The 63,364-nt window shown below is 34.6% G+C and overlaps 2 protein-coding genes and 6 non-coding genes across 8 annotated transcripts; all 8 read left to right on the forward strand.

The window, feature by feature from the left end:
* The first annotated feature begins 17,425 nt into the window (after positions 1 to 17,425).
* On the forward strand, positions 17,426 to 17,526 carry LOC145044723 (small nucleolar RNA Z157/R69/R10). Its single transcript, XR_013681667.1, has one exon. It is a non-coding gene; the product is annotated as a small nucleolar RNA Z157/R69/R10 (small nucleolar RNA).
* A 97-nt stretch (positions 17,527 to 17,623) lies between these two features.
* On the forward strand, positions 17,624 to 17,719 carry LOC145044727 (small nucleolar RNA R11/Z151). Its single transcript, XR_013681671.1, has one exon. It is a non-coding gene; the product is annotated as a small nucleolar RNA R11/Z151 (small nucleolar RNA).
* A 145-nt stretch (positions 17,720 to 17,864) lies between these two features.
* LOC145044733 (small nucleolar RNA snoR80) lies at positions 17,865 to 17,988 on the forward strand. Its single transcript, XR_013681676.1, has one exon. It is a non-coding gene; the product is annotated as a small nucleolar RNA snoR80 (small nucleolar RNA).
* A 166-nt stretch (positions 17,989 to 18,154) lies between these two features.
* LOC145044722 (small nucleolar RNA Z157/R69/R10) lies at positions 18,155 to 18,255 on the forward strand. The gene has a single exon (XR_013681666.1). It is a non-coding gene; the product is annotated as a small nucleolar RNA Z157/R69/R10 (small nucleolar RNA).
* Positions 18,256 to 18,349: 94 nt separating this feature from the next.
* Positions 18,350 to 18,443, forward strand: LOC145044728 (small nucleolar RNA R11/Z151). The gene has a single exon (XR_013681672.1). It is a non-coding gene; the product is annotated as a small nucleolar RNA R11/Z151 (small nucleolar RNA).
* Positions 18,444 to 18,489: 46 nt separating this feature from the next.
* On the forward strand, positions 18,490 to 18,603 carry LOC145044729 (small nucleolar RNA Z152/R70/R12). The gene has a single exon (XR_013681673.1). It is a non-coding gene; the product is annotated as a small nucleolar RNA Z152/R70/R12 (small nucleolar RNA).
* Positions 18,604 to 32,115: 13,512 nt separating this feature from the next.
* On the forward strand, positions 32,116 to 33,909 carry LOC145038669 (cytochrome P450 736A117-like). Its single transcript, XM_078986951.1, has 2 exons — positions 32,116 to 33,081; positions 33,191 to 33,909. Exons 1-2 carry the CDS (start codon positions 32,152 to 32,154, stop codon positions 33,800 to 33,802), a joined length of 1,542 nt encoding a protein of 513 aa, XP_078843077.1. The 5' UTR covers positions 32,116 to 32,151; the 3' UTR covers positions 33,803 to 33,909.
* Positions 33,910 to 51,171: 17,262 nt separating this feature from the next.
* On the forward strand, positions 51,172 to 51,818 carry LOC145039859 (putative WRKY transcription factor 2). Its single transcript, XM_078987865.1, has 2 exons — positions 51,172 to 51,591; positions 51,660 to 51,818. Exons 1-2 carry the CDS (start codon positions 51,172 to 51,174, stop codon positions 51,816 to 51,818), a joined length of 579 nt encoding a protein of 192 aa, XP_078843991.1.
* The last annotated feature ends 11,546 nt before the right edge of the window (positions 51,819 to 63,364 follow it).

Genomic DNA, 63,364 nt, shown 5'->3' on the forward strand with positions numbered 1-63,364 from the left:
TACAAGTTCTCTCTCTAGTCTAACAGTCCAAATGATTCCTTACATAATGGGAGTCACTCACTTCCTATTTATAGAAAAAGACTCAACCCATTTACACATACAAAGAGGAAAGCCTAAAACATTACATCCAAGCATGACTTTGCACCCTAACATTCTCCCCCTCAAAGTTAGGATTGGATGTCCGGCTTTAATCTCCAACGAGCTAGTGCGATCAAGACCAAACTCCCCCTCGAAGTAACACCGGTCTTCAAATCTGCAAATGAATATTCAACAAACCCGAGAAGCTTCGAATACCCATCATTCTCCCCCTTTTTATAATCAAAAAATGATTATAAAACCCACTAAGGATGAGAAGCGCCCGAGGAATAGTCTTCACAATACTCCCCCTTGATGTGTACCAAAAATGAATCACCAAAAATCTTGCACAGAAAAACAATCACGAAAAAGCCACAAAAATTTTCAATTTATGAAAAATTTTGACTTTTTGGGTGAAAGTTGCAAGATTTTTCAAAATTCGGGTAGAAATTGTCACTTTCTGAAACTTGCAGGGACCCGTTGCTTCCAAAACAGCCAAATATGCAAAACTCTCCCCCTTTTTCAAATATGGGTAGAAAGCATCAATTTGCACAAACTGCAGAGACCAGAAATGCACAATCTTCAATTTTCAGCAAAAATAGTCCTTTTTCGAATTTGGGTTAAAACTGCCAAAAATTCGAAGTTTCAGGTACCATCTTCGAAATTCTGCTCTTTTGCTCCAAAACGTACGAAACATGCCCATTCTTTCGAAGACTTGTGTTATTTTCGAAGTGACAACAATTCGAAGGTTCAGGGGCTATTTTTGAAACTTTGTATGTTGCTCCATTCTTTCGAAGCACGAAGACTTAAACATACGAAGAGTTTTTTTTTTTTTTTTTTTTTTTTTTTTTTTTTTTTTTTTTTTTTTTTTTTTTTTAAGGAACCCTTCGAAAATTAGAGACTCTTCGTTTTTCCCAATTCATTTATACCCTTCGAAAATTCAGCTATATACCCTTCGAAAATTCTTTCATATCATTCTTCGTTTTTCATCACTCAACTATCAAAATCAAAGCATCGTTTTCCAACTGTTCGATCAAAACACAGGACCATTCGTACATTATCCAGTTCTTATAGTTCTTCCCCAAATCGATTTCAAAATTACGATTATTGATTCCAACATCAAATCCCAACCAAGTCGATCAACATATCAACATCGATATCGATATATTTAGTACACAAACCATCGACTTTAATCAAATCAACGAAATCAAAAGCATCATACTACTAACTTCATATCTTCAACGTTGATTCACCCAAGCATCAATATTAACCAATCGACTCGAAACTCTTTCCGGTTCGTGATACATGAACTCCAAAATCCAACAGATCCCTAACTAACGAATCATAGACTCAAACTTTCGTTATTCATTCCAAAACAAGGTTTCGTTAATCAAGTTCCAAATCACCGATATTTGCTTTTTCATTCACGAACTCAAAATCACAGGAAATCAAACATTCGTTCTTTAACCCCAAAATCAATTTTTCATATATAAACACTTTCGCCTCCCACCTGTTCATCATCAATCTTCGACATTAACCAAATCTTCATTCGCATCAACTACCATTCCAGCAACAACATTCGTTTTGATAAGACCAGAAAAAACGAAATACTTATTTCAATTGAGAAACTTGTCACTGTGCACCAAGAACATCTATTTTGGCTTTTACCTTTTGACTCAAAAACATCAAAATCGAATCATCTAAGCATTCGATTTCCATCAATCGAACTTTCCAATCACTAGCAAATCAAAACAGATTCGATATCAAGCCTTCGTTCTACAAGTCTTAGCTATCAAATAACAAAAATCCAATCATGTTTCATTGTACATGTCATCCATTCCAAGTTCCAATTTCTTCTTCCCTCAATTTTCGATTTGAAACAACCTTTCAACTCATGAACAGATTAGGAACATCGATTTCAATCAGTCCTCTTCTCAAATCGATAGGAAAAAAAAAAACCGAACACAAAACAAAAAACCCTAAAGAAAACCCTAAAATTTTATACAAATGCATAAAAAAATACTTAGAGATCACAAATCTTTTTTTTTTAACTTTATATTCTTTAAAACTGCACATTTTTATATAAATACATTGAATTTTTTTTTTTGAAAAAATACAAAAAATAAATAAATAAATAAATAAAATATAAAATATAAAATTAATTTTTTATTTTTTTTAGCGAATTTATAAAAAAATCTGCTATTTTTAAGAATATAAAGTAAAAAAAAAGATTTTGTGATCTCTAAGTATTTATTATGCATTTTTATGATTTTTATAATTTTTTGTTTTCCATATAACCCTTCCCTTTATATATATATATATATATATATATATATATATATATATATATATATATATATATATATATATATATATGTGGGGGGGGGGGGGGGGGGGGGGGAAGCCGAGAAGGACCAGAGATGTTTATACTACAAAAATATTGAGATTACGAGAACAATTCTACATCACATAACTTTTGACACTTAAATATATCGAATATATCAAAGTTTATCAAATTTTCTTCGCAACATATAATATTTTATTTCGATAAAGAATTTAAAAAAAATAAATATATAAACATCTCTCGTCCTTCTCGGCTTCCCCTTATATTTATATTTATTTTTTTTAAATTCTTTATCGAAATAAAATATTATATGTTGCGAAGAAAATTTGATAAACTTTGATATATTCGATATATTTAAGTGTCAAAAGTTATGTGATGTAGAATTGTTCTCGTAATCTCAATATTTTTGTAGTATAAACATCTCTGGTCCTTCTCGGCTTCCCCCCCCCCCCCACATATATATATATATATATATATATATATATATATATATATATATATATATATATATATATATGCGAGGGTTCAATTGAGAAAAAAAAAGATTGAGAATGAGGAAATCAATCTCAGCCACTCGTTTATTTTTTGTCGCAAAAGCCTCCGTTATACCAGAGAAAATGGGAAATGAATAGACATGTGTTTTCCGATAAAAACATATTTCTTAAACTATACTAATCATTACCTTAATATATACAAAAACATAGTTTTTTTCGTTTTTTTTTTTTTTTTTTAATTTTTAGAAGCTATTTTTATCAAAAAATGATTTTAAATATATCAAAATTCATGGTTTTTTATTCTTTACAAATAGACATCCATATTGATATATTTTTAAGATAAAATAAAAAAATTTATTTTTTTTTATATTTTCAGCTATCATTATTCATAAATGAATAAAAATGCATCAAGTTTTATTACAGTACATTCGTTATTCACTTATGAATAAAAAGTATGATTTTTTTTTTTACAATTTAAGTATCATTCATATATGAATATAGCATATAATAAACATATTATATTCATATTTTAATATTGGACGATGCATTAATTTGTGAATATTAACATAGTATATTCACTTGTGAATATTAAATGGTATATTCACTTATGAGTATTAAATTATATTTCATATTTGAATATTACATAGTATTACATGGTATATCACATGTGAATATTACGTAGTATATTCACTTGTGAATATTAGATGATATATTCAGTTATGAATATTACACAGTATATTCACATATGAATATTACAAGGTATATTCACTTGTGAATATATTCACTTATGAATATTTGAAGGTATTTTGACAAATATATATAATTTTTATATGTTATTCACATATGAATAACATACAAACTTGCATATTTGTTTTGTGTTTTTAATAATCATATACTGATTCAGGTAAGAAAACATATTTATATGTGAATATAACGTAGTAATTTAGTTTATGCATTTCATCAAACAGTTGGAGTGCATACAAGTTAACTATTTTAAAAATATTAAAAACATCAAGTTATCAATTCCAAATCATCATATACTTCCGACTTCGACTTCAAATGCGACATCCTATGTCTGATCGATTTCACATTTTGATTTTGATTTCCGAAAATCCGATTGAGAACCTGTGAGTACCGATTCTGAGTCCTTCAATGTCGACTGTGACTGCGCGTCCAGAACTCTGATTCAAATATCATGAACAGTGAAGAAATTCTAATTCCAACTGATTTCGTTTGCGAATCTGGGAAATTCCAGTTCCAAATCCGTTATGAACTTTAACAAACGCTTGCAAGCTACGAACATTTGGAGTATTCAACAAAGAAATCGATGAAATTGATGAATTTGGGTTGCGAATCTATCTTGAACAGCGAACCTCCGAGCTACGAATATCGATGATTGATTAACACTGGATGATATTGATGATGGTTTAGTTGAAGAAATCTGGATGTTTATTGAAGGTTGGAGGAAAATTTTTGATGATGAACGAACTATTATCGAATTCTCTATAGTTACGTATTTGAGATTGAAGGTTATTAATATATTTACAAGTTTGCGACTGTATCTTTTTATGCTTAGATTAAATGAATAGTTGAGAATGATTCCCTATTCTCAACCTTTTTTATTTTTCTCAATTGAACCCACCTATATATATATAAGCTTTATATAAGAGTCAAATAAGGGTAGCAAGCCACCTTTAAAATAATCGACGCCATTACTTTCATAGTTTTTCACATATTATATATATATATATATATATATATATATATATATATATATATATATATATATATATATATATATATATATATATATATAAAAGGTTGCAAAACTCGTTATTCGCTAGTGGTTCGGCCGAATGAGGAATATTGATTCATCGGTCTAGGCGGTGAGTACTTGGATACGAATGTGTGTTTGTATGTGTGTGTGTATATATATATATATATATATATATATATATATATATGTGTGTGTGTGTGTGTGTGTGTGTGTGTGTTAATATGTTTCTTACATTTATTGTGTGTTAGAATTCACCAATAAGAATTAAGTAAAATTAAATAAAGATAGATATTAAATGATTTCCATAATTGTATGTATATTAAATAATATCTATAATTATAATTATTATTTTATGGAAACTAATTAGATTCGTCATTAATGTCAACAATAACATTATTTCAGAATGAATTGTCATATAGGTTTTATGTATGAAATCGTGTTTTGTTTCAAGACACACTCACTTAAATTAAATTAAAGTTGCATAGAATATGAAGAACGATAGCGTATTTTACTAGAATACTCTCATTCTGGTAGAATACAATCTCATTTTTCAAGATACGAATTCATTATGAAAAAATATTATTGTTCATATTAATGACATATGTTATTAGTTTCCATAAAATACGAATTATAATTATGGATATTATTTTATATACATATAATTATGGAAATAGTTTAATATATATCTTTATTTGATTAAATAATAATTTCATTTTTACTAAATTCTTATTGGAATGTACTTGACCTAGTTGGAGCGTGGTCCTTTTGGGTTGCCTTCATTTAATCAACTTGACTGGATGAATAATAGAGAAAGAGGTTATTATGGTTTATTAATATATTTATTTAGTTAACATTGGTCAAAGATTAATTAAGAATTAAATTTGTGGTCAAAAGAGGTTAATTGAATTAAAGGTACTAGATTATAATGATGTAATAGGTGCAAGGTTGGGTAAAGAAACCCTAAAGGATAGGGTGGACGAATTCTAAGGATAAGGCCTTAGGAATTCATCCAAATGAAGGGTTCTAGAATTATATTATTGGCTGCTTGGTGGCTAAGTAACCAAAAAAGGATAATGACTGAAACCCTAATTCACACACCTATAAAAAGACCCATTGGGCATGAGAATTCGGCTACCCCTAACCCTAGAAGTCTTGGAGCCAAATTTTTCCCTCTCCCCTCTATCTCTTGCTTCATCCAATTGCTTTTGGTGTTTGTGATTCGTTAGAGGCACAACATTTGGGGTGCTAAGGTTCTCAAAGCTTCAAGATCTACAATCAACAATCAAGGTATTCATCTAACTTGTTTATTTGATATTCAATTAGTTTTTGTTGTATGCTAGATTGGGGTTTTGCAAGTCTTGGACAATATGCATGTACAATTAAAAAACTAGATCCAAGCATTAGGGTTTGCATGAACACCATATGAATGTTGTTATGCCCATATCCCATCAAAACTGTAGTCTGAAACTAATACTATCTAAACGGGTCGGCCTTGGTGCCTTAGACCCGTTCCTACAGGAGAAAACTCACCTCGCAAAGTTGTCTGCAAAATCTTGCAGTGAGGAACATCTGGTAGCTGCTCCAATGACTCCTCGGCTATCAATATCACAATAATACTCTGTCAAGATCTGATAATCCTTCTTAAGGTAAAAAGACCATTTTACCCTTGGTCAAAGTCAAAGTCAAGGTCAACTCCCAATCAACCCTACTCGTCGAGTTCCATGCTATCCTGTCTCGTGTTAAACTGAGTCAGCTCGTCGAGTCCCTTCATAAACTCGTCGAGTTCTATCTTGTACATAATTGGGATAAAACGAGTCAACTCGTCGAGTCCCTTTACAGAGTCTCCGAGTTCTTCAGTTCCCTAGTATTAATCATGTCCATTTAGCTGAGTCGCTTCCCAAACTCAGCGGTTTCACTCAAAATCAGAGAAGGTTGGGGAACCATGACTCAACTCGCTGAGTCGCATGAAGAAATCGCTGAGTCCCCCATTTAACAAATCCATATAACCAACTCTAATCAATTCCAACACTTCCAACTTACAAACCTGGACTCCTTAGGCTAGCATTACACGTAAAGTTGCTAACATTATGTGCATGCATGGTGTTATGAAGCTAAAACACCAATACCAATTGAAAATGGAGGTCTACGTCATGGAATAGGGTCATAGCTGAATAAAGGTGGAAACTTTGAGCTTCTAGAGCTCAAGAATGCCCAAATATGAAGTCCTTACATCACCAAGAGTTTAACTCTCGGAAATGACCTTGGAAATAGTCAAAAAGTGACAACATGCAAGCCTAGAAGAAGATACAAGTGAAAAGAAGCCAATGAATAAGCTTTATACCTCCAAAGGGTCTGAAATGCAACACAAGTTCCGGATTTAAAGCCTCTTCTTGAATTACCAAGGGTTTCCTTCCTTCTTCTAGCTTCAAATCACATAAATGGCAAGGAAAAGCTCAAGAACACTCAAGGGTTGATTAGGGGTTCGAGAGTAGGGTGTTAAGGTGATGGAGGTTGAGGTGGAGGCCAAATATGATGCTTAAACAGAGTGAAAACCCTAAATATTAAGGTTTCCTCTTGGTGGCCCTACTCGTTGAGTAGTTCACTTAAACCCCGCATCCAAACTGACATCTACTCGACGAATTAGGGCTACCAACTCGTCGAGTAGCTCTTACAAAATGAATTCTTAAATGAACCAAAGGTGTACCAAGAATGGGACGTTACACCCAACCTCTCTCATATTCTTCTAACTTGGTTTTGGTGTTTATGACTTATTAGAGGTATCACATTTAAGGTACTAATCTCTTGAAGGCCAAGGATTACAAGCTAAAACAAAGAGGTATTCTTCTAACTTGTTTTATGTTGTAGAACTCAAAAATTATATGCTAGTAAGGGTTTATGCTTTGGATAATTTAATATTCCATGTATAACTTGAGAAAACCTAGATCCAAAGCATTAGGGTTGCATGTGCACCATAGGATTGTTATAGTGCTCAAAACCCATCAAAGGCAACCGTAGATAATGTACCGATCGTATAGGAGTACCTGGACGTGTTCCCAGAGGATTTGCATGGGGTACCTACGGAGAGGCAGGTAGATTTTATGATTGACCTAGTTCCTGGTGCGACTCTGATAACCAAGGCACCATATCGGTTGGCTCCTCCCGAGATGTAGGAGTTATCTACATAGTTGCAGGATCTGTTAGACAAGGGATTTATCATGTCGAGTAGTTCGCCATGGAGAGCCCTGATTCTGTTTGTGAAGAAGAAGGATGGGTCACATCAGATGTGTACAGATTACCGGGAGTTAAATAAGGTAAGAGAAAAGATCCATTATCCCTTTCTGAGGATTGATGATTTGTTTGACAAGCTTCAGGGAGCATCTTGGTTCTCCAAGATTGATCTGCGATTGGGTTATCACTAGATGCGAGTCAGGGATGATGATGTGCAGAAGACAACCTTTCAGACTCGCGATGGTCATTATGAGTTCGTGGTGGTGCCATTTGGGCTCACCAATGCTCATGTCGCATTCATGGATATCATGAACCGTGTGTGCAGACCGATACCGGACTGGCCTGTGATAGTCTTCATCGATGATATATTGGTTTAATCTAAGACTCAGGAGCAGCACAAGGAGCACATGAGGGAGGTGCTGGAGACATTAAGGAGGGGGAGACTTTTCACAATGTTCTCCAAGTGCGAGTTTTGGTTGCGAGAGGTGCAGTTTGTGGGGCACCTTGTCAAACAGAAGGGTATTCTTGTCGAATCGACCAAGGTAGAGGTTGTGATGTAGTGGGAGGTTTCGAGGTCTCCATCTAAGATTCGGAGTTTTCTTGGTCTGGTGGGTTATTATCAGAGATACATCCAGGATTTTTCCAAGATTGATGTTCCATTAACCCGAATGACCAATAAGTCGGTGACATTCTGTTGGTGGTCTGAGTAGCAGGCAGCTTTCGAGACTCTTAGACGGTGATATTACAAGGCACCAATTATGATCTTGTCGGAGGGTGTCGATGATTTCATGGTTTATTGTGACTCTTCGATCATGGGTATGGGTGTAATGCTAATGCAGCGGGGTTGCGTGATAGCGTATGCTTCGAGGCAGTTGAAGCCTCATGAGGAAAATTACCTGACACACGATTTGGAGCTGGGGGCTATGGTTTCGCCCTCAAGATTTGGGGACACTACCTATATGGGGTTATTTGTACCATTTACACAAACCACAAGAGCTTGAGGTACTTGATGGATCAGATGAATCTGAACATGAGGCAGCGTCGTTGATTAGATGTAGTGAATGATTATCACTGTGAGATCCTTTATCATCCGGGGAAGGCCAATGTGGTGGCCGATGCTCTTAGCCGTAAGGCGGTCATGGATACAATTCAGGACATATACCTGAGGATGACAGTGATTACTCCGTTGTTGGAATGGATTCGGGAGACGCAAGTCGAGGGTATAAAGGAAAAGTGTTGGAAGTGTGAGCGGATCATATGTTAGGTAGCTCCATTCGATTATGACAGTCGTGGGTTGTTGACCCTGCATCAGTGGGTCTGGGTTCTTTACTGGGGTGGTGTACGCCAGGTTCTGATGGAGGAGGCTCACAAGTCGAGATTATCCATCTATCCATGGGCGATGAAGATGTATCAGAATCTTCTCCCTGATTATTGGTGGCCCTGCATGAAGCGGGACATAACTTAGTATGTGGAGCGGTGCTTGACTTGTAGGAAGCCAAGGTTGAACACCAACGACTTTACAGAAAGATACAACCATTGGATATTCCCGTGTGGAAATGGGAATACATCACTATGGATTTCATCACGAAGCTTCCTAGGACCGTACATGGGATCGATTTGATTTGGGTCATCATGGATCGGTTGACCAAGAGTGCTCATTTCATCCTGATCTAGGAGAGTATATTAGTTGAGAAGCTAGTCGATATTTATGTATGTGAGGTAGTGGCATGTCATGGAGTGTCGATGCCGGTTGTGTCAGATCGAGATGTTCGTTTCACTTCCAAATTTTAGAAGCGGTTTCATGACGAGATAGGTACTCGTCTTCACTTCAGTACAACTTTTAACCCTCAAATGGATGGGCAGAGTGAGAGGATGATTAAGACTCTAGAGGACATGTTGTGTGTGTGCGTATTATATTTTGGTGGGAGTTGGGATACGTATCTTTCGTTAGTGGAATTTTCATATAACAACAGTTATCACGCTAGCATAGACTGACCTCCCTTCGAGATGCTATACAGGAGGAAGTGTAGGACCCCAATCTTTTGGGGCGAGGTCGGTTAGAGAGTCATAAGGAGTACTGAGGTGGTACTCAAGACCACAGAGAAGATCCAACAGGTCCAGAACAGGCTCCAAACTACTCAGAGTCGGCAAAAAAGCTATGTAGACAAGAACACATTAGACCTATAGTTTTAGGTATGAGACATGATTCTCATGAAGGTGTCACCTTGGAAAGGTGTTGTGACATCTGCATTTCCACGGCCAGAAAAGACTGATTTTGTTTATGCTTTATAAAAATCCGAGTACCTCTTTTAATAAAAATGTTGCGGAATTTGTTCCCAGTAAAACATGATAAATACGTTATCAAAGCATTTCCGAAGAAAAGTATTTTTATTCATTTTAAAACATTTGGGATGTCATTGTCAATACATAAACATAAGCATAAACAGAACTTACATTCATTATCACTAGTGATTTATATCTCCTTAATCTTAGTGTAATGTGATTTTATATCAACACCTGTGATATAAATAAACTGAGTGGGTCAGGTTGGGAAAACTGGTGAGTACATAGGGTTTTCAACCCACGATAAATAAGTTTATTAACTTTATCAAACCAAACAAACCCGATTACCCGTTCTCGTTATCCTCACTTTACGTCCCTAAAACATTTAACACAAGGGACCTAGTCTAAGCGACTTTCATCGGTGTGACAACACATGCTTCGGGGGTTCCTCAACAATTCATGTCAAATAAGGCAACCATGTGGGGGATGGAGTACTGATGGTGAGCACATAGTTCAAATAAACACCTATAGGTTGCGAGCCTACTAGCGTTCTACTAGACTGTCTAGAATAGTCCGTGGTCATCATCTATACTCCGCTAGATGATTGGATCATCAATAACATCTATAACGAGGCCTCTCATTATTTTATTTTGTCACACAACAACTATTACATCTAACCATGTTTTACCCAACACATTTTGTAGATATAAAATACATATACAATTTAAATCTTTAAATGTGTATAAAAATATTTCACCCAGCATAGACAACAAGTATTCAGACAATATGCACACACAACACGTAATTTATATTAAATACTTCATATCTATGTGTAAAATGAAAGGGACCATGCCCTCACTTGGTAAGGTGGTGATTCCGAACTCAGACAACGCTTCGCTTCTTAAAAAAATATTTTCCTTTGACGAAATCTAATATTATTACCACTAGAGTTTAGTTTATTATTCGCCGAGACTAATTAATAGTCTAGCTATTATTACTATTATATAAGCGTTAAACAATACTTATATAACCCATAATAATAGCTCAAGTACTTATTATAAGTTCCTAATAACGTTACTATAATTAAATAAAAGCTATATTAAAAATAGCGTATGCGTAGCTCACTTACAACGAGTTTTATAGAAAACCGGGCTTTGCTTAGAGCAACGTTCCCGAGCCGAAAATCTCTTCTTCTCGGAGTCGTCGAGCACTACGGGGCTTCCGCCTCGTGCTAGGGAGGTTCCCTAGGCTTTTCGGGGGGGGGGGGGGGGGGTTCGGGGCTAGAGAGAGAGTAAAGAGAAGAAAGAATGGGAAATGTGTGAAGAAAATGAGGGTGAGAGAGGTTCTATTTATATGGTGAAAATGGTTGAACTTGGTGCCAAATGTCACCATCTAGTGGCAAGACTTGGGAGAAAGCAATGGTCAAGATTGTGCCAAATCACCCGTTTTCGCACAACACACTTCCGACTTCTAAAATCCATAAGTTTCACATAAGACCTCCGTTTTTGACATTCTTTATATTCACGCATAAGTAAAAATAAGATCTACAACTTTCATTTTGACTCCGTCGGCTAATTCTCGACCGATCTTAAATTTAACCGTACGAAGAGATTATACTGTTAAATGTCCACGTAAAATTCATAACTTCTACATACCGTTGAGTTCCTATTAATGAGATCTTCAACTTTCATTTAGTTTGCGTAGGCCAAAAACCGCTTGAACTAAAACTCGAGTTTCGGGTCATACACTGATATGCCAAATTAGGAAAATTCATAACTTCCTCATACGAAGTCAGATTTGGGTGTTCTTTTTATGGATGCTCTCAGTTTAACATAATCTATGACTTTTGTTTAGATTAATAAGGCTAAAAAGTCTTCCATCGTAAATTCACTATTTACATCTCCCGGTGTCGTGCCGGTTTTGCCGTAAAACTTCGACGGACCATAATTTCTTCGTTATAACTCGGATTTCAACGTTCTTTATATGTAGGAAATCCTTGAGACGTATTACACAACTTGGTTAAGATTATTTATTCTAAATAATCTTTTGTCAAAAATTTATTTTCGACCCTTATTATCTCTAAATTGACTAGTTTAGATCTACGGGCGTTACAAGTGTCATCTGGTTCAGGAAGCGGGGAAAGTTGGGCCCTAGGTACATCAATATGTTTAGTGTTTTAGCTCAGGTGGGCCAGTTGCATATTGATTGGATTTGCCAGCCGAGCTTAGCCAGATTAACAACACTTTTCATGTCTCCTAGCTGCGAAAGTATTTAGTGGATGACTCCGCAGTTGTGCCTTTAGAGGATATTTAGGTGGATGCAGCCTGAATTACATCGAGAGACCAGTAGCCATTCTCGATAGGAAGACAAAGAAGCTGAGGAATATAAGGGTGGAGGTGGTAAAGGTGCAGTAGTTGCACAACAAGGGGTCCGAGTGGACTTAGGAGCCCGAGGTGGAGATGAGGGAGCACTATCCGGAGTTGTTTAGGGCAGCGGACTTCGAGGATGAAGTTTGATTCAAGTAGGAGAGAATTGTAACATCTGTGACTTGAGGTAATGCTAATTATTTAATCTTGTAATTAATTGTTGGACTATGAGATTAATGTTGGATCATTGAGTTGTGCCTTTATTGTGTTGGGCTGACTGAAGCTGTACACTGGGCGTAAGCTTAGCGTATGCAGGGCGTAGTGAGGATATCGAATACATCGGGGGGGGGGGGGGATACGTGTATGATGAATCAAAACCTTAATTTTTAGGGTTTAGGCCACATATATACACACACACACACATCATTATGTAACACACCCCAACCTCCTTAACTCAGAAACCCTAGAAACATAACCTTTTTCATCTATGTGTGATCTTGATCTTGTGAAGTTCATTTTAGTAGCTTGGAACCTGGAATGAGAAATAAGAAGTTGGTGAAGAAGAACTTGTGTAGCATGAGCTTAAGGATTTGAGAAATCATTGTCATTTAGCACTCATTTGAGGTAAAAACCTCAAAACTTGCCTCATGAATGGATCTTTATGGTTCCAAATCTGTTTCTAGGCTTAGGGTTGCCACCCTTAGTGCTATTTGAGTCCCAAAGACAGAAAAGTTACCATCTTGAAGGTCTTAATGTGGCCATGCATGAGTATTAGTCATATCTATGGAAGTAGGTTGCCATATTTCGAGTTTGGGTCCATTTGGGGGTTTGCAAGCCACCAAGTAATCGACTTTGGGTTAAGACACTTTATTGGACTCATATTTGTGGTTGGAACTTAAGGTCTTAAGGGGTTAAGCCCTTTTTGGAGATTATGGCTTAATAGGGTAGTACGTTGGGCGTACAAGCGTGTACTTGGGCCTCGGTTTTGGCCATTCCATGGATTTTTCTATTTTGGGACATTGTGGACCATCAGAAATCAATTATTTTGGGCTAAGAATATGTTTGGGCTTAAGGGAAGGCCTATTTGAGGAGTTGGGCCCAATTTAGAAATTTGGGCCATTGGTGGGCCACTAGTGGGCTTGGAAAGGCTATCAAGAATTGAGCCTTTCATGTTATGGTTGTGGGCCTAGGTCATGAACCAGATTAGATCAAGGGTAAAATGGTTATTTTACCCTAAGAAGGAATATTTGGTTTTTGACTAAGTGTTATTTTGTACTGATAGCACGGGGAGTCGTTAGAGCAGCCGCTAGAGATTTTTATCGTGAGATTTTGCATTCAGATTTGTGAGGTGAGTTTTCCTCCTATATAAACGGGTCGAAGGAACCAATGTTGGCCTTTATATGTATGTTAGTATGTTCTGTACTAAGGTCCGATGTCGGGCAGTACCCGCTGTAGGTTTATATGTTTTCGGATTTCGATCCGATGCCGGGCAGTGGGGGATGTAGGTTTATATGTTTCCTGATTTCGATCCGATGTCGGGTGGTGCCCAATGAATGTTTGTATGCGTGATGTCTTCGTGATTCTTGCATGTGTCTATATTGTATGTTTCCAAATTATGATCCAATGTCGGGCAATGCCCGAGGAATGTTTGTATGCTTTCGGATTTCGATCCGATGCCGGTTGGGGCCTGAGGAATGTTTATATGTTTATGTTATGTGATAATTTATGTGTATTTGATGATATATATATATATATATATATATATATATATATATATATATATATATATATATACCGAGCTTTTCTCGATGCCAGGGGGCGGATGTCGGACATTGTCTGATACCGGGCGGGGGCCATAGTATGTTTATATGTGAGTATGTGTATGGTATGTGGTAATTGGGGGATAATCACTAAACTTCGTGATTACAGTTTTCAATTTTGGTTTCAGGTACTTCTGGTAGTAAAGGGAATAGCTCGAGCTGACTGCATTGCACACACCATAATGCTTTATCCTGGGATGTTTACTCTAATATATTTGACATATATTTTTGATTGTATACCGTTCATGATGTTTTGAGATACTTTGACTTATGTTTTGTTGAAATGATTTTGAAAACTATGGTTTTATTTAACAATTAAAAATGAAATTTTTGGTCATGATTTTGAGATGTTTCACTAGATGTCTTCATGACTTTTGCATGTGTTATGTGTTGGTATGCTTATCGGGCAAGGCCCGATGCCGGCCGGGACCCGACGGTTATTCTTTATGCTATTTTCTTGTTATGCTTATTTGATTTGTATGTGGGTAGGGTCCATTATACTCAATGCGTGGGACCCATTTAAAGTTACACAGGGCGTAACGAGGGTTTAATGAATTACACAGGGCATAATCAGGGTATACCAAAACCTTAAATCTTTGGTTTTGAGCCCTATTTAAGGGCTCTAACTTATGAGAAACCCTCTCATTATCAGCCTCCATCACATAAGATCATTCCTTGAGAAACCCTTGCTTCCTCTCACTTATTTTTAAGCATTGACATAATTTATGAGCTTATTTCTCCATTAGAAGGCTAAATCTTTAAGAAAAAGGTGGTGGAAAAATGTATAGAATAAGAGTTCAAGTATAGATCTAGCAAGATTATATCATTCTTGGACCATTGTGAGTAAAAAACTTATAACTTGCTCATTGGTTTCATAGATCTAGTCATTTGTCATATTTGCCACTTTTTGGTCATTTTAGTACATAAAGTTTAGATCTTGAAAATTTGTGACCTTGTTATGGATAAAGTTGGAAACTTTGTCCATCTAACCATCATATTGATTTAGATCTGAAGGTTGGAGACTTGGATTATATTATAAGATTATAGTTATTTTTGACTCTTGCATGTATATGTATGATATGTGGTATTTTGAAGAACTCACTAAACTTTATACTTATGGTTTACATTTAAAATGTTTCAGGTACTTATGGTTCCAAAAAAAATGGCCCAACTTGATTGCTATGCAATCTTTGGAGAATAATTTTGCACTTAATGTTTACGAATTACTCTGGTATTTTGAGAATACTTTAATTCTGATTGTCTTTGAGATAATGAATGAACGGTTTTGAATTATTTAAAAATGAAAATTTTACTCAACATTTTTGTGACATTGCATTTATCTCTTGCTACAGGGACAAACTTTAACAAATGAGCTAAAAGGATTACATCATAAGGTACAATACAAATAACCATTGTTTATTTCTTTAAATTATTCATGCAACATGTTCTGACTTCAAACTCATAATATGTAGTAATTTATGTGCACTCATGGATGCGGAGCCGGATACATTATTACCTTTAGTTTTAGATCTTAATTTAAAGGTTTTTTTTTTCACCGATTACTATATAACTAGTTTTGATGGTACTAGATAAAAATTTAAAAAAATTTACTTTTTTACGAGAGAGTTCGAGAGAGGGAAGATAAAAAAACAAAAAAGGTGTTTTCTTCATCAAATGATATTGGAATTTTATCTTTTGATTTAATTAAATATGGTATTCGATAAGAAAATTACTTCCTTTAGGATGGAAGAACTTAAAGCCGCACTATTAAGCCACACAAGAAAACTAGTAATTTTATTTTTCTTTTAAAGTCTCATAAATTAATGGTATTGATTTATTTTTCTTGAAATCTTGCATTTTTTAAAGTGGGTTCTAAAAGAAATATGCATAATATATTTTCATGCACCTCTTTTTTTGTTATGCATACTTACACCAGAAGAAAATTATTTTACCAAGATATTTGAAAAGCACATAACCGAATCAAACCAAGCAAGAAAATCAACTATTGACAATATTTTATAAAAGAAAATATGCAAGTTTTTCTTAAAATCTCGAAAAGCCACCAACATTGTTTTGGATACAAATGCTCCTACGACTGGTGTTTGTATTACCGAAAATTGGTCATAAAAAGCTCATCTTGAATTGAATGATTTTGACCTGAATTTAACTTGTTTATATTGTTTTGGTTTCGGCCTTATAGTTTTATTGTTTATGTTCTACCCCTAATTTGTTGCTTCCGATTTTAATTTTGTCACATGTCGTTTCATGCAAGTCGAAAACGAACCCAAGTTTGAGTTATTTTTATGAGCGCTACCTCACAATTCCCTGACCTAAGATTGTTGTAACTCGTTACAATTTGATTTAATTTTTTGAAATTAAAAGAAAAAAAAGTGGATGATCGAGATTATGATATAGAGTACCAGTGTATTACAAGGATACCATGCAAGAGAATGGTTGTATCTCAAATGGTTATGGACCGATCGTATAAAACTATAAATCTAACACAAACAGATTTCTGGGGTGTTTTGACTTATCTTTTGAGATGCTAAAAATCATTTTAAGAAAAAATAAAATGTAAAAAATGTTTGATAAATGTATTTTAAAAACTATTTTGAATTTTAGATATAAAAAAATGGATTTTTAAAAAAATCAGGAAAACTTGACTTTTTGTAAGTTTTCCAAAAATAACATTTAACTCTAAAAAAAGAAATACCAAACACCCCATAGAAAAACCCATTTCCCCAAACCGAACACTTTAATTTTTAATAAATTAAGTTAATTTAGCCGGTTTATTTTGCCCGCTCACATAAATAACCTAGCAACAATTGACGGACTTATAGCCCACATATCTTTTTGCAGAAAAGCCCAATAAAACCCTACGACATTCATCTCCCTTGTTCAACCCTATATATATTTCAAGTCTTCGCATATTCATTTCTACAAATACAATAGCTCTACGTTTGTCTATCTCTGCAGCTATATATCAGGTTTTATCTACTTTCACGAATTAATTATGAAAAGTTTCGAATTTGTCTGATTTTTGTGCGTTGATGAAGCACTTTGTGGACTAGAGTTTCTGATCATGGGCTCTTCTTCCCATTATGTTTGACGACAAACCCTTGGCTGTCTGAGTGCAAATCATTCGATTTTATTTAAATCTTCATCTTTTTACCACTGAATCCAGCTTATCGCAATTGTTTTTATCTAGATCTGGATTATTTTCTGAAAACGATTTGAGGGTTATGATGATATACTTTTAATATCTTAGCGGATTTCCGTGAGATTAAAATATATTTTGATCTATGATCTTATTGTTACACACACTGAATCCTCAACATTTGTCAACTCTGTTCTAAAATTTCGGAATTTCTGCTTTCAATATAAGCTCAACTCTCATTGAGCTTCATCTTTCACAGTACAACACTTTGTGCGTGAAGTTATTTGATTTTGATTCAATTTGATGATAAGCATCCATTTACCAATTCTGGGGGATAAAACAGTTCCTGTCGGTGTAATGGCTCGGATGCAAAATTGAAATTTGTGGCTATCCTGATAAATGTGTTGTTCAATGTCATTTCATCGTGAAACACCTCATACATAACGTGTTTGAAGTGCCTTTTTCAAAAAATTCGATCAAAAGGATCATCTGTTGAAGGACGATCTTCAGTAACACTAATTTTGTTTAGAAGCTGTTGTTTTTCACACAATCAGCTGCTGTTTTACAGGTTTATGTTCTAATTGTCTTAACTTATTTAGTTTTTAGTATGATATGTGCGATGATGAAGCAATTTGTGGACTAGAGTTTCTGATCGTGGGATCTTCTTCCCATTTAGTTTGACGACAAACCCTTGGCTGTCTGAGTACAAATCAGTGTATTTCTTTTTCTTTAACCTTAGTCAAAACCTTCGATTTCTATTATTGAATCGAATTGTGTTTTTGTAATTGTTTTTTATCTTGATTTGAGGCTTATGAGGATAAATTGATTATCTTAGCGGATTTCAGCGAGATTGAAGTAACTTTTGATCAATGATCTGATTGTTACACACACTGAGGCTTCTAATTTTCAATTTGTTTCATATTATTTCTTTATGAAGAACGTAGAATTGCAATGATGAGTCTAAGCATCTTTGTATGTTGTTAGGGCAGTGGACAAGGTTTGATTAATTCAGTCTTGCCGTGATCCCAAATTTAACGACTTCTCCTTCCGCTGAGCTAAATCTTGTTCTTCACACTTGTGTTTAATATTTCACTTAAAACTTTTTCATGATAAGTTCGAGTCATACATATTTTTTCATTTACTAAGTTTCAATTTAGTCGGGTTCGTGTCAATTGGGTTTTGGATTAATAGGGTCGGGTCAATTGGGTTAGTTCTTAGTTGAGTTGATAGTAAATACTAGTATCCTATTATGTAATCTAATTTTCCTATTTTCATAATCTATTAGAGATAAACAAACATTACGTTCTTTTTAACTAACCTGGTAGAATTTCTGATTTACAAAGGTTTACTTTTGAGTTTGTTTATCATTATGGCAGGAACATTTTGGGTCCATGAATAGTGGAGAGTCCATGCAAGTGATTTTAGGAAGAAACCAATTGCGCGTCTTATTTAATTGGGATAATATCATATATGCCCCTCTTAAATCTCAAAATATCATATTTATCTAACTTAATTTCTTAATATCATATTTATCCTTCATAACCCCTTCAAAATATCATATTTGCCCAAATCCTCTTTTATAATGTTTTTAATATTTTATAATCATTTTTTAAAACTTAAAATTACTATAATAATTAAAAAAAGTTAACAGTATTATCCTTACGTCTATGATAATGGAATGCGAACTTCTAAATTGTTGAATGTCGTTCTCTTGATAAACAAAAATATTCATCTTCAATCCTCTCTATGGAATTTATATTTTGATTGTTTAGTTTTTTTTGTTCTAGATGAAAGATATTTTAGATATTATCATTGATATTTGATGTTTAAAAAATGCATTTTGATATTTAAGAAGGACATATATGATATTTTGATGTTTAAAAAGGATATATATGATATTTTGAAATTTTATGAATAGTAAATATGATATTTATAAATTTTATGAAGGGTAAATATGATATTTAAAAATTAAATTGAGTAAATATGATATTTTAATGTTTAAGAAGAGCATATATAAAATTCTCCCTATTTAATTAAATATTTTCATGGTATCTTTCATATTCTTTTATGAATTGCAAATTATTAAACGAATTAAATATAGTATCAAAACATGATGCATCAGAAGTAAACATGGAAAAAGAATAGTCAACACTGAGAAACTTATAAGATTCATTAGATAGATCAAAAATCATTTAGTTAATAGGATCATATTTATTAATCATCATCAAGCATGGCATTTCAAGTATTTGATGAGATTAAAAGAATGATATACAACGCACCCAAAACCCGACCTTAATTATAGTTCAGGTTTATTGGGTTAACTTGAATAACCCAACTATGAAATTTTGACTCTATTAAATCTGGTGTGTTTAAGCTTATTCTAGTTTTGGGTTTGGTCGGGTTAGTTGGGTTTGGGTATATTCGACACCCCGACTCTTGCTGACGCTTGTGTAGCGAAATAGTAGGTATTGTGTATGTAACATTCAAACATGTTTATGCCAAACTGTTAAAATAGATCTATGTTAAACATTTAGGCTCTGTTTTTGTAACTTTTTATTTGTAAGTCCTGAATTTATAGAGTGTATTTATAAAATGTATTGAAGTTATAATGTTATCTGATAAAATATTGTTGATACAAATGTTTTTTACTTAGTGCATTGTTTGAATCAGAATAAACGATTATTTATCCTCTGTCTAAGAATTATAATTGATTGTTTTTTAATAATTGGTATATAATATAAATATAAAAATTAGCATTTATTTAAGAGAAATTAAATGTTTTATTATCATTCCGTTACATATGAACTAGTGATAAATATCCTAGTTTGATAAAATTATTTATATTTTAGAATCATTTCAAGATAAGTTGGTGATAAATATCATATTTTGATAAAATTATTTATATTTTAGAATCATTTCAAGATAAATTGGAAGAAAGGTATGATGATATTTAATTTCATTTTATTTAATAATCATAATAATTTAAAAACATACATAATCATGTTAAACAATTTTTTAAATTTAAACAATTTAAAAATAAGATTATGATTATATATATATATATATATATATATATATATATATATATATATATATATATATATATATATATATATATATATGAAAAATTATAAATTGTTTTTGGGTTTGCAAGATCAGGATCAAGATTTCACAAAATATAATATAATTTTAATTTATAATATTTAATCATGAAAAATATTTCAAACATTTAACTTTTCGTTCAAAAATTATAAAAACTTCAAAATATTAGTTATAAGTCACAATGAAAAATGATAAATGATAGATTGGTAAAGAGTAAAAGATATAAAGTGGTAAAAAAAATTCATCTTTTTGTACAAAAAAAAAGTAAAGGAAGGTAGGATCGGAGTGAATCTCGATCCTATGATTCTACCTACGATCTTACGATCATATCTGCGATCTTACCCCAAATCGGACATTGTCTGATACCGGGCGGGGGCCACGATATGTTTATATGTGAGTATGTGTATGGTATGTGGTAATTGGGGGATAATCACTAAACTTCGTGCTTGCAGTTTTCAATTTTGGTTTCAGGTACTTCCGGTAGCAAAGGGAAGAGCTCGAGTTGACTGCATTGCACACACCATAATGCTTTATCCTCCGGCTGTCGCACACCACTTGTCGTTGTCACTCCTATTTATGATTTTATGTTGAATATTTATACGGGTTGGGTTTGACCCATTGACCCTTGAACCCACGAACCCATATACTTATACGAGTTCTATGGGTTGGGTTGGGTTGATGTTTTCAACCCGTGACCCACCAACTCATATATTATATGTGTTGGGTTGGGTCAAAGTATTCTGACCCACCAACCTATCAATCCGTGATCAGCCAACTCGAATCCAACCCAATTGCCAGACCTAGGTAATAATATATCAAATTCAAATTTATCAACATTCATCTTTTCTTATCTATTTAAAATTTAAGGGAAAAAAAATATTCTGTCAAATCCAAATACATTAATTTCTCTTGAATAGGAAGAAGATGGATCAAGTGCATCAATTAAAAATTAAAAGCCAGTAGTAGTTAGTTTTCACTAACTAACGATGTAAGTTATAACTCTCTTACTAGTTTACGATTATATATATATATATATATATATATATATATATATATATATATATATATATATATATATATATATATATATATATATATATATATATATGGTATCAAGTTAAATACCTATAAGATATTAGATGAAGATAAAGTATGATTATATGAACTATAATCATATTGATGATTATGTATGCAAGTATATATGTTAATGGTATTATATTAAATACCTACATGTTATTAGATGGAGATTTATACTAAATACTTAACGAATTAAATACTGTGTTAATAGTAGAAGATTTCTTAATGAAATTATGTGACAGAACATTATGTCACTACTACAAAATGAGTCTAATGCGAACTTTTAGATGCAACATTTGCAATAAGAGTTGCATTTAGTTATAAAGAAGGTATTGCCGAACAAAAAGGTTGCACTAGAAGATTTAATGCATCTTTGTTTAAAAAAGTTGCCAGTTTTATTAATAATTGCAACTTTGTTTTTAAAAAGTTACAAATGTTGTTAATAATTGCAAATTTAAAATAAAAAAGTTGCAAAATTTATTTAAAATTATAACATTTATTATAAAAGTTACATTTTTAGTTTTAATTTTGTGCAACTATATATAATTTTAATTTTTCTCCAAATAAATTAAAAAAATTTATTTCTCTCTTTATATTATTAACTTAAAAAAAATGAAAGATGAATTGATTTAAATAAAAATTAAATAACCATAACAAGTAGAGGGGTTGAAGTGGTATTAAGAGAAAATAGAAATGCTAACTAATCTAGAGTTGGGGTAGGAGAGGTTTAAGGATGAAACTTAAGGGATCGATTAGTGAACATTCGTTCATAACCCTAACTTAGCGATCAACGAGACTTATGAAATCCATCTGTTTCTTTTGCTTGGGCTACCATCGTAAACATCAAGAACACTCTCAAATCGTTCCTTTAGCTGTTGCATTGTTACCATCGTCCGTAGAAGGAAGGAAAAAGAAATCGAACAAGGCAGCGGGCTACTATACCGACAACAAAAGAAAAAAAACGAGAGTAGAGGGAGCGAGGAGAGCAGTAAAGGAGATGAAGTGGCTCAACTTGTGGTCTTGTTGCATTTTTCTCCTATCTAGGTATTCTACTTTCGATTTCTAGCCCTTATAGCATCAATAACACATTGAACCACCACCAAGGCCACCTACGACGACCTATTGCCGCCGGGAATGAACCACAACACCACCATGGCATGGTGGTTGTGGTGTGGACGAAATTATGCCCTAGGGTTATCTTTTTATTGCCAATTTCTTCTTGTGAAGCCTAGTTCAAGTACATCCCATGTGTGCTAGGTTAATGTGTGGTGAATTAAGGACATGTTTGTCATTAATTGGTTTTGAAACTCTTTATGCATGATCTTTTCTATAACTCCATCGCTCAACACTTTGTAACTACAAATGAGAGTTTTCTAATCCTAATGAAATCCAAGAAATTTACTAATAAAATATATATAAAGGTAAAAAAAATCAGTATATGGGTTAACAAAATTTAATAATCGAAGTTGTGGAAAGAAAAGAGAGAATATAAAAGTATAATGTTATATGGTTTGAGAAGTATGTTAGTATAATAAACTAAACAATGAATGGGAGAAAGTAGACAAAGTGGGGAAGTAATGCTTAAATATGAACATATCAGTATACATATACAAGTTTGTGTATAAGGTAAGTTAACAAAAGCTATGAATGATTCTATATATGTATACAAGTAAAAAAATAACAAATCAGTAAATCTCGGTATGCGTGAAAAAGGTAAATGACTAAAAAATAATTATTGAATATGGTAAAGAGTATTATGATGAAATTTTATAATCATAAACCCCTTGTTTAAAACTTTAAAGCATAATTGTGATGTTGTCGAAGCTTAGAATCTGTCCAGAATTATTGACTTGTCTTGAAAGGGCTGTAGAGGCTATTCTGGTTGGAATTAGACAATATCACCACAAGAACAAAGTTGTAGGAAATCGAGTCTAGTTTCCAGAGACTCCAAAGCAGTAAACTTGAAAACACTTAATAGTATGGTTGTTTGTGTTGTATTAGGGTATGCTGTGATAATCTCAATTATTCATGATACTTGTAGTGGGAAAAAGCCTTTTCGTAACAAAGGTGAGCCAATCCGTATTTCAAAATATAGTAAATTGTACTATGGTGGACAATTTTAATCATTTTTATGCTTATGGTTTCTCCTTGATGCTGATGGATGTTATTGTTTGACCTTGGTGAATTTGATTTCTCTTACTTATTGTTAGTTCCTTCCCGTTATGGTCATATTGTTGGTTTTGTTGCGTACTCTAGCGTTTCCTTCTTTCTAGACCATTTTACCTTCATTTACTTGTAAGCACGATGGTGAAAATAGTCGCTATGTAGGCCGTCTATGTGGAAAAAATATAAGAAATTATAAGGTTAAACCTGACCAATACAATTTTTAAGGGAAACACATCAAAGGTTGAGATTTCAAATGCTTATCTTGCCATTATTGTATCTGAAAGTTGAGATAAATGATTTCTTGATTTTTATCTTCAAGACCTTGAAAAATAATTGAACTTTGTCAATATGATCTTTAACTACTGTACGTAACCAAAAAATTGAGATTGATGAACTATATGAGCCAACCATAGATATCCCAGAAGTAGAAAGTAAGTTACTATAATCAACTTTTTATTTATTTATATTATTTCTAAGATAAACTTAAATGGAATGAATCTTGAAAGTATGTCTTGCGGCCGTTGGTATAATGTAAGTGGGTTGCTTATATACTCATACAAACTAAACTTCAATGGAATGGATTAAATTCTAATTCCTTCCGGCAAGAGATTGTTCCTCTAATATTCTTATATAGATTTAATTTATTTTTGCTATTCAAAGGAAGGTTGTAAAGTAAGTTGTTAATTTATCTTCAACCTCCATTTATATGATTTAAAACTTATAATACCTTTTTGTTTTAGTTACATTGCAGACTTTTGGTGTATGCAATGGAAAAAAAATGAGCTTCTAGAGTATATAGTTTATGTTCATGGTGAAGATGAACAAAAGTTTTGGAGTTCCTTGTTAGGTTTCTTCCAAAAAATGATTGTATGGTTAGGAGAATGGTCCTATTTTCTTGGTAATATTCATTGTATTGTTAATGATATTCAAAGCAAACGAAGTTGATTGAAATGTTAGTGACATTATTTTTTTGTGATTATAGTTGATAACTTTGTGTTGACTTTGATTTATGGATGTTATTTTAAATTTAGCCAGGTCAAAGGAGACCATAAAATTTTATAATATATTTACGTTATTTTTGTGTTATGGTGTAATGTTAGTAGTAATGAATATTCGTAGCAATGTATTAAAACAAATGTAGCGTACACATGACTAGAAAAAAAGATGTCGCATTAGCGTTAGAAAGCTCACAACAAAGTTGCATTTGCATTTGACTGTAATCAAGGTTGCATTTCTTGCAATTAAAGACATATGGAAATGTTTCAATTCTTTATTAGAAACATAACAATGGTTGCAAATGATTGCAAAAAAAGTTGAACTTTCGTAACTAAAACAATTAAAAAAGTTGCATCTAAGTGTAAAAAATTTGCTTTTGCATAAGAAAGGTTGCATTTAAAAAAGATTTGAAACTATTTCAGAAAGGGTTGCATTTTCATAAAAAAAATGGTTTAGAAGAACTAATGAACGATTTGGGCTTTCAATCGGATCAGGTGAATTGTAAACAAGAATTTGGGCTTTTAAATCACATGAACAGTAACATGTTGTATATTTGGATCAATGTAACATAGATCGGGCTAGATCAACAAAAACATATTAGATCAATAGGATTAGGCTTAAAAAATATATGAATCAATGAAAGAAAGTGAATTATATTAAAAAATTTGACATGAAACAAAATAGATCCAATCGAAAAATATTGATAAACAACAAATCTATATAAAGATATACACGATTTAGAAAATTTGGAGAGACTCACCAAAAGTTATTGAATCTTGAATCGATTACGTAAAATATAGTCAAATCATGAATTCTTCCATAAACTAATCGTTTGAATCTTCATAGTTTGGCTCTAATACTGTAGCACCTGGTTCTGGGCACGTATTATCTTATTTATATTTTTGCATTTTGACCTTGGACTCGGCGAGTTGAAGGACCAACTCGCCGACTAGAAGCGTGATGAGGTGCGGGTCTAAGATGTGGACTTGACCAGTCGGGTCCCGGACTCGGCGAGTAGGCTCTATCTGGATAAAAACCCTAACCCGAGGGTTTGCACCCTATTTAAACACCTTAACTTGGCCTCCTTCGTCCCATTTGCTCTTAGAAGACCCCCATAGAAAACCCTAGCCGTTATTGAAGCAATCTAAGGCATTTGGAGTGATTTTGGTACTTTTGTGACCCAAGGAAGGAAGGAAGAACTTGAAGGATCAAGAGGAGGCTAGAGGGATCCGATTTCGAGCATCATTTGCAGTCTTCAGAAGGTATAAAGTCTATACCTTGCTTGTTCTTTTGAGACCCCATTTTGTGGAGTTTTAGGGCTTTTCTAAGCCAATTTGGTCACCAACCATGATTGCAAGCATGGTTAGGAGTTGGTGTTTCAGATCCAGGTCCTTAGAGTGGTTGCAAGGCAGAAAGGAGTGACTTTTGCACTCAAAGAAGGCCCCATGCATTGTAAGAGATTGTTTTAGGTCCTTTTGAGCTCAAAGTCCCATGCATGCATGTAAAGTTTGTAACTTTACATGCTAGATCGATTGTAGAAGCTTAGATCTACCTTTTGATCAAGGGTTGTACGTCAAAAATCGAAGATTCAGTGAGTGGATGTGATCGACTCGACGAGTCCATTCTTGGACTCGGCAAGTCCAAGGTTTTTTGTCCCATATCAGTTGTGGGTCGAAAGGACCCAGTTGAGTGTGGAAAGGTTCTAGGGAGTCCCAGGGAGTGACCCAACGTTCTGGACTAAGCCATTGTTCTGAAAGTTCATGGGACTCTGCGAGTGCATGAGCAGACTCGGTGAGTCCAAGGCAATCTTCTTAAGGATGAAGATGAACTCGACGAGTTGTTCATACAACTCGGCGAGTCAAGGACAGGACCTGTGTATCAGTTGAAGATGAACTCGACGAGTTGTTCATACAACTCGGCGAGTCGGATGAAGATTCAGTCGATGTTCAATTGGAAGGAAAACTCGTCGAGTCATCGCCTAACTCGACGAGTAGAGACGAGTATAAGGACAAATGAAAGGATCGGGACTCGGCGAGTTAGCGAGCCAACTCGGCGAGTCAGTTTAAATGGAACTTGACTTTGACCTTGACCTTGACTTTGACTTGGTCAGGGGTAAAATGGTCATTTTACCCTAAGAGTAGATATCTGTTCTGACTAAGTGTTTTGTGGGAATTATAGCCAGAGGATTTCCGGAGCAGCAACATCAGCAGTTAGAGGATTCCCGCGCAGATCAGTAGCTACTACGAGGTGTGTTACCTTACAGTAGCGGTGGATCTACAGCCACAATGCCGGCCTACCAGTAGGAGTTGTATGTTAGATGATTGTCTTTGTGATATCATCTAGGTTTGCTACTACCTGATATGTTGTATGTTGTCATGATATGCGATAGTAGTAGAGTTCGGTTGTTAGGACCGAAGGGTAGGTCAGGCACCCCAGATATGTCTGACAGTATGTGATTATATGTTTATATGATGGCATGATATATTATATGTGATAGCAGTAGTAGGAGGGGAATAGTCCCCAAGTTTGGTTGTTATGACCGAAGGGTAGTTCGAACACCCCAGATATGTCTGATAATATTTTTATGTTATGATATATGTGATAGTAGTAGTATAGGATGGAATAGTCCCCGAGAGTCGATTGTTAAGACCGACAGGTAGGTCAACACCCCAGAATTGCTTGACACGGGTAGGACGACACCCCAGAATGACCGCACGGGTAGTTCGGCACCCCAAAATGGTCGTACCGGGTAGGTCGGGCGCCCTAGAATTGCCTGGCAGTAAGTATGTTATGTGATTGTATGGTATGTGGTACGATGGGGGGGGGGACTCACTAAGCTTCGTGCTTACAGTTTACAGTTTTGGTTTCAGGTACCTCTTCATCAAAGGGGAAGGAGCTGGTGCGGTAGTGGCAATTCATACACACATGTTGTTTTTCGCACTATGAGATTATTCTGGGATTTGTACTCTGACATTATAGTTGATTTCATGTTTTGGTTTTGCAGACACAAAATATGTTTTAAGAAATGATATGATCGAATGTTGTTTATTTACAAATGTTTTGCAAAGTGTTTAATTAAAAATGAAAATTTTGAACTTGAAAATTGGGTCGTTACAAATACCAATTGTTAGGACATGAAGCTTTGATTGGCATTGAGGAAATGTAGAAGTGCATAATCGAAAAGAACAAGTTAACATTTATGTAACATCCTAAAATACGACCCAATTTTCTTTTAATAGTAATAAAAATCATATACTGATCGTCATATCATAAAACCATACGTCAAATATCTCGATTCATAATAAAATGTTGTGAAACAACTGTATCAAATCAAACTATGAATCAAAACAAACTCCCATGATAAAGACTGAAGCTGTGGTGTGTGCGATGTCATCATCCCGAGCTCTTCCCCTTACTTGCGGAAGTACCTGAAACCAAAACTGAAACTGTAAGCACGAAGCTTAGTGAGCTCCCCCAAACTACCACATACCATACAAAAACATATAAGCACGTACTGGGCCTTGCCCACTGCACCGGACCGAAGCCTGGAAACTGCATCAGACCGTAGTCCGGAACTGACTGGGACCTTGTCCCCTGCATTGGACCGATGTCCGGAACTAGCTGCATCGGACCGAAGTCCGGAACTGACTGCATCGGACCGAAGTCTAGAATTTACTGATCATAGCATAGCATAAACACATATCAACTAGCATAACACACATCATCATAAACTCATATATTGCATACTACGTCAGGCCGTAGCCCAGAACACATAACACATAAATCTTGTCTGAGCTACGAAGGCATCAAACACACTAAAAACTGCATCGGATTGAAGTCCGGAAACTACTACTAACTAAACGGGTCGACATTGTGGCCTTAGACCCGTTCCTACTGGAAGGAAACTCACCTCGTAGCCTAGCTGCTGAAAGGACTGCTCCGGAAGCTGTCTGCTGCGGCTTCGGTTTCACCCCAGCTACAATATCCATGAGCATCATCAATCAAATACTGATAATAATACTGAGGGTAAAATGACTCTCCTACCCTTGGTCCAAGTCAACCTAACTATCAAAGTCAACATTCAGTTGACCTGACTCGTCGAGTTGGGTCGCCAACTCGTCGAGTCCTTACTCTTACTTTCTTGATTCCACTCGCTACTACTCGTCGAGTTTTGGCGCAAACTCGGCGAGTTCCTCTTTGCTACTAACACTCCGACGATCTGCATCCGACTCGCCGAGTTGTATTCATACAACTCGTCGAGTTCTCCTTCATCAGATGATCATTCTAGCTGTGACTCGCCGAGTTGTATGAACAACTCGTCGAGTCTGTTATTGAAGTATGAAGATTGCCTTAGACTCGCCGAGTCAGGGAATTGACTCGCCGAGTTCTTCCACGAATGAGTGTAACCCTCTAGCTCACCAAGTCCATCTCTCACTCACTAGTTCCACTTGGCACAACTCGAAAAAGGAAAAACAAGGGACTCGCGACTCGACTCGCCAAGTCTGAGGAACGACTCGCTGAGTCGTATGCATGTAAACACTATATACTCGATTCTATTTGAAACCAGTCCATACCATTAATAGATATGGGTTCCTGGGACTTGATTAACACGTAAAGTTTCCAACTTTACATGTAAATATCATCAAATGAAGGTTTTAAGGTTCAAAGCACACTATAATAGTAGATCTAGAGCTTCCATGCAAAATGGATCCATAAAGGTGCTAGATCTAAGCTTCTGGAATTCAAATCTAGCTAGATCCGAAGGCTAATCAACTCCATGAGTTCTCTATGCTACTACTAAGCCAAGAAATGGTTCAAGAATAGCTTTAATGGCTTCAAAAAGGGGATTTAAGCATAGAAACAGAAAAGGGCCAAGATATACCTTACTATCTCCTGATATGCCTCAAGGATCTAGGATCTCCTTCTTCTCCTCTTGATCTACCTTCCTTTATCTCTCAAGATCTTCAAAGAACACACCAAAATCACACAAAATGCAAAGAGAGTTCTAGGGTTTCGATAATAATGCTCTGAGGGGTGATGAGAGCTGACAAGTGGCCTCAAAAGTTGTTTAAATAGTGCACAAACCCTTGAAATTAGGGTTTCATCCAGACTGGCGGACTGGCCGAGTCCGGAATATAGACTCGCCGAGTCGCCAACTTAAACGTGCTCAAAATCCCAATTCTACTCGACGAGTCCAGCTACCGACTCGTCGAGTTCCCCTTAAAACTTGAAGAAAAATAACAATAAATAAAAATAAAATATCATACCATAATTGGGGTGTTACAATTTAAGTATAACTGTATAGATAAAATGGAGTAGAACAAATTTGTAGTAGCATGTGCTTTCTTCAACAATACTCTCTCTCAAACTAATCTGCTTATCTATACAAAATGGGAACTCTCTTAACCTACAAAAAAATATTGAACTGCTACTATATATAGGAAAGCTCAGCTCATAAGTCACAAGGCTATTCCCACACATGTCATAAAAAGGGTGAAGCTTTCAGGTCATCACCAAATGGAGAGCTTTGTACCCCAACAACTAGGATCTTGCGTGTCTACCGACGCCATATGTTATGAATATATGTCCTATCGAGCATGTATTAAACTTCCTAGACTATCCTTATAGGATTCCTTTTCTCTTTTCTCTACTGTAATCAGAGGAAGAACTTCTACTAATATTAACTAATTATCGGACGAATATGATTACATGCCTTTAAAATCAAATAGCCTTTAGACTGAAAGATCCGACACTACGATAGTTAGACTCAAACAAGAGTTATGCAATAGCGTCAAATCAGATAATCTAAATCTATTTAATCTTGGAAACATGCAACCTAAAGTACTTGTCGAATAACTAATTAATATTAATACAGGTTCTAAGCAACAAATAATAGGCAAAACTCTAGGCTATAAGGCATCTAAATTCTAACCGCCAATTCTTGAAAAGATCCATAGCCTACATACTAGCATGCATTCTTAACATTTCATATATTAACAACATAACAAATATGGATATTTTGTGAATCACTTTCCTTTATGAGCTTTAGCTGACTGTACGCATCACATTGTTTTATTGTTCTTTTTATAAAAAGATTTAGTAATTACTCATATCCTTACTTTGAGTTTGAAATCAAAAGAGTGTTCATCCAGTTCACTCAAACTAAGGTTCTGATAAGAAACTTGAACCTCCCGATTTTCAACCCAAATGTTTCATTTTTATTTATTAAAACATATCAGAGTAAATTTTCATTATGTAGGGACATGTTGTGAATGTACGTATGTACAGTTAAACCTTATCATTCTCACGAATTACTAAAGTACCTGAAAAACATTTTTAACTGGGATATAAGGAAATATATCTAGCAAATGAATGCGGTACTTCATTAAAGACATATATCAGTAAACAATCTTGAAAGAATATCAAAAACCTAAAAGCTCTCATACCAATTATTGAAGAAACGACCATAATCATCTGTTGGTTATAATGTAATAAATTTACAGTGATTAAACGGCAAATTGTGAAATGACAATGAGATAATAAATTTTACATTGATTAAATGGAATTGTGAAACGACAATCTAACAAATTTACATTCATTAAAGGCCTAAGGTGTTAAAATCATAGAGAATCACTTAAATCTCTCATTTTAAACGATAAGAAATTTCTTGAATCTCAAATTGAAAGTTAAACAAATATCGAATATTAGTCATATACTATTTTTATAAATCTCTATAATTAACTTGTCGGTAATATATATTTAGTGTTATATATACTTTAAACTATGTATTTAAGTTTATTCCAGTTTCTGTTAATTAATTGCTGCTTTTTACATATCTGAATTTTAATTGTTTTGAAGATTTTTAATTAACTCCTTGATCTTTATAATTGTGGTAGTTTTAGTCAATCATACTACATACTTTATCCACATGAAATGCATATTATATTAAACAAGTTTAAAGGGCGGATTATATAATTGACTAAATATGAGTGTAATATATTAGTGGATAATTTTATAATCCGTTTTATATCTATAGTACCAAATCTTCTTTTATGGCGGACTTAGATTGTTTTCTTTTTGTTTTTACATGGAAACGGGGCAATGAGTTATTGTTTCGTGAATGGAGGTTCCTTTCTGGCGTGCGGCCGCCTGTACACAACACAAGATCTGAAGTACGTATAAACAAGTGAAGAAAGCACGTCATTTCAACACAATTCCACATACCATTGAATTCCATCTCTAGTCATCACTCATTAGTAAATCAAGATGTTGGCTTTCTTGGATCATATTTGTATTTACATATTGCCGTTGTTTCTAAGTGCTGCTTTCCTAATCAGATGGTATAATTCTACACCGCCAACTATTATCAGGAAACTACCACCTTCACCACCAACGTTGCCGGTTATTGGCAACCTCCACCAGCTCGGGGCACTCGTCCACCAGTCATTCTTTTCTCTGGCCAGACGCTATGGTGACTCCCTCATGCTCCTCCACATCGGCTCAGTCCCAAGCCTGGTCGTCTCGTCAACTGAAGCGGCTCGTGAGATCATGAAGACACATGATTTAGCATTTGCCAGCAGGCCCACCACCAGGATGTTCAGGACCATCTCCTACGATCTCAAGGAAATAACAGTCGCTCCTTATGGTGAATACTGGAGGCAAGCAAAGAGTATTCTAACTCTCCAGCTTCTGAGTAACAAAAAGGTCCAGTCTTTTGATGGACTCAGGGAAAAGATAATTGGCGATTGCCTCACTAAAATCACCCAATGTTTCTTGTCAAACAAGCCTGCGGACTTGAGCGACTTGTTTAGCTCACTTACGAACGATGTCACATGCATGGCGACGTTTGGGAGGACGTATAACGAAGGAGAGATTGGTAAGAAATTTAAAAAGATCATGCAAGACTTCTCCGAGGTGCTGGGTAGCTTTTATTTTGAGGATTCTATTCCTCAGCTTGCATTCGTGGATCGGATTACAGGTCTTAGTGCTAAAGTCGATAGGGTGGCGGTGGATTTTGATGAGTTCCTTCAAAATGTGGTTGATGAGACTTTATCCAAGAAAAGAAATAACCCTAATCCAGTTATAAGTGGTGATGAACATGGTGTGGAGACCTTCATTGATGCACTACTCAAGATTCAGAAGGAAGATATTCTTGGCATCACCATCGACGCAGACGTCATCAAAGCACTGCTCTTGGTATAATATCTATACAAATCTCTTTTCATCGTATATATACATGGCAATAATTGAATGAATCAGCCACGTACTAAACTAATTGTTTTGACCTATTTTAATTTGTATGTAGGATGCGTATGTTGCTGGTACGGATACATCATCATCCGTACTGGAATGGGCGATGACTGAACTTCTGTTACATCGTGATTGCCTTGAGAAAGTCCAGGCCGAGATAAGGTCAGTCCTTAACGGAAAGAAACACATAACTGACAACGATGTGGAGAAGATGAAGTATCTAAAATGCGTCATCATGGAAGCCACCCGCCTCCATCCTCCCCTTCCGGTTCTACCACCACGAGTTGCAAGACACGACGCCAAAGTAATGGGGTATGATATTGCAGAAGGAACTAGGGTATACGTCAATGTTTATGCAATTATGAGAGATCCTAAAGTGTGGGATAAACCTGAAACGTTTATGCCGGAGAGGTTCTTGGAGTCATCTATTGATTTCGTGAGACACAATTTTGAGTTGCTTACATTTGGTGCTGGAAGGAGGAGTTGCCCTGGAAGGATATTTGCCATGGCCATCAATGAGAAGGTGCTGGCGAATGTTTTGTACAGGTTCGATTGGGCTCTGCCACAAGGAGTTAGGCCACAGGACGTAGATATGAATGAAACTTTTGGTCTCGCTAATCATCGGAAGGTTCCCTTGCTAGCCCTTGGGACACCATTCTCCCCATAATTAACCACCAATGCCGGCATTAATTATCTAAAACATTACTAGCTGAATGGATGGATATTTGCCATTAATTTATTCGTTTATTTTCGAAAAATTAATTACATGTACGTTGTAGCCCAAGTTATATGATATGCATATTCTTTCGTATAAATTAATATAGTGAGCAAACATAATGGTATCTTTAAGGGAAAATGACTTAAAAGTCCAACACGAAGTTTCCAAACCGTTTAAAAAACCTCAATCATGTTTTGTCTGTTCAAAAAAACCCAACAAACTTAACATTTTATCTAAAAAGCTCAACTAAGTTACACTTTCTCGAAAGTCAAATAAGAGAAACAGATGATGTGGCTTATTATCATATCGGAAAAAGGACTTGTTAGACCAACGAAGTTTCCAAAACGTTTAAAAAACTCCAATCATGTTTTGACTGTTCAAAAAAAACCCAACGAACTTAAACAAAACAAAATTGGAATTTTCTGAAAGGTTTGAAACTTTGTTGGACTTTTTAAACAAAAGGTTAAGTTCGTTGGGTTTTTTTGAACAAACAAAACATGATTGAGTTTTTTTGAATGGTTTCGAAACTTCATTGGGCTTTTAAGTCATTTTCCCTATCTTTAATTGTATAACCATTCATATAGTTTTTCATGTGTGTCCATTGAATGACAACTAAGTTTTCCACCTCACTCAACTCTCCTACTAAACTTTCCATTTTGCATTCTCTTAATATGCACATAATATGTAACGCCTTGATTTTTTTTTTTGGAAATGGAACTTCCCTAACGAGGGTTTCCGGGCCAGCTTTCGTACCGACTAATCCCCTACTGCAAACATAAAGCTTTGCATCATGCCCTGGAGTCACTGCAGGCGAACCTCCATGGCCACAAGGGCTGAGTGGTGCCAGAATTTGAACATGGGTCTATAGGATTTGAACTTGATTTTTCTCAACTAATATTATGGAGATTTATGAGACTTTTTCTATACAAATGTGGAATTCTAAATTTTGAAAGTATTTTACATTTCAGGATATTATCGGGCTTATAGCATATCACACCCATAATTTAAAGCAACAAGGAAGTACCAAATAAAAAGTTATATCTAGTCCAAGTCCTTGGTGCTCCTATCTCCTCCAGTACAACAGCTACTACCTGAACCTGCAACACATGAAAATCTACAACATCATACAACAAGTCTAGTGAGTTATATACTTTGTTTTTATGTCATCATACTATTCTTCTTTACTTTCTTTCTTTTCATACTCTACCATTTTGTTCTCTTCTACTCATACTCTGCCATTCTAACATCTTCTCATGCTCTTTCACTCTAATCTTATCTTCTTGCACTCTTCTTTTATATTTTCATCTTTTAATACTCTACTATATTCTCACCTCTTCTCATGTTCATATCTTTACTTCTTCTCATACTCTTACTCTATCTTCATCTCATCGCATACTCATTTTGCACTTCTTCTCATCTCATCTCATACTCTTACTCTATCTTTACATCTTATACTCTTACTCCATCTTTATCTCATCTTATACTCTTTTCTTACTCTATCTGCACCCTTTCTCATCTCATCTTATACTCTTACTCTATCTTTACCTCTTCTTATACTCTTACTTTATCTTCATTTCATCTTATACTCTTCTCTTGCTCTATCTGTACCTCTCTCATCTCATCTCATACTCTTCCCTTACTCTATCTTTACCTCTTCACATACTCATACTCTATCCTCATCACATCTGCTCACCTCTTCGCATACTCTGCTTGCATTTCTTCTCACAATCTGTCTCTATACTTTCATCTTCTCACCCTTTTCCATTCTATTCCCATTTAGACCCAACCAGTCTAATCACCCATATGATAGCTTCACCTATCAACTAGGAGAACAACATAGTTCTGACTTACTAGTGTACAATCATCCGGACTTAGTCCCCTCACCTTGATCCCTCGCAGATCCTTTGGCAACTTTTTTTTCTTGTATTGCTCGTGGATTACAATGATCCCTTACGAATTCTCTACCCATAATCCCTCATGGATTACTTATCAAGGCTCTTTAATAGAAACCTCTTACCTTGTTCCATTCATGGAAACCTTTCTTAATCTTCTTCAAACACACATAATCTCATTCTCGAAGGAATCATCTTTCTACATTCCCGAATGAATCATCTTTCTACATTCCCAAAGGAATCATCTTTCTACTATTAACCTAGTACTTAATTCATTAAGTACTTAGTTTAAATCTCCATCTAATAAAATGTAGGTATTTAACATAATATCATTTAAATATACTCTTACATATATAATCATCCATACGATTATAATCCATATAATCATACTCTATCTTCATCTAATATTTTGTAGGTATTTAATCTTAATATCATTTACATTTAATCATATATATATATATATATATATATATATATATATATATATATATATATATATATATATATATATATATATTCATAAGATTATAATACATATAATCATAATCTAGCGGGGGAGTTATAACTCACCTTGTTAGTTAGTGAAACTAACTACCATTGGCTTCTAATCTTCAATTAATCTTCTTTACCCAAGGCCTATTCATACAACATATCAGAATTCCTAGAACTTATCTTTGCCCATTAAGAGCTTAATCACTCTTCATACTAAAACGATCACTTAATTGATCATAATTCTAACATCTCATTGTCTAGGAATCTATTATACCCCATGAATTAAGCATCTCATACTACCTACTTCATTACACTCTAAACTCTATTGCATCAATTCATCTCTCTCACTAGTTAGGGTTTGAAACCTAACTATCCATATATGGATTTCACCATGGAATCAAATATAAAGCTTGTTCAAAGCTTCTAAGCACTCTCAATAACATACCATATGAGTTATAGGTTGCTTAACTTAAGTAATCAAACCAAACTAACAACTTCACCATCAAAGCTCAAAGCTCCATTAAAGAGGGAAGTCATTACCTTAAGAAAAAAGGATGTTAATCCTTGTAATGCTCTATCTCTAGTTCAACTTGGTATGTTTGGCATGCTCTTGGGTTCAAAATCACCATCCATCAGCTCTCCATTGAATTTGGGAGAAATTAGTTCATAAATGAACCTTAAGATCGTTTAATCTTTTTCCAAACTATGTAACCACGCCGGGACAATATGTCTATCGCGACGTGGTTCACCTAATTAGGTTGTAATCTCCCTCTAACCGATTTGTAGTACCTTTCTCTTATAGAATCCTACTTTCGCCTCCATATCGTGGTAACCCATACTACCACGTCATGGTGTAAAGTACACTGCCCTTTACTTACGATAATTTTTTTTGCCTATTTATTGTTACGTAAACTCTGTTGAGGTAAAGTCCTTACCGTATCGTGGTTCATGTACTTCAGTAAGTCCTAAGCTGATTCCAGTAAAGTTTTGGGACAGATATTCTTCTAACTCCAAACAATCATAACTTCTTCATTTTAAACCTATTTTCAATGAGCTTTATATCTACACAAAGGTGGGGATGAGTACTATAACTCCATTAAGTCACTTCAGACTAACCTATTATGGGTCTTAATCTATTAAGTCACAAACTTGGAACAAACGGCAAAAAAATCTCATTTCACTTTTTATGGCCTAAATGCATAATCACTTGCATTACTTCTCTTGAACCCACTTACCTCATCTCATAAGAGTGACTTAGATTTATCTCGACTCATTTCATGAAGATACTGTTGGATTAGGTGTCTAAACCCATAATTATAATTGGTATGTATTTGAATTGATAGTAGCACAGTCCTTTTGGGTTGCCCTCAAACCTAGAAACTGGACAAGGAAACTATGAATGGAAAGGGATTAATGTATTATAAGATTAATAAATTAATATAAATGACTTATTAATATGTTATGAGATTAATATATTAATTAGAAATCATAATGATTGATTAATAGTTAGCCATAAATTAATTAGAATTAATTTTGGGGTTAATTGTATTAATTGTGAAGTACATGGGCAAACCCTAATGATTTTGTCTAAGGGATTTAGTAAAGGACTATGAATTAGCTTGGAACTTAAGCAAAGGAACATTAGGGTTTTCTCTGAAACCCTAGCTTCATCAACTATAAAAGGAGTCGTTTGGCTCTCAAATGTGACACTCCTTCTTTAGAATAAACCCTAGGCCTTTCATACTCCTCTCTCTCTCTCTCTCTCTCTCTCTATATATATATATATATATATATATATATATATATATATATATATATATATATATATATATATATATATACTTTCCTTCTTGCTAGCTCTTGGGTGTGACTCCATTAGAGACATTACAATTGTGGTGCTAGGCTTCCAAGAAGATCAATCAAGGATTACCAATTGTTACTATAACAACTGAAAGGTATGTGATTCTAAAACCTTAATTAGTTATTTTCAAAAATAGACTCTCCCTTTAGGGTTCCTGTTTTGCAATTCAAAGTTATATGTTCAATAGTTAAAACATAGATCCAAAGTAGGTTGCATGTGTGAACATAGGAATTGGTTTTTCTAGTTTATTTGTTTTACCTAAAACCCATTAGTGCTATCAGAGCCATTGGTTTTGTTTTAAATTGAATTGCTATAATAGTTGAATTGCAAATTAGAGTTTATAGTTATTAAACCCTAAAGGCCAAAGTTTTCAAAATTAGGGTTTTGGTTCAGGGGTTTTTGAAAAACCCTAGACTCCATAGACCCTAATCGAAATTAGGGTTAGGGTTTTGAAAAACCCTAGCCTCCCTCCCTTGATTTCAAAATTACCCTAGGGTTTTAGGATTCCTTGTTTGGATAATTGTTGCTTAACTAGATTAATTGGATAATTATCTTATACCCTAAACTTTTGAAATCTAGAGGGTTTAGGATTAAGATTAAATTAATTGTTTAATTTATTTAGATAATCCTCCCAAAATATAATAAATTAATTAAAAGTTAATTAATATATAATTATTAAACCTAATTTTTGGTTTATTTTGAATTTAAAGTTAATAGTCTAATTTTCCAAAAATTCATATAAACCCTAAAGTTTTAAAAAGTTTAAAACACACCTTATATATATATATACATATATATATATACATATATATATATATATATACATATATATATATATATATATATATATATATATATATATTATAATTAAAAGCTTAATATAATATATGTATAAGAATTGGTTACTCGAATCGCTAGTATGCATCATTCACGAAGCTAGTCTATAAGGCGATATAAGGAAATTGTCTATAAAATGGTAGTTGAATGGGTGTCCACTCTCATCCGCCGCTTCCTTGATTAGTGGAGGGTCGTGAGCAGGACTGATTTGATAGGACAAGTTAATCTCCTTAAAAGTATAATGTTATTAATAAAGTACTAGAACATTAATTTACAAAATCCTGACTCTACTTACTTTAGGAAAAATGTGAATAGTATGTTAACCCATGAAATTGCACATTACGCTTTATAAGTCGTTAGTGGAGCGTGTGTGGTTAACCAGCACACTAATTAGGACTAATAAAGAGTCATAATGGGTATCTCATGATTATCATTGTTGATGGAGTGTGTGCGATTTACCATCACATCAATAGATAATGATAAAGACAATGAGATTACCAAGCATATTTGCATGGTTATTCACATCTTTTTTGTGATCCTCGTCATCCTAGTCCCAAATAAAAGAGAATAATTTGAGATTAAAACATGCAATTGAATTGTTTCAATACATCTCAAAAGAATTAGGAATTTCACTTCATTTCGTTTTGTCTTATGGTGGAATTAGTGAATCGTCATTCACTTACATTTATGAAATTCACACTTGGATTTCGGCATCCCATTTCTAAGTTGTGAACCCTCATAGTTGGATCCTAACATTAATATTATGTCTTTGGGTTATTATATTGAGGTATCCTAAAATCTAACTAAAACTATCTTCTTTTGCAGATGTCTACTCCTGGAAACACTTATGCTTCTTTATCCTCCAACCACAACTTCTCTTTGCTCTCCATTTGCTCCAAAGTCATTATGGATGGATCAAACTATAACAATTAAATGCGCAATATCAAAATGATGCTTCGATTTGATGACAAAGAATATGTCCTTGAAAAGGAGCTCAAATACATTGATGAAACCAAAGCCACTCCCATAGAATAGGTTACCTACAAAAAGCACTATGATGATGCAACCAAAGTGGCTTGCATTATGGTCGCAACTATGTCTCCAGAACTATAGAGGTACCATGAGGGCTACTTGCCTTTTGAGATGAACAAGGACCCGATGGAAAAGTACCATACGTGAGCTCATCAAGAAAATTTTGAGGTAGTCAAGTCACTCATGGCTTGCAGGATGAAGGAAAGGGACTCAGTTGTTAGTAGTGTGCAAAGAATTTAACGCTACATAGAGTGTTTGGTCAAGCTCAACATGCATTTTGATGAGGAATTGGCCATTGACATGGTCTTGAACTCGTTGCCCGATTGTTATAGTCAGTTTATCCTAACTTACCATTTAAACAACACCAAGCAGACATTGGCCCAATTCCATAACTTATTGTAGACAACTGAGGCAAGGATGATGGGTAAAAGTATAGCCTCCACTCCTGATAGTGCCCCCGACTTAGCTATTTGACAAGGAAAGGGGAAAAGAGGAAAGGTCCTCCTAAGCAAAATTGGAAGGGCAATGCCCAAGCTCGTTCGTCTGGTAGTGGCCCAAAAGCCAAGCCCAATGCTGTCATTCCCCATGTTTCTGACCCAATATATGTTGATTGCTTTTATTGCAATGACAAGGGGCACTGGAAACGAAGATGCCCAAAATATCTGTAAGATATCAAAGATGGCAAAGTGAAGCCATCTTTAGCACGTATTAACACTATTTCTTCTGAAAACTCATTATCTTATCGTTCTTGGGTCCTTGATACAGGATATGGTTTTCATATATTTTCTAATTTATAGGGGCTAAAAGAAAGTAAGGAGGTGGAGCGAGGCAGGATAAACTTGATCATGGGAAACAAAAAGTCTTCACCAGTAACCAAGATCGGAGTTTATCAACTTTTGCTTAATAATGATGTTAGATTAGATTTGTTGAATTGTTTTTATTCGTCAGAAATGACGCGAAACATCATTTCATTTCATGCATTGTTCAAAATAGGTTTCAAGTATTCTTTTAATGATTTGAATGGTTCGATTTTTGTTTATAAGAATGGAATTTTTATGTTGGAAGCTTTACCTTGTGATGGTATGTATGAAACAATGACTTGTGTTGACAGCTTAGGTAATAGTGTGTTTAATATTGACTTGTCTAATAGTGTAGACAAGGCATGATTGTGGCATTGTTTCCTTGGACACATTAACAAGAAATGCATAGCCAAACTCCAAAAAGATGGAGTGTTGGAATCATTTGACCTAAAATCAGATGATATATGTGAATCTTGTATTCTGGGAAAGATGACAAAATCACCTTTCACAAGATCTTATGTAATAGGTAAAAGTTTGTTGGACCTCATACATACTAACGTGTGTAGACCCTCTCAACCACAAGGGATGCTAATCAATTCTATGTCACTTTCACAGATGATTATAGCATATATGGGTATATCTGCTTAATCAAGCATATGTTAGAAACTTTTGAAAAATTCAAGGAGTTTAAACATGAAGTCGAGAAACAATTGGGCAGGAAAATAAAGATACTTAGATCCGATAGAGGCGGAGAGTATCTTAGTATTGAGTTCGACGACTCACTACTAGAAAAATGACCTTTAATGACGCGCTTTTTACGACACGCACTGATTAATGATACGGAAAAGGACGTGCCCTTAAAATAGTGTCAACTCTCCAAAAAATTTAAGGATTTACGTCACGCATTATTGCGTGCCCTTAATTTAGTGTCTCAAGAAAAAAAAACACGGAGGGCGCTTTATCTTAAACGTGCGTCGTCTGTACCTGTCGCTTTATAATTTTAATGAAACGCGCTTTTAGTAGACAAGAAGGGAAACAGAATCTCCAAAATTTTGAAAACCCGCCTCATTTTTTCTTTCTTCTATCTATCTTTCATCCTTGCAATCCACTCTCCCTCTCTGATACTCTCTTCTCTAGTTCTCCTTTCATTCTCTACCTCCCGTCTCTCTGTAAACCCTAAGCCATCGCCACCTCCTTTCTCTCTAGCACGTGCTAGGGTTTTATTTTCTTCCAAGTTTCCGCTTCTCTCGTTTTCTCTCAACCCAGTACATGCGAGGGTTATGAAATAAAGAAAAACCTTGATGCTCCACAAAGACTCCTTTCTAAAAAATATCATGTAAAGTCGTAGAGACGGAGTCTGAAATCATCAAGAGGAGAACAAGAAGATAAAGCGAAGGTGAATCGTAATTGATCTGCGAGGTCTCCTCATTAATGGCGTCGACCAAATCTAAAACCTCGTGTTCAAAAAAATTAGAAAAGTTGAAGACCCAGCCATTGCAGGGACCATTATCTAGGGCTTTTTCAAGGAGTGCTCTCTGTAATGTTCGCTCCCTCACCTCACCTCCTATCGACAACCTCAAGTCATCTCTTTCCACCAGCGACCTCGGCTCATCTCTTTCCACCAGCGATCTCGGGCTCACCTCACGTCACCGGAGACTACAACGACTGCACAAATTTGCAAGCCCTAAGTACGATTAAGGTATGTTTTTGTTTACATGACCGACCTTATCTTTATCTCGACACTTCTCAACAACAGTCGTCGACTTGCTCAGCCGACCGATGTTCTCCACATCTCCAAATTCTTGCCTTCCCATGGTCTGTCAGTTAGATCTAATTTGCCAAAGGTATGTTTTAGGACCTAGAGACGTGTGCTCTTAGGACCTAGATGTTGGGTTATGAGCATTCTAACACTCCTAAGTGTACATGCAACCCTAAATAGCTTGGATCTATGTTTTCTCTATTATACATGCAAATATGAACATCCAAGGTATTATCCTAATCTAGCATACCAAACTATCAACATAACAAGATAGAATACATACCTCTTTGATGTAGAATGTCTTCATGAAGCTTGAGTGCCTAGTGCCCCAAGTGTGACACCTCAAATAGTTCACACAACACCAAATACACTTGGAATAACTTGAGAGAATTCTACACTTCATGAAATTGGCTAGCCCTTTCTTAGTCTCTTACTAGTGGCCGATTTTCCTCAAGAATAAGATGCTTATATAGTTATACAATTAGGGTAAACCCTAATTGTCATGACTTTCCATTTCCTTGGATCCATGGGTTCAAATACACCATGGAGCATCATATGGGTTTTGGCCCAACTAGATAATCCATGGAGCATTAGCCCACTATACAAGTATGGATGATTTACACAATCAACCCATATATTTAATTAGTCTTCTTTTGATCACTTAATTAATCCTAGATTAATTCTTGATCAATACTAATTAAATAATCTCATTATTCTTATTATTAATATACTAGAACTTATAATATATTAATAACCGTAAGTGTCTTATTTCTCTCATTATAGTCTATCCAAGTGCATGATGCCATGCAACCCAAATGGAACATGCTGGGTCGGGTCAAGTCTTACCAATTATAGTTATGGACTTAGACATTAATCCAACAGTCTCCCACTTGGATAAGTCTAAAACTATTATTGCGTATGACTTTAGGAACCAACTAGCAATCGTAGCTCTCAAAAGCTTCTGTCGAACTCTGACCTTGTAGATGAACTCTGATCTTGTCAATGACTTGTCCATTAGATAAGGGATCATATATTCCTCCATTCTAGATATCATATGGACTGAGACATGGATTATAATCATTCTCTCTATCCATTAGTTGTTTCCCGATTTCCGATTTATGACGACTGACTAATTGAACAAATCAAATCAGTCTTGGCCCGGCCGAGCACTTCCATTTGTCATCATCAAATCATCGAGGGGCGCACAGATATCGCTTTTATCCCGAAGGTAAAAGGAATGGATAAACTTCGACTCATATGGCTAGTTCTACTACTTGTTGAATCATACACAAAGACACGTTTTATAGCACCGAGTTACCAAATGCGGTTTCGTGCAATCAATGTACAACCAACTCATACTAACAACTCATATCTCTAGGTTTGAAGAATATAAGATATTATCGTCTCATGATCACTCGTGATAAAATCCATGAAGTGATTCCAATGAGCGCGGGTTGAATCCAATACTCAGAACTTATGAGCACTCATGAGTGTTGTAGCCATTTGTCCAATACCTTAGACCTCTACAAGCCAACCCATGACAGTCTTAATTCATATATACTTCCAACATATGACCGACTGTGGATGGTTTGAATAACTTAGTCATTCTAGAAGAATGACCTAGCTTATTCGGGAAGTCAAAACATGCAAAGTGAAACACAATAATAATTGAATCCAATATGGTATCAAAACCTATGAACATAAATAAAACTCCTTTTTATTTATTACCATATGATTACACATTATTCATTGTATAGTGTTTCAGCTATCAACTTTATTCTTGAATTTAAAACAATAGTTGTCCCATGCTCCAAGCATGTACACTATGTTTTCTAAACACTAGTCATGCCATACACCAAGTATGCATACTATGTTTGTCTATGATCTTTACTTTGTGAACTAGATCCATTGAGCATAACTTCAATGATTCTCTTTTCACACTCCCAAATCCTTACTGTAAATACAAGAATTCCAAATTCATGTCATTTACTGAAATCTATTAGATTCTAAACTTATATGCATTGATCCTCTTGTAATGATTATGCACAAATTCATAAAGACTTGACAACAATCATTACAGAGCATTCCAAAGGAGATCAGCTCCTTAGAAACATCCTTCTTGCATTAAGTTTCCTAATCTTAAACAGATTGAAAATTCTAACTTTGAAACATTTCCAGATTCCATTTTGACTATCACTTCTGAACAAGAGTTGCCTCCTTACAGATTATGTCAATATGGTCCTTCCAGAATTATCACTATACTTCCAACTGTCCTTGAGCAACCAATCTTTGATAAACCTTAGATTGTCCTCGACAATTGTTTAATTCTTTTAGTCATATCCAGTTCTAAACCTTTTCTCTTCTTAATGCCCCAGGCATTTGGAAAATTTTTAGAAAGGATGAATATAGCACATGTAATCGATCCTATATCCGAAGCATATGGGACACAATTCATGATGTCTCACATAAAGACTAAACCAGTCTTTTGCCATAATATTTCCATTTCAATTTGCCAAGTTCTCATAATTCTGATTATGAAAAGGGATGCCGTAATCATAATCGAATTTTAGAACGCAAATAATGGACCCATATACAGAATTTCCTTATGTTGAGCCATTCCAACATGAAATTCATATATATATCCTTGACTAAATGATTAAAACCTCACGATCTAAGCTTATAGATTTGAGATGAAGTATAATAGCTTATAGATTTGAGATGAAGTATAATTTCCTCTCCCTTAATTATAGCAAAACAACCTTTTTCCCAATTGAAACCTTTTGTTTTTCTATAATTAACATTGCTAACTTGCAATACTTATCATAATATCATGCTCCCACTAACATGATGATTATTAGCATAACAGTTATGCTCCCACTAGCTTTGACATGTACTCAGAAATCAGCTGGACTTCTAGAAATCAATACTTTATTGACTTTCTTACCAAAGTTCAGATTTCTGATACTAGATTGTTTTGATAGAACTTTATCAAAATCATACACCTTCCCTTAGATAGCACACTTGTGTGTCTAAACAATTATGAAGAGGGATGCCATAATCATAATGATTAGACCTTTTTGCCACTTCTCACAAGTCCAGGTTAGTGTGCCGGTAAACCACACACGCTCCACTAACGACTTTGAGAATGCAAACATCACAATTGCTATCTAGCTAAAATCTACTTAGTGAAAGTGTTTCCTCACCATCATTTTCATGAATCGGAGAGAAACCTTATGACACTTAGATTTATATGGTGTATGAGTTCCTACCCATATGAATTTGTCAAAACCATAATCACAAGACAAGGATAATGACAAATCCAAAACCATATGGTTTGAACTCAATCTTAATTTCTTGCCACCTGGCAGCTCAAGGGCCTGTCATTGCTTCCAAGTTGTTGTGCAACCAATTAAGAACTCTAAGAACTCATATGCAAAACCAACTTTAACTGGAATGGGCACAAAATGTGTCAACACGATAGGTTATAAACCTCAAGTTGTGTGCTAGTGAGGAACTTCAGGTTTCATTCTTGATTAGTTCTTGAGACTTTCAAGACCTTTAAGACTCCCACTGTCCTCTTGACCTATAAGACTCCCTTGTCAAACATCCAAGAGATAGTGTGGATTCTAATCAAGACAAACACTTCACACAATTGGCCGAAGTTGGTCTTTGTTTTATCCAAAACATCACAACTTACCAATTTCAAATGTACAAGAGTAGAAAACTTTTACTCTTACACTTGACAAGTGTTTTAAACCTTCCTTAAGACATGTCACTCAAGTTACAATCTTGGAGTATGAATCTAAGACTTGTATTGGAACGAAGTATGACTCATCTTCTTGATTTAACCATTTCAACAATTCAAGATCCCTTCTTCTTAGTCATGAGAATGAACTAAGACTTCCTTAGAGAACTAATTTTGATATGGTTTCTTAATCATTAAGATGATCACAAAACTGATACTAAAGTACTCTCCCATCTTTTCAGATTTGAGAAACTTTTATCCTTCTGCCTAATTTGATTCTTCTTATTCGCTCCGCCTTACATTGGAACCTTTTCCAATGTCTCAGAGTAACACTTAAGCTTGTAAGTATAATCATATTTACTGAGCTTTAGTAAACTATGATGAATAGTCTTATCAATCTTTTGTGGTGGACTTAATCAGTGCACATGACTATGTACTCGATCCCTTAGTCCATTACTTGACTCACACATCCATGTGAATAAGTAATTAGTCTTAATTTTCCAATACTTGAAAGTTCTCATTCATGATGCTATAGAACTTGCATGATTCCAAGTCCCGGTCCACTTGAGACTTGGGTGACGAGAATCTTTCCTTATTTGGTAAATTTAGACATTACCACAAATGAAAGAATCAATTTCATATTTCCACTCTTGTTATTAATGGAATTATATAAGCAAAATTTTTTCCTCAAATTCCATTGTAAGGATATTTTAAAATAACTAAAATCAAAAATTTTCTTTTATTTTAAAACTATACGGAAAAACTTATCCTTACAATCCACATGAAAACCTTGTTGTTATCTATTCCTAAGCAACATCTCATAACTCCTAAGAATTAGCTCAAGAATCCGATTTTCAAACTGCGCAATAGAAATCCATCTATGCGATCAGATTCAACATATTCTTTCTTTAAGTTCCTTCATTTTTCTTTGATTCTTAAAACATTAACATGTGACCTAGTCACATCATGTAATAAGAATTTCAGAATAGAAACTTAGCAGAGTTAGATAGTGGACTTTACCTGAAGTAGAGTCAAACTTATTGACTTTAACATCCTTAGGTAAACTTGGCAGCTTCGCAACTAATGACCCTTCCTTTGGCAATATAAACATATGGACTCTTTGATAACGGTACACGGGACTATTACAGACTTAGCCTTTTCTCTTTACCATTTGGTCAACCTAGTTGACTATGGTCAATCCCTTTCCTTGGGAAGAGAATGTTTTTTCTGTATTTCCTGTGTCACTATTATCAATGTCCATCAAGTTTCAGGAAGTTGATCTTAGCAAATAGATAAGATCATTAAGGGTCTTGTCATAGTCTGTTTCATAGGTGTTCCAAAAGAACTCACTATGTGACTTAGAAAGTAGTTAAACCTACAACTTTCTCAAGACTTTGACACCCTTCTCTCCCGGCTTGTCAATATGTGACTACATCTCCAAGATGTGATCACACCTAGACCTTGCCTTGCCAATAGGGCTTGAGTGACCTTAAACTTTTCAAGAACTTGTGGGTTAGGGAGAATAATTGGAGGAGGAGAAAGAAGTATGATTTCCATTGGAATATCATCTTCATTTAGGAAAGCTAGTTTCAGGAGATTTGGGAAGATCATAAATGTTTAAACCAGACATGTTTTGGGAGGTATTCAAGATAGTTGATCTTAAAGTCCTTAATATGACACCCAATATGAAATATTAAGGCTAGGACCCAACAAACTATTTTATAACTTAGAAGAGGTATGCCGTAATCCAAGCTATAAAACAATTTGAAGGTAGGTGAATGACGATTCACCAATTTCCACCAAGATAAACGAAATGTATTATTAGGTTTTAATTGGATTTGAAACTCCTAGATCTTTTGAGATTCATTGAACTGTTCAATGGCATGTTTCAATCTCGAGTGTGCCCTTCAGGTTTTGTGACTGGGATGCCGAGGATCACAAAACAAGGTGTGAAGTAACCATACAAATTACTTGGTACCCTTAAGTGTTTATCCCTCAATCGATGTGCCGGTTAACCACACATGCTCCATCGATACTATGATAAACATTAAGTTACCCTTTGCCTACCTTGTTAAATACGAGTTAGTGTGCCGGTTAACCACACACGCTCCACTAACCGACTTAAACAAAGTGCAGAGTGTAATTTCATGGATTAGCACCTTATTCACATTTTCCTAAGTAACTAAGATTGGGTATTTATAAAAGGTTTAGTTACTTAGTATTTATCATTAATACTTTTAATGAAGGGAGAATTATAGTCCTGTCAAACCCATTCGGCTAACGACCCTCCACCGGTCAAGCAAGCGGTGGGTGAGAGTAGACACCCATTAAGTTGCCATTTTATAGGCAACAACCTTATACCCACCTTATAGACCGGCTTCGTGAATGAGGCGTACTAGCGGTAAGACCGACTTTACTCTTATACATACATATATATATATATATATATATATATATATATATATATATATATATATATATATATATATTATTACCTTATAATATTATAAAGTATAAGGGTTGAATTTTAACTTTTAAAATTCTAAGGGCTAACTTGGAATTAAAGTATTCATAAGAGAAAACTTTACAAATTCCAAAACTTGAGGGCAAGTTTTGAAACTATTCAAAACTAATTAATTCCATAACTTATGTGTTTAAAGTAGTTTTAATCCAAAAACTCTTCAAGTTCCATAACTTAAGGACAAGTTATGGAAGACTTTAAACTAATAAAAGAATTAACTTTTCTTTATTTTATAACTTATGGATTTAATTATGGTTACATATTTTATTTATTTATTTATTAATGAAGTGAATCTTGAACCTCCATAACTTAAGGACAAGACTCTTCATCTTTTGTAACCATTGCCAACTTTTATGAGTTTTATGAAACTTAAATGTGACTTTTCATATAACTTGAGGACAAGTTACAAAAACACATTTTAGAATCAACTCTTAGATTAATTTGGATCGAAAACAACTATTTCATTCAACTTTTCTATTAATCTAAGCAACTCATAAGAACAAGATAATTCAAATCAAACTTTTTCATGTAATTAGTCTAACCTTTAAACTAATACAAAACATGAATCTATTGACAATTATCTTTGAAAATGGATTAGCATGAACATTACCACATTAAAAAACAAGTTTATAAGTTCAAAAACAACTTAGGGTAATGTTCCTAGTCCATTTCTAGCCAAAAATCTCGAAAATATGATGTCTGGGGTCCAACTCGTCGAGTGCACGAACACAACTCGGCGAGTTGGATGCATTTTGCCTTGGACTCGTCGAGTCCCTTCATGGACTCGGCGAGTCTGCTGGGCTGACAGCATCAAAACTCGATTTTTCAGCTCCATTTACAAGTATAACAAGAAAACAAGCCTAGGCTCTGATACCACTGTTGGGTTATGAGCATTCTAACACTCCTAAGTGTACATGCAACCCTAAATAGCTTGGATCTATGTTTTCTCTATTATACATGCAAATATGAACATCCAAGGTATTATCCTAATCTAGCATACAAAACTATCAACATAACAAGATAGAATACATACCTCTTTGATGTAGAATGTCTTCATGAAGCTTGAGTGCCTAGTGCCCCAAGTGTGACACCTCAAATGGTTCACACAACACCAAATACACTTGGAATAACTTGAGAGAATTCTACACTTCATGAAATCGGCTAGCCCTTTCTTAGTCTCTTACTAGTGGCCGATTTTCCTCAAGAATAAGATGCTTATATAGTTATACAATTAGGGTAAACCCTAATTGTCATGACTTTCCATTTCCTTGGATCCATGGGTTCAAATACACCATGGAGCATCATATGGGTTTTGGCCCAACTAGATAATCCATGGAGCATTAGCCCACTATACAAGTATGGATGATTTACACAATCAACCCATATATTTAATTAGTCTTCTTTTGACCACTTAATTAATCCTAGATTAATTCTTGATCAATACTAATTAAATAATCTCATTATTCTTATTATTAATATACTAGAACTTATAATATATTAATAACCGTAAGTGTCTTATTTCTCTCATTATAGTCTATCCAAGTGCATGATGCCATGCAACCCAAATGGACCATGCCGGGTCGGGTCAAGTCTTACCAATTATAGTTATGGACTTAGACATTAATCCAACACTAGAGACGTGTGCTCTGTGTTGTGGCCTGTTAATCACAGAGAATCAACTAATCATAGGAGACAAAAGGGTCTCCTTTGTTATCAGCTTACCCTTGATTGTCTGTGTGTTGTTTTCCAGGTTCGTATCACAACCCTTAATCATGTTTTTTCAATCATTTCCATCGATTCTTCAACTGGATTTCCATTTTTAGTTTCTGTAGTTTATACCCTTAATTGTTCGTGTGAAAGAAATGATAGATTTGATTTGAAGTTGGTTGGATTTTGCAATCCCATTCAGATCTCTGGTTTTAATGAATTCCCTTTAGCTAGATCATTTTCGGATATCGATTATTAGTTCGGGATTGCAAAATTGGGCGTAATCGACGAGAATATGTGAAAAGCGAATGTTTGAATATCATCGATTTTCGATTCCCATTTTAGAAGAACTATATTATCTTCTATTATTATGGTCTACCCACTTCAATCGGGTAGACTCAAATGTTTTTTTGGTTTATTGTTTTACCAAAAGCGGAAATTAAATCTGTACATTTATTTGTTGTTGTTATTTCGCAATCGATTAATTCGTACATAAAAACACTATCATTATTGTTTAAAGCTTGACGATTCCAAAAAAAAAACACGACCAAAACACTACAATTTCGTACATAAAACACCATCATCACTGTTTCGATTTTGTGTGAAATTTTGAAGTCTGAAAAACTAACAAACCACTGAACAGATAATCAAGGAAGAAAGCTTTTGATTTTCATGGGTGGTTTTGATGATCATGGTGGGATAATTGGCGATTGGATGCCTCCGAGCCCTAGCCCTAGGTCTTTTTTTGCAGCTATGTTGGGGGATGATCCTGGTTCAAGATCAGTACCCGACCCTCCAAAAAACGATACCAATAACGACACCGGGTTCACTTTCCCTGGACCAAATCCCCAAATCGGGTCTGAAAATGGCGATGCGACAAAATCAAGTGAGTTTGGTGATCAAAAAACGAGCTCAAGGGCACCTCTTGTTGAAAGAATGGCAGCTAGAGCTGGTCATAATGCTCCTAGGTTGAATACAGAGATTATAAAATCTTCTGATAATTCACAAACTCAACAATCTCCATATTTATTTTCACCTGGTGTTAGCCCAACTTCTTTTGTGGAATCACCTGTTTTCCTTTCCAACTCATTGGTAAGCTCACTAGATAAACTAGGGGTATATTAGTAATTTACTATACTAAATGATCCTTTCTGTTGTAGGTTCAACCATCTCCAACTACTGGAAAGTTCCAATTTGTTCCAAATGGTAATGGTAGAAGCTCCATGATGTTCTTGGATTCCTCTAATAGGGTTAAAGAAAATTTCTTTGAGGAAACTAATAACACTTCTTTTGCCTTTAAGCCTCACCATCTACAATGAAATCCTAGGTCAATGATCTGTATTGATATGAAATGGGTTGTTTACAGGTATTCCTTTTCCCCAACATGAAAAATCCAAATAAAAAGATTCTAGACTTGGAGCTATGGACTAAATGCATGTAGGTTTGACTGATTTGTTTCCGAATTGTGTGTATATATGCTTCAACAGAAAGTGATTGGTTGTTGATTTTGAATAATTATATTTTCTTGATGCAACAGATACTTGTCTGTTTGAATCGTTTTTATGCTGGTCGATCTTATGTTGCTTTGCTGGAAATTTCATCTTGAGATAAAACATCCTAGTTGAATTCATTTTGCTGCCTTTAATTTTTTGTGTTGAAATGTTTACTAATGAACTGTTGAAACAAACATACTTGCTGAAATATATTTGCTAAAATCTCATGCTGAAATCTGATGTTGGGATATGATTTGAATCTTTTTTTTAAACCTATTTGCTTGAAATCTTTGTTCTATGTTAAATGTAAGTACTCCACCGGTAAGCTCTCTCTTTATGCTAATTGGTTTATTTTGAATTATAAGTTATCGAATTATATGTTCACAATAAAGAGAATCAGGGGCATTTGGGAAATCATCAAGTAAAGAGAATCAGGGGCATTTGGGAAATCATCAAGCTCTCTCTCATGCCTAAAATGCCCTTATCCCATGCCATATAATTTTCAACTTTTTTTTGAAACATTTTTCTCGGTCTTGTTGCTTACTTGTTTTGTAATCATTTGAAGTATAATAAAAGCTTAGTTATAGTTAAATAATTGTTATAGTTAATTAATTTTTTATTCCATTCAAGAATTCCCCTTCTGATCATGCAGGTTTGAGAAACAAGATGGGAAAAAATACTTCAAATAGCTGCAAAAGAAACCATGGACCCTGAACTCATTGACTTTGTTGACTGGCAGAAGGTATAAGAAACTCACGTTCAATGACATCATTCTTTTTTCTTCTAATACCACACTACCTTTTGTGTTCAGGTGGCTGAAAAAATGGCTTTCTTACGTCCTGTTGAAGTCAAACTTGTTCCCATGTCTTTGGAAGGCGTTGCCTTTAGGACTAAAGTCCTTGACACAGATGAACTCATGAACTATACTAGCTTGATTGCAGTAAGAAAATATTCCAGCTTTAATCATTTATGTGCATACTTTTTCTCTTTGTGCTGACTATTTCACATATTTTAGTGGTAGTATTCCCACATGGTTGTACTCAGAACTATCAAGCTATTTCTCTTGGGTTTGATTCTTCAACGTATTCATATAGTGAGAGTTAGGGGAATTTCACTGCTCATTTGTGGTTTGAAGGAGCACAGAAAGAAAACCATGGAAGCACTTGATGCTTCAGGGTACTTAAAATCTGTTATATATGCATTAGTAGATATCATAAAAAAAAGTTTAGGTTGTTACCCTCTTGAAGTTGATGTTAGAACTCCAAGGGGTTTGGCTAACAGAAGTGGCATCCATGATGAAGGTGAGGGAAACAGGCATATTGTAGTGGAAGCTGGGGTACTTGAAGTTCTCTCAGACAAGCTAGAGAAATATACTTTAAATTCACAGGTGGGTCTCGTATGTCTCATTTTTTAAAAGCATAACCGGATTACTAGCACTAAACCACCCACTGAGATTATATGGTTGCGACAAAAACAGTTCATTCAAATACAAAAAAGGTTTAAGTACTAGAAAGGCCTTACATTTTGACATGTTTATGAAAAAGGCACAATTTTTTCTTCATTTTAGTCTGCAACTCTGAAGAAATTTGTTCTTTTAAGGATTTTTTACCCATTCAACTGCTTGAGATCTTGACGTGGATTATAAAAGGATTAATTCCAAGAAAGCTCTTACACTTTGACATGTTTTATAAGAAATACACAAAGTTATGGGTTGTTATAACTTTTTCTTTTTCTAAATAACTTTGTCTTTGTTAAGGCCTTTCTTGGAATTAATCGGGTCAGCATCTCGGCCGGTTCAATGAGTAAAAAATCCTTAAAATAACAAGTTTCCTCATAGTTACAGGTTTAAATTAAGAAAAAAATTGTCTTTTTAAAACAAAAAATAAATAAATAAAACATGATAAAATGTAAGGGCTTTCTTGGAAGTAACCCTATATAATCATCTTTATATTGGGTAATAAGAAATATTATTTTATGAAAATTTTAATGAGTATATGTATTTATACATGTCAAAGACAAGCCTCTGAAAAAGTGCTAATGCATTTTTTCAGAAATTGAATGACGTGCTGTTTCTTTTTGACTTAATAGACTTAATCAAGAATGGACTTAGTATGATAAGTTATATATGGGTGTTAATGTGTAAAGAACGACTTAATGGAGAATGCCAGGCTTTTTCCATGAAGACATATCCTAATCTTTTACAAGTTTGCGTTATTTATTTTTTCCTTCTTCTTCCGTAAGTGTGCTGTCATTTTTTTCAAATATTTTTGAACATCTTTATCCAGATAGCACTTGATGCGAAAAAAAAAAAACAGGGCTTAAGTGAATGAACTAATATTAGCTAACAGAAGTCCATGCATTAGGGTTAAATAGCATCTGTTTGTTACTTCTAATAAGTAAGCTTCTCTTGTTTCCAGGCAGAGTTTGAGGACACCGAAGGCATATGGATAAGTTCTATACTAATGTCAATATTGTTTCAAGATGAAAATGTGGTATCATCATCATTAACCATATGCATCATTTAGTTTTTAGCAAATCTTCTCAAGTCTGATGAAATTCTTGACAAGTTCTTCTCTGCCCAAGCCATGGCTAGTCTTGTATAAACGTCCTGTATACAAGAGAACCTAGAATCTAGATGTTATTGTTGTTTGTTCAGCTGATTTATCTAGTGATTATAGTCATCAAATATTCAATATAGTGTTGATCGATAAGATAATAAATATTATGCAATGGGTTGTATTTTTTTGTTGATTGTAACATTATATATTGTAAGAAATAGAATTGTATGACATTAAATATTATGCAATGGATTGTATTTTTTTATATGGTATTTTATTTCTATTATGACACAGTACATGCAAATTTAATTTAAAAATTAATAAAAATATAAATATTTATTTTTTAAACATTTAAATTTACGATACGCAAAAATGTGTGTCATCTTCATTTATGACATGGTCTTTCTTGACAGGGGTTTTAATGATACGCATTGTGTGTCATTAACACGCTCGTTGTAAGGTTACGACACGTGAATGCGTGTCGTCTTCCTTTATGACAAGGCCTTCCTTGATATGCATTGCGTGTCGTACACGTGCGTCGTCTCTCTTTATGACAGGGCCTTCCTTGACGCGCATTTGCGCGTCGTCTGAGCCTTTTACGACGCGCAATGAGCGTCGTAAAAGACTGTTTTTCTAGTAGTGACTATCTAAAGGAATTCAGAATAGTTTCACAAGTAACTCCTCCTAGGACACCACAATTAAATGGTGTGGCTGAGAGGTGTAATCGAACCTTGTTAGACATGGCTCATTCTATGATGAGTCATGCTTCACTTCCTATTCATTTATGGGGGTATTCCTTAGAGACAGCCACCCATATCCTTAATCTTGTCCCTACAAAGAAGGTTTCCAAAACACCTCACGAGATGTGTACGGGGAAAGTTCCCTCGTTACACATATTAAAGTCTGGGATTGTGAAGCTTTCATAAGATGAGAGACTCACGACAAGCTAGTAGCTAGAAGTAAGAAATATGTTTCATTGGTTACCCAAAACAATCTTTTGGATATTTTTTCTATAGACCTAGTGAAAACGTGGTCTTTGCAGCACGAAGAGGAGTATTTCTAGAAAGAGAGATCATATTCAAAGAGGACAGTGGGAGTACCATTGACCTTGAAGAAATTCAAGAGTTAACCAATGAAGGAACCTTAGATAATACTAGCACTCAACCAGAAGAAGCAGTTCCTGTTGAACCAGATGATAACTGATTACATCTTCGAAGATCCACTAGGGTTAGTGTGCCACCTAAGTTATATGGTTTCCATATTACTTCAGATGGCGACACATTTATCAGTGATAGGACACTGGTAAATCTAGATGTACCAGCTAATTATAGGGAAGAAATGGTAGGCCCAGAGGCATCCAAGTGGAAAGAGGCAATAGACAGCGAGATAAAGTCCATATATGACAACCAAGTTTGGAATTTGGTTGATAATGCACCAGGTCGAAAGATGGTTGGGTGCAAATGGATCTTCAAAAAGAAGATCGGCATGGAAGGAAATGTACATACATTCAAGACTCGATTGGTTGAAAAAGGTTTCACTCAAACCCTGGGGGTTTACTATGATGAGACCTTCTTGCCAGTAGCCAAGATTAAATATATTATGATATTGCTCGCCATAACTGCCTTTCAAGACTATGAAATCTGGAAAATGGATGTTAAGACTGCTTTCGTTAATGGGAAGTTGGCTGATGATGTTTACATGAATCAGCAAGAGGGTTTTGTTGATGCAAAGTTTCCCAATTGAGTGTGCAAACTTGAGAAATACATTTATGGATTGCAACAAGAATCTCATAGCTGGAATCTTTGCTTCCATGAGAAAGTCAAAGAGTTTGGTTTATCTAGGAGTGAAGATGACTCATACGTGTATATCAAGGCTAGTGGGAGTATAGTAACTTTTCTAGTGTTATATGTTAATGACATATTATTCATTGGTAACGACGTTCCGACCTTGAAAGATGTTAAGTTTTGGCTCAAAAAGTGTTTTGCCATGAAAGACCTTAGAGAAGCTGCCTATATTCTTGGGATTAGAATATTGAGAGATATAAAGAAGAGACTAATTGGACTTAGTCAGAGTACATACTTAGACAAGGTACTAAAGATGAAATAGTTTACATGAATCATATACCTTATGCTTTCGTTGTCAGATCGATCATGTATGATATGACATGTACTCGCCCTGATGTGGCTTTTGCTTTGAGCATGGTCAGTCACTATTAGGGAAATCTGGGTAGAGCTTATTGGATAGCGGTTAAAAATATACTTAAGTATTTATGAAGGACAAAGGACCATGTCCTTGTACTTGGTGGCAATGATGCTTTAAGAATAGATGCTTATAGTGATTCCAACTTTCAAATGGATAGAGACAACTTTTGCTCTCAATCTGGCTCGGTATTTCTACTGAACGGAGGAGCAGTTACATGGAAAAGTTCCAAGCAGGATACGGTGGCTGATTCTACTTGTGAATCATTATACATAGCATCGAGTGAGGCGTTGAAAGAAGCAACTTGGTTGCGGAACTTCATTGAAGATCTCAGTGTTGTTCCAACCATTCAGGAGCCTATGGAACTGTTCTATGATAATGAAGCGGTTGCCTTAATGATAACGTTTATTTTATGCATATATTTATGACATTTCTTATTATTTTATACTATGTTTTTATGCTATTTAGAACTAAACTATACTTAATACACTTTGAAATGTTAAATTACAGTTAAAATGGGAGTTGAAATGCAAAAGGAGGAGAAATGAGCTAAAAAGGCACAAAAAGGGTGTTGCTGGACTGTTTGACCCCTCGTCAGTGTTTTGGCCATATCTCATGACTCATAACTCCGATTGACAAGATTCAAAATGTTCTGAAAACTAGACACAATTTCGGACGAATTTTGTTCTTTGTGAAAATGGTGATTCCTAACGAAATCGTCAAGTTTAACATAAACTCTCCGTGTTGAGTAGAAGCTTCGCGATTCTTGACGCCGACTTGGGGAATACAGGATTTTAATGACAAACTCGCCGATTTGGTGTCCAAACTCTTCAATTTGACTCTAAAAACTATAAATAGAGCCAAAAAGTATCCCTAAAGAGAGATCTTACACCCTATATTGATTCATGCGATTATAAACCCCCAATAAGCCGTTTTGAGGGTCTAGAAGGCGGTCGGGAGGCCGTTAAGCTGACAGGAGCGAAGATCTGAATGATTGGAGAGTGGATTTATGCCAAAAAATCATTTTTTTCATTGTTCTAACCATGATTAGCATTCCAGTTTGATTTTTTAAGCATTTACTTTCTGATGTGGGTGTTAAAACCCTTTGCTTTGTGTTTATGATTAGATGAACCCTTGATTTTGTGGATTAAGTGCTATTTGGATTGTTTTATTCATGTTGAATTAATCTTGTTAAACTTGTTAAAATATCCTTACAATTATTTTTTAGTGGTGACTAAGTATATTGAGTTGTATGAATATTTGCTTGATTACTTGAATCTTATGGTTTTGTGAAAACAAGATTGTAAGCCTAGTGTCGTGAACATAACCTAGGGTTAACTAGAAAATAAGTAAATTAATGTGTGAGCATGTGTAATGACCAACCACATATTAGTTAAATGAACCAACCAATTTCATTAACTATTATTACAAATCTTGCTTGATTCGAACTGAACACTAGGACACCTGTTAGTTTAATCAACTAATCACTACTTGAATTGACTTTTTTGCTAAAGGATTAGTAATAGTGAACATGAACCTAATCACATTATAAATCGGTGAACATGAATAAATAAATTTGTATGTACAATTATCTATTATTTTAAGATGTAATTTGTCTAAACCAAGGTACCTAAAGAGATTTCTCTTCGGTCAGTTTATCGAGATTTATTGTTTAATCATTTGTTCGAAATTTAATCCTATAAAAAATTTCTTTACTGATTTTGTATGTTTTGTGTAACCTATAATCAAACATTCTAATATTAATTCACTACCATCCCCCTTGTGTTCGACGCCCTTGCTTATCAAAGTTATACTATACTCGATTGGGTTCACTGCTTGTAAGGTGTGGTTTAGATGCAATAAACTAGGAATTATAAATAAAAAAACTAGTGCATTAAATATACATATCAACAGAAATTACCATTTCATCATACATAGAGTAGAAGAAGGCCATCTTATTGTAAAGAGGGTATCATCTAAGGATAACCCAACAGACCCCTTACAAAGGGTCTGAGTAGGGTTAAGCATATTCAGCATGCTCGAAATATTCGACTGAGAAATGATATTAGTTTTAGCAGTTACATTAGTTTATTCTACAACTTGTAATAAAATAAATGTAATTGACTTTTGGTGATTAAATAATAAAGTATTATTTATGAGTCTATTTACGGCCTTTTGTCAATTATTTATTATTATGTTTCATATTTTGCATGTTTTACTTCCCGAATAATATGATTATTCAAACTCCACAGTCACTTGTACTTTTGGAAGTAAGTAATAAATTAAGAATTTCATGAATTGGATTGCAGATTGTCTAAGGGAGTTAGATGTAGCAATAGAATTTTTGCAATGTTCATGAGTACTTAGAAATGGAGATTTGAGTATTGCATAAACCCTCGCTCAGAGTATTACTTCATGGAATTCATCACGAGTAATACTGATATGATAATATCTTATAATCTTGAAACGAAGAAATATGAGTCTGTAATTTACAAGTTGGTTATACATTGGTGATACGAAAACGCATCAGTAACTTGGTGTTATAAAACGTATTGTCATGTATGGTTTGACGAGTAAAAGATACAAGCATATGATTCAAAGTTTATCCGTTCCTTTTACCTAACGAGAAAAGCGATATATGTGGGCCCCTCGATGATTTGGTGTTGACTTATGTGTTGGGCCCAGCTATGACTAAATTGATGTGTTCAATTAGAAGTCCTACATCATCACAAATTGGAAATCGGAAAACATAGATTCTAGAAAAGGAGATTAATTGCATTCCATGTCTTATGTCTGGGGATATCTTGCAAAACAAAGGATTATATGATCACTTATCTTAGGAGACGTAACTGACTGGGTCAGAGTTCGGCAGCAGCTTTTGGAAGCTACAATTTGTTGGTCAATTTGGAAGTTATACTAGCAATTATAGTTATAGACTTATCCAAGTGGGAGACTATTGGATTAGGTGTCTAAGCTCATCACTATAATTGGTATGTACTTGAATTGATAGTAGCACAGTCTTTTTAGGTTTCTCTCAAACCTAGCAACTGGACAAGGAAATTATGAAAGGAGAAAGATTAATTTATTATAAGATTAATAAGTTAATATAAATGATTTATTAATATGTTATGAGATTAATATATTAATTATAAATCATAATGTTTGATTAATAGTTAGCTAGAAATTAATTGGAATTGATTTTGGGGTTAATTGTATTAATTATGAAGTACAGGGACTAGTTTGCAATTATTAAGTAGTTGGATGGAAGGTTCCAAAACCTCCTTGGAGGAGCTGGACGAAATTCTTCGGGGAAACCCTAATGATTTCGTCCAAGGGCTTTAGTAAAGGCCTATGGATTAACTTGGGCCTTAAGCAAAGGAAGATTAGGGTTTCCTCGGAAACCCTAGCTGCCTTAACTATAAAAGGAGCCGTCTGGCTCTCAAATTCGGCACTCCTTCTTTAGAAGAAACCCTAGATAGAAAATTTCATACTCCTCCTCTTTCTCTATACTTTCCTTCTTGCTAGCTCTTGGGTGTGACTCCATTAGAGGCATTACAATTGTGGTGCTAGGCTTCCAAGAAGATCAAGATCAAGAATTACCAATTATTTACTATAGCAATTGAAAGGTATGTGATTCTAAAACCTTATTAGTTATTTCCGAAAATAGCCTCTCCCTTTAGGGTTCTTGTTTTGCAATTCAAAGTTATATGTTTAATAGTTAAAACATAAATCCAAAGTAGGTTGCATGTGAACTTAGGAATTGGTTTTTCTAATTTATTTGTTTTACCTAAAACTCATCATATACATCTTCTCAATTCATGAAATTCCTCTAAATGACTAAATTGCCCTTTTGGTAAAAAAACTCTCTAAAAGTCAAATCTTGCTAAATTTCAGGATCTTACATAATATGTTTGAAAATTAGTAAAACATAAGAAAAAAGAGATTCATGAGACAATATTGTATATTCATCCCTCTTACTTTTATAGGCGGATGTAGTCTGTCATTCCCACCATTCCTAACTCATTTGCCACCTCATTGCCACAACAGTTGTTCTCTATTATGTCATTTCAACTCATCTCATTCAACAACACATGAAAATTCATTGTTCCATTATCTTCCAACTTTTAATTTAAAATAAATATAGAACTAGTTACAAAAACATACAAAACTATATATATATATATATATATATATATATATATATATATATATATATATATATATATATATATATATATATATATATATATATATATAATACAAGTATACAAGCATATGTTACAAGTAACCAATGCATATTCTTCAAGGTGTGAAACAAGTTAGGGAACCCACTGAAGCATACATTTGGCGAAGAAACCAAATTATCAAAGACTTGGATTTTGGCTACCCAAGATCCTATCAAAGGTACCAATCATACGAAGCAAGATTATTTGGAAATGGTTCGAACTATCTTCACTGGAATGATTGGAGAAAGTCTTTATCGAAACAGTGACCAAATTACTTCGAAGTGACATGATATGCGGTTAAAAATAACTGAATTTAATGGCATTTTCAACCACCTCACCAACTTTGACAAAAGTGGGTCAAACCATTTTGATGTCTTCACCACGGCCCAAATATATACCAAGAAATCCAACCAATCCATAAAGTATTTCCCTATATTGATGATTGGTTTGAGTTAAAGGCTTGTCGAAAATGATATCTTATTGATGAATCAAGGTGTTCCTGTTTGAAGCGTCAGAGAAATGTCAGTGAATGTACCGAATCACAACAATTGGACAGGTGGACACACATCGACCTCAACAACGACCATGTAGACATTGAAGATGATCAATCTTTACGTCGACCGGTTGGAAGAAATAAAGCATAGAAATCGGCTTCCGTTTCTAGCTCAAGAAATCAAAGTCTAGCGTTATCGATAATTTGGAGAAAAATTTGATCGATATGGAAAACTACAAGAAGACAATGTTGGGATAATGAACCAAGTGGAACAAGAAATCATAGAAACACGATAGACATTATGAAGGAATGTCGATTTTTTTTTGGAAAGGGATCTTCCCTAACGAGGGTTTTCGGGCCAGCTTTTGCGCACCGACTAATCCCCCGCTGCAAACATAAAGCTTTGCTTCATGCCCTGGAGTCACTGCAGGCGAACCTCCATGGCCACAAGGGCTGAGTGGTGCCAGGATTTGAACATGGATCAATAGGTTATCCACCATATCTTTCACATGCCTTACCAAGTCACCACAACCCAAGTGGTAGGAATGTCGATTTGGAAACTTTGAAAATGAATGTTTCAACTTTATTTCAAAACTAGTAGTTTTATTTCATTAATTATTTTTTTCAATTAAGATATATCAATTTTATTTGGTGATAAGTCGGATCGGGGGGGGGGGGGGGGGGGGAGTTACACAAAACATATACAGTGTTTGTGTGGTGATATAGTGACAGTGACATGACACTACACCATGTGTGATGGTGTGGTAAGTATGGAAAAAATATCTTAAGTAACTTTTTTCTGTTTATGTTGATTATCATTGTAAGGCTATGATGTATACTTACTACATAGCCACTTGAAAAGTATACCACATCATCATTTTCAATAAAAAAAAAATAAAGAAATAAAGAAATTAAAATACTAGATTTCAATTAAAATTAAAATATTATATTAAATTAAATAAAAAAGAAAATTATATAGTAGGAAAAAAAAGGTTACATTAATTTAAATAAAAGAAAATTTACTCGGTATGAAATTTAATTTTTATCTTCAACATTCACATGTACCCATAGAAATGATCTTAAATAATTAAGCAACTAATACCAAGCATTAATATAAGAAAAAATATTTACAGTTAAGTTAGTATTGTTTCAGCGCTGGATTGATAACCTTAGAATTGTTACTCCTATTTGAATGTGTGTTTCTAAGATCATTGTAAATGTTGCTGAATTTGATTATTTTAACCTTATACCATGCCATTTTGACGAAGGTCCGTCGAGAAGCCGATAAACACATTTCCCCATTTTGTTGTGAAAGTGGTTTCGAATAGATTTCCAAAAAATTTCGCTTATTTTGAAATGGCATCCGGACACTGAAATCCAAGCATGAGCTAAAACGTTTTCTTTATTTTCCTCCCAAAGTTGTTGGGTTTGGAAATTTGATGGTTATGGAAATTGTTCAATGGTAGGTAAGGAGTAGGAAATTGTATGTGAATGTATTGTGGTTTGTGTATTAGGGAATGAAAAATGATGTGAAATATATTATAGTAAATGGTTATATTTATAAGTAAATTATGGAATAAATGTTTACAACCGTTTTGGCCTTGGAAATATACTCATTTAATTGTTATTGATATGTTGCAATTTATGGGGATTGTGTGCAAGTTCATGGTGACCTTATCACATGACTACGAGGAGGCCACGTGCCTTGTATACCGGTTAGTCTAATAATGCATTATTGTTTTCACCGGAAACCAGCAGTAACTATTGCTACAAAATAAGTTAATATATTATTGTTTTAAAAAGAAAATATCAATTCACTAGTTACATAATTTTTTGGCATTAGATTTAAATATTTTTACCATTTGTTATTGCTACAAAACAAATTAATATGTTTTT

This window comes from Lactuca saligna, chromosome 4, assembly GCF_052625555.1.
Source record: "Lactuca saligna cultivar CGN05327 chromosome 4, ASM5262555v1, whole genome shotgun sequence".
Taxonomy (NCBI): Eukaryota; Viridiplantae; Streptophyta; class Magnoliopsida; order Asterales; family Asteraceae; genus Lactuca; species Lactuca saligna.

Bases quoted from the DNA above. Each gene is read 5' to 3' on its own strand.
- LOC145039859 (XM_078987865.1), top strand. From the start codon at position 51,172: ATGGGTGGTTTTGATGATCATGGTGGGATAATTGGCGATTGGATGCCT. The intron at 51,592-51,659 runs GTAAGCTCACTA...TTTCTGTTGTAG, and splicing joins TTTTCCTTTCCAACTCATTG to GTTCAACCATCTCCAACTAC.
- LOC145038669 (XM_078986951.1), top strand. From the start codon at position 32,152: ATGTTGGCTTTCTTGGATCATATTTGTATTTACATATTGCCGTTGTTT. The intron at 33,082-33,190 runs GTATAATATCTA...ATTTGTATGTAG, and splicing joins TCATCAAAGCACTGCTCTTG to GATGCGTATGTTGCTGGTAC.